The 72,089-nt window shown below is 45.9% G+C and overlaps 1 pseudogene; it reads left to right on the top strand.

Annotated features, from left to right (window-relative positions):
- The first annotated feature begins 35,895 nt into the window (after positions 1-35,895).
- On the top strand, positions 35,896-45,036 carry LOC130017690 (60S ribosomal protein L7-like; annotated as a pseudogene).
- Positions 45,037-72,089: the final 27,053 nt, after the last annotated feature.

Below are 72,089 nucleotides of genomic sequence, written 5' to 3'. Positions count from 1 at the left end.
GAATTGCTCCATCCTAAGGTCCAGTTGCAAAGCACCCCACACATGTAATCTCTCCCTGACCAGACGTCCCCCAGCTGTTGTGAGTACTGGGGGTAAAGTTTTGTTTTTCTTTTTTAAGAGAAATAGTTGATTTCCAGGGAGCGTGGTGGTGTTGGGGAAGCTTTTCTCAGGGTCTCTCCTGATGTGGTGGAAATAATTCATTTAGAAAGGGCCAGAGCAATAGTACAGCAAGTAGGGTACTTTCCTTGCAAGCAGCCAACCCAGGTCTTTCTATGTCTAGTAATCCATATATTCCCTGAGCCCCATTAGGACTGAACCCTGATCCCAGAGCTGCAATAACCCCTGAGCACTGCCAGTTGTGGTCTAAAAGTGAAATGTATGTGGATGCACACACACACATACACACAGAGGATATGAGAGCAATGAGAGAGAGGAGTAGTATTCAGGAGAAAACATGAATTTCTGCAGTATAGAAAAATACAGAAAAAAGGGGACGGGGATGCGCAGCTAGCTTGATCCCCTAGAATAGCTAGTTTGACCCCTGGATCTGCGCGGGACGGGCAACACAGGCACATCTCGCGGAAACAAAGCTGAATGGCTCCGGGAACTCTCTCCTCATTTGAACAGGTACTGCCCGGTGCCCAGCACGTGGGACCCTTTCTGGAGACGTGGCCGCTAATGCAGCCGCGATTTATTCTCCCACTACATATCCCATAGGAACCATAAGTTACCCTCTTAGAAGAAACCTTCTCTAGGTTAGGTCAACCACTAGAAACACATTAGCCAATAACTCGTTAAGCCTATCTCAACTCACTCTGCATATCGAGCAGAATAGTAACAGTGAACGAGAAGGACTAAACCACACTGGTCACAATGGTAAAGCAACGCAAAAGCCGACCAAACTTTCATATTGAAGAGGCTAGCTCAGAAGATACCAACAGTACTGTAGTGTTAGACAACCTCTCTGACAAGGAATTCAGAAAGGAGCTACTTAGGATGCTTAGGGAACTAAACGAAACAATAGAAAGCAATGCCAATAAAAGACAAGAGGATTTGAAGGCAGAAATGAGGAAAATGCCACCGGAAATGTCAGACCTGAAAAACCTGGTAGGCAAATTGAAAAACTCAGTGGAAGGCCTCAGCAGCAAAGTAACAGCTGCTGAGAACAGAATCAGTGAGCTCGAAGATGAAGTTCAGAGACTCTCCAGAGAAGAGCAGAAAATGGAAATGAGACTCACAATTCGGGAACAGATGGCAAGAGAAGATCATCATGAAGCCAAGAGGGATAATATAAGAATTATTGGAATTCCAGAGGGACAGGAAGAAAACCTTGATGAAGAAGAAACTGACAAAGACACCATTGCTACAACGTTTCCAGAGCTGAAGAAAACTTGTAACCACATTCAGGAGGCCCGAAGGGTACCAGCTAGAAGAAATCCGAATAAAAATACCCCAAGATACATCCTGATCAAAATGACCAAAACCTTAGATAGAGACAAAATTCTGAGAGCAGCAAGATCAAAGAAAGAAATCTCCTACAAAGGAGCATCCTTAAAATTCACAGCTGATTTTTCTGATGAAACCCTCATGGCCCGAAACAAGTGGTGGAATATAGTGAAAAAAACTCAATGAAATAAATGCCTCTCCAAAAATACTTTACCCAGCGAAACTCTCATTCATAATAGAAGGAACAACACACAGTTTCACAGACAAACAACAGCTCAGGAACTTCATAGACTCAAAGCCATAGTTACAAGAACAACTAAATGGGCTACTTTAAGGCAAGACAGGACCCTCAAATACACCAAATTTCAAAAGAACAATGGGACAAAAACCCATAACAATAATCTCTCTCAATGTCAATGGGCTAAATGCACCAATTAAAAGACACAGAGTGGCAGGATGGATTAGAAAATTGAACCCAACATTCTGCTGCCTGGAAGAAACACATCTCAATAGTCAAAGCAAACACAGACTTAGAGTCAAAGGCTGGAAAACAACCCTATAGGCCAACAGCTCCCATAAAAAAGTTGGGGTAGCCATTCTAATATCAGACGACATTGATTTCAGAGAGAAGAAGGTCACAAGAGACAGTGAAGGCCATTTCTTACTGATCAAAGGTTCTGTCCAACAGGAAGAACTTACAATACTAAATATATATGCACCTAATGAGGGACCAGCAAAGTACTTAAAACAACTACTCATAGATTTGGAGAAAGACCTCAATATCAACACAATACTACTGGGACACTTCAACACCATTTTATCACCTCTTGATACATCAACGAGACTCAAGCTTAATAAGGACATAATTCATCTGAGGGAAACAATGGAAGAAAGGGACTTAGTAGATATATACAGGACACTTCATCCTCAAAAAGCTGAATACACATTCTTCTCAAGTGTACATGGAACATTTTCGAAGATAGACCACATGCTGAGCCACAAAACATACCACTGTAAAATTAAGACGATAGAGATTTTATCACCAATCTTCTCAGACTATAATGTGCTGAAATTAGAAGTAAATCACACACAAAATCAGAAAATTAAATCAAACACCTGGAAATTAAACAATGCAATATTGAACAACGAGTGGCTTAGAAAGGTAATCAAAGAGGAAATCAAAAGATTCCTAGAAATGAATGAAAATGAGGACACGAGTTACCAAAACTTATGGGACACAGCAAAAGCTGTATTAAGAGGCAAGTTTATAGCTCTACAAGCCTTCCTCAGAAAGGAGGAGCGAGCCCACATAAATAACCTAACCTCACAGCTTAAGAGCTTGGAGAAGGATCAAAAAAATGAGCACAACCCAAACAGGAAGAAGGAAATAATAAAACTCAGAGCAGAGGTTAACGAGATGGAAACCCAAAAAACAATCCGAAAGATCAATGAAACCAAGAGCTGGTTCTTCAAGAAAATTAACAAGATTGATAAGCCTCTAGCAAAACTCACAAAGAAAGGGATAGAGAAAACCTTTTTAATAAACCGAATCAGAAATGAAAAGGGTGTCATTATAACGGAAACTACAGAAATTCAAAGGATCCTCAGGGAGTACTTTGAGAAGCTTTATGCCATGGAACATCAAAATTTCGAGGAAATGGATAAATTTCTAGACTCCTACAGACTCCCAAGGCTGACCAAGAAGACCTGGAATACTTGAACAGACCTATCCCCATCAAGGGAATTGAAATGGTAATAAGAAGTCTCCCCAAGAACAAAAGTCCTGGTCCGGATGGGTTCACTAGAGAATTCTTCCAAATACTTAAAGACACAATCCTCTTTAAGCTTCTCCATGAAACTGAAATATCAAAAACACTTCCAAAGGGTTTCTACGAAGCAAATATTACCCTGATACCAAAAGCAGACAGCGATACCACAAAGAAAGAAAATTATAATATGCAGATATCCGTGATGAAAACAGATGCAAAGATCCTCAACAAACTACTAGCAAATAGAATCCAACTACTCATCAAAAAGATCATACACCATGACCAAGTAGGATTCATCCCAGGGATGCAAGGATGGTTTAACGTTCAGAAATCAATCAACATAATCCATCATATCAACAAAAGAAAAGATAAAAACCATATGATCATATCAACAGATGCAGAGAAAGCATTTGACAAGATCCAGCACCTGTTTATGATGAAAACCTTAGCCAAAATGGGTATAGAGGGGAATTTGCTCAACATAGTTAAAGTCATCTACCACAAGCCTACAGCAAGCATCATCCTCAATGGGGAAAAAACTGAGAGCCTTCCCTCTAAGATCAGGGACGAGACAAGGATGTCCACTCTCTCTACTGCTGTTCAATATTGTACTGGAAGTACTTGCAATAGCAATTAGGCAAGAAAAAGATATTAAGGCATTCAGGTAGGAAAGGAAGAAATCAAGCTCTCACTATTCGCAGATGATATGATACTATACTTAGAGAACCCTATAAGCTCCACCACGAAACTCCTAGAAATGATAGACTTGTATACTATAGTTGCTGGCTATAAAATCCATACCTAAAAGTCCATGGCTTTCATACGCAAACAGTGAGATAGAAGAAAATGACATGAAAAAAACAATCTCGTTCATAATTGTTCCCCAGAAAATCAAGTACCTAGGAATCAGCTTAACTCAGGAAGGAAAGAACCTGTACAAAGAAAACTACAAAACGCTACTTCAGGAAATAAAAGAGGACACAAGGAAATGGAAAGATATCCCCTGCTTATGGGTCAGGAGAGTTAACATTGTCAAAATGGCAATACTTCCCAAAGCATTGTACAAATTCAATGCAATTCCTATAAGGATAGCCATGCCATTCTTCAAAGAAATGTAGCAAACACTCCTGAAATTCATATGGAACAATAAGCCACCACGAATATCTAAAGCAATTCTTGGGGAAAAAAGACAATGGGAGGAATCAACCTCCCTAACTTCAAACTCTACTATAGAGCAGTAATAATTAAAACAGCATGGTGCTGGAACAAATGCAGAGTTGCAGACCAATGGAACAGGGTTGAACACACTGACATCTCCCCTCAATCATATGATCATCTAGTCTTTGATAAAGATGCAAGAAATGTGGAGTAAGGAAAGCCTTTCTAACAAATGGTGCTGGCAACACTGGATGGCTACATGCAAAAAAAAAAGGCTCAGAACTCTGGCTGACACCATGTACAAAAGTAAGATCAAAATGGATTAAAGACCTCAACATCAGACCGAAAACCATAAGGTACAGTGAAGACAAAGCTGGCAAAACCCTCCATGACGTTGAAGCTAATGGTATCTTCAAATATGTCACACCACTAGCTGAGCGAGTGAAAACAGAGATAGATAAATAGGACTATCTTAAACTAAGAAGCTTCTGCACCTCCAAAGAAACAGTGAACAAAATACAAAGACAGTCTACAGAATGGGAAAGGATATTCGCTGAATACACATCTGATAAGGGGTTGATATCAAGGATATATAAAGTACTGGTCGAACTTCACAAGAAGAACATACCCATCCCCATAAAAATGGGGCAATGAAATGAACAGAAACTATCTCAAAGAAGAAATCCAAATGGCAAAAAAGCACATGAGAAAATGCTCTACATCATTAATCATCAGGGAGATGCAGATCAAAACCACAATGAGATACCATCTCACACCTCAGAGACTGGCCCACATCCAAAAGAACAAAAGCAACTGGTGCTGGCGCGGATGTTGCGAGAAAGGAACACTCCTTCACTGTTGGTGTGAATGCTGACTGGTTCAGCCCTTTTGGAAAATAGTATGGACCATTCTCAAGAAATTAGAATTTGAGCTCCCATTTGACCCAGCAATACCACTCCTGGGAATATATCCCGGAGGCAAAAATGTATAGTCGAAGTGACATCTGTGTTTGTTTGTTCATTGCAGCACTCTTTATAATAGCTAGCTAGAATCTGGAAAAAACCCCGAGTGCCCAAGAACAGATGACTGGTTAAAGAAGCTTTGGTACATCTACACAATGGAGTGGGCTAGAGCGATAGCACAGCGGGTAGGGCGTTTGCCTTACAAGCGGCCAACATGGCCGACCCTAGTTCGATTCCTCTGCCCCTCTCGGAGAGCCCGGCAAGCTACCGAGAGTATTCTATATGCCAGACACAGTAACAACAACATCTCCAATGGAGATGTTACTGGGCCCGCTCGAGCAAATCGACGATCAACGGGAGGGCCTTTACCTTTACCTTTACACAATGGAGTACTATGTAGCTGTTAGAAAAGATGAAGGCATGAATTTTACATACAAGTGGTACCATATGGAAGGTATCATGCTAAGCGAAATGAGTCAGAAAGAGAGGGATAGACATAAAAAGATTGCATTCATCTGGGGGACATAAAGTAACAAAATAGGAGATTAATACCCAAGAATAGTCAAGATCAGTACCAGGAGGATTACTCCATATCATAGAGGCCAGCCGGGCACGCTAGGGGAAAGGGCAGCTCAGATAGAAAAGGGAGCACCAAAAAAAGGGTGTTTGGAGGATCCTCCCAGGAGGGGAGATACATGTTGAAAGTAGAATATGGACTGAACATGATTGATATTCAATGCCTCTTTTCCAGACCATAACACCCAAAAGGAGAGAGAGAACAAAAGGGAGGCAGGGTGGGATGGGGGATGGGGGGTGGGAGGGATACTGGGATTTGTCGGGGTGGAGAATGGGCACTGGTGGTGGGATGGGTACTCGATCATTGTATAACTGAAACCCAAGCACAACAACTTTTAAGTCTACAACTGTACCTCATGGTGTTTCACTAATAAAACAAAAACAAAAAAATTGATGAGAAAACAAACTTGCAATAACAATAGATATAGAAAATAAATTTTTTTTGTAGGAGTACTGCTATTTATTCAGCCACTGATTAGCTGATTGAATTGTGCTTGAACTCCACCTTACTTTTTTTCCATTTTTTACAATTTTATTTATTGAATCACCGTGAGAGCAGTTACAAAGCTTTTGGGTCTAAGTCTCAGTCATACAATGAAACACTCGTACCTTCAACAGTGCCCATTTCCCATCACCAAAAATCCCAGTATACCCCCATCCGATACCCTCCCCCTGCCTGTGGGGCAGATGATTTCCACATTACTCTCTCTCTCTACTTTGATCAAATTCACTATTTCGACATCAGGCCCACCATTATTTGAGATTTTACCCCAACACTCAGATCTGCTGAAAAGGCAACAATAGACAATTTGTATTCTATTGCTAGTTATGAATACCATATGATGTCGTGTGGCTGCAGTAGGGCCATGTGGTTTTGAAATTCCAAAATTTTAACACTTAAATATGGAGGGATTTCTGCCAAAAACCACTGGGTTTCGAGATCTGCTCCTGAGTCTCTGGGATCATGGCCGTTGAGCAGCTTGATGAGGAGCCAGAGAGGCTATTCGTGGGTAATGACTTGGGGTCTCGTTGGGGTGGGGAGGACAAGCCTGGCTCCACCGGCATCCCATGAGGCCCTGTGTGTCTTGTCACTGGGGGCCCAAATGTGACTATCCAGTGGCCTCAGATGGATGGTGGCCACTGGGCCGCCAGGGGGAACAGGCCAAGGCACGAAACCCATTCCCACCAGGGTTTGCCCAGCACTGGTAGCCTACTGCAGAGACCAGACACATTTCTACCTAAAGCCACTGGGTTCTGAAATTCGTTTCTGAGACTCTGGGATGTGCATTAAGCAGTTCAATCAGGAACCAAAGAGGCCTTGCCTCCAATTATATAGCAGAGCCGGAGGTGGTTTGTGGGTGTGTTTCCCACATACCTAACTTTTGGCTGCTTACTTTCTTGGTGAACTTTGCCCCAAGTTTTTGGGGTCTGGCCAAAGGCACAGCAGCAACTTTGGGGTATCTGGAAGTCTGAAGGCGCCATGAGGATGCTGATGCACTCGCCTCACAGGTACAAGATTGACTTGCTGGCGGCACCATACCCCCTAGAAAATAAATTTATGTGAACATTGTTATATTTGATTGCAGAATTTTTAAGACTCTAAGAATCTTTGAAGTTTTTTGTTGCTTCAAGAGGTGTTTACGTATTTTTAATTTTTATTTAGTCACGTTCTTCTTAACTTTCATCACCCAAACCCATTATTTACAAGTTAACATACACGTGAGTCTAAATGCTGCGACACTGTTAAAGCTAGAGCTCAGGTGATAATCAGCAAGTACCTTTACTTATAGTAATGATATCACCGGAAGCTTGTCACATGCTACCTGGATTATTTCCTTCTTGGCTGCACTCCTGCAGCCCCCTAACACTCACAGTCCAAACAAAACTTATCTTCCCTAGGGGCATTTGTCTGAATGTGCGGATAGTTATTAGGGATTGACTCATCCAGTGTGCATTTTATGATGTCTAAAAGGCTTGAGAGGTTTGCAAAGGCCTTCCCACATTAACAAACTTAAGATTTCTCTCCAGTATATGTTTTCGTATGGCTATGTTTTCGGGCTGGAGTGATAGCACAGCGGTAGGGCGTTCACCTTACAAGCGGCCAACATGGCCGACCCGAGTTCGATTCCTCCGCCCCTCTCGGAGAGCCCGGCAAGCTACCGAAAGTATTCGATATGCCACACACAGTAACAACAAAGTCTCCAATGGAGACATTACTGGGCCCGCTCGAGCAAATCGACGATCAACGGGACGGCCGTTACCTTTACCTTATGGCTAGTAAGGGTTATGGGTTCAGTGAAGATCTTGCATTTTTCTTACATATTTAAGACTTCTCTCCACTATGTTTTTAAAATGCATAGTAAGGCTACAGTGTAGAGGGAAGACCTTCCCACATGTCAGACATTTATGTGGTTTCATTCCAATGTAATTTTTCTTCTGTGCTTAGTAAAACAACAAGTTTGAGTGAAAGCCTTCTCACGGTCCTTCTATATATAGAGAGAGTCTGTCTCCAAGACCAATTTTCTATGATTCTAAGGCTTGAGAGGTTAATGTAGGCCTTTCCGCATTGCTGATACATGTAAGTATTCTTTCCATTGTGAATATTAATATGTGTAATGAGGAGGAGTAAGTGAACGCATTCCCACAGTCCTTACATATATAAGTGATGCCCCGAATTCATCTCAAAGATGGTAAAAGTGATTCAATCCTAAGGTTCTCTGCTCCAAATCCCTGGGACAGGCACATGCCCAGAACTGCACACAGAGCATTGTCTGAACTGTGTGACTGAGCAGGCGAGGCTCTAAGAGCAGGAAGGACAAAATAGGAAAAACACATGTCCTGTGGCCTGAGACATTTGTAGCCATCAGGGTACATACATAAGTAGCAAATCCGGGTTCCCCTGATGCCTATCAGGGGTGAATCTGGAGCACAGAGCCAAGAGGAATCCCTGAGTACCTCCACTGTAGCACGAAAATAAACATGAAAGAAAACAAAGCAGCAGGATGGAGTAACAGGACTGTGGGTCTGTGGACAGCAGTTAGGGCTGGCGATACCGCCATCCCTTATAGTTCCTCAAGAACTGTCAGATGGAAATCCTTTGTATAGAATCAGAAATAACCTGAGAATAACTGGGTTTAACCCCTCCCCTACAACATCTTTCAAAAACAAACAAACAAACAAGTCTAATCAGCATTGGACCCCTGGCACCCTATATGGCTGGTTCCCCAGTCCTGAGAGGAATGATCCTTGAGCACCACTAATATGGCCCATTCAAATCAACAACAACAAAAATAACAACAGTGGCCTCAAACAGAGAGCTGATAAATCAGGCTAGGAACCAGATCCCCGTCTCCTTCCTGAAAAAATCAGAGACTATCGGCCTTGGAAGCCTGTGCTACATGTCACTGCACTGTGTCATCTTATCACTATCCTGCCTGAAGATGGTGTGGCAGAGGCCATCTCACCATCTCCTTCCTGTTTTCCCTGTGGACCAACAGGAGGCTCCGTACAAGGACCTGAGCTGTGGGCACCAGAGAGGAGCACAACCAGCCCTGGCCCCCACCTGACCAGAAGTCCCTGCATTGGAGCCAGAAGGGTAGTGACCAGCCGGATGTTTGGACACTGGCTCACAGAATCATCCACGGGGAGACACTGACAGATGTTCCTGTTTCTCAGGGGACAGAGAAGTTTGTTGTGACCCTGCTGCTGTCAGGACAGGAGTGGTTGAGGCTTACAGGGGAGGAAAACGTTGCACTGCCCAAGCCCGGGACTCTACCCTGGGAACCACATAGGAAGGAACCTTAGACCAGAGACTAGCTCTGAGGCCAGGAGCTCCCATGCAGCTGCTACCACTGCAGACCCCAGTGACCACAGCATCTTTATTCGCTCTGCCGTGGGGCCAGCAACAGGGACAAACCTTTGGCTGCCCTCTTGCAAAGGGGAAGGGACACAGGTCTGGGCACTCTCTTCCAGGGCCAAGGTCACTTTTGGGCTTGGGTAGGCCCCAGGTAGTCCCAGCTCTGACCCTATGGACCTGGACCCATCCTGGTCATGATTTACTGAAATCCCACAATCAGCACATGAGCCTCATCCAGCACTTGCTCCTATTTTGCAGGGATACCTCTGAGAATGCCAAGAGAGAGATAGCCACAAAAAAAAACTGTCTTTGAAAACTCTAGAACTTATTCGCCAAGGTGGTTTGGCACATGCCTCAGGCAACCACAAGCAAACATTAGAGCTCACAAAGCAGTGCAGAGATACGATCAAGGAAGACCTCAAAGAGAGAGGAGCAGAAGTACTGGTAGATGCAGCAGAAGCTGGGAAAAGTTTGTAATGTCCGCCTGTCCTTCGCCAACTACAAGACCAAAATGACTGCCCTCCGATGTCCAGATGGATCCATCACATCTTCCAGAAAGGTAATGGAGAAGATTATCCGTGACTTCTACTCAAATCTTTTTGATAGACATGTCCACCTGCCAACATACTAAATTCCACAGGATGGATATGTCATTCCCAATGTTCTCCCTTATGAAATCCGACACACCTTTTCGTCAGTAAAGAAACGAACAGCACCAGGCCCAGACAAGGTCAGACCTGAACCTGCTGTCAGTACTCATCAATACACTGGCTCGGCTCTTCACACGCTACCTGTCTGAATGCAAGGTTCCATCCCAATGGAAAACCAGCAGGACTGTACTACTGTACAAAAGGGAGACATCCATGACATTGGCAACTATCACCCGATCTGCCTATTGTCTATCATCTACAAGTTGTTCACTCAAGTCATCCTGAATAGGATTGACAGAACACTAGATGAAGGACAACCATGCAAACAAGCCGTGTTCCGAAAAGGATTCAGCACCATTGACCACATCCACATGATAACCAAGCTCATTGAGGTTTCTCAGGAGTTCAAGATGTCGCACTGTCTAACGTTCATTACTTTAAAGAAGGCCTTTTATTCTGTTGAGTCAGAAGTGGTCACTGAAGCCCTAGTCAATCAGGGCAGTCAAACTCAATACATCAAGATCCCTGTAAGTTGTATTACAGATTCACTACCAGGATCTCACCATTCCAAAAAGAAATAATCATTGATGTCAAGAAAGGGGTTCGGCAGGGTGATACCATTTCACCGAAACTCTTCACTGCCACAGTCGAGAACATCATGCGACGACTAGAATGGGAAGGAATGGGAGTGAAGATAGATAATCGGCAACGCCACCACCTCTGCTTTACTGATGACATTGTTCTAATAAAAACAAACATTAGCCAAGCAGTACAAATGCTGGTCGACTGTGACCGTGAGTGTGGAAAGGTCGGACTACAGCTGAATCTTACAAAGACAATGTTTATGAGAAACAGCCTTGTTCCTGATGCCCCATTCGCTCTCAACGGAACGACTATCTTCGAATGCAACAGCTATGTGTACCTAGGTCGAGAAGTCAACACGACAAATGACCTGGCACCCGCGCTGAGCAGGAGGAAGAGAATGGCTTGGAACGCCTTCAAGAGCTTCGAAGAAATAGCTAAGAGGACGAAGAACCTCCGACTCCAGGCACATCTCTTTGATTCCACTGTTCTTCTTTGCATTAAATATACGCTTCAGAGAACTGGGCCCTATGCAACCAGGATGAGAACGCTATTCAGGTCTCCCAAAGAGGAATTGAAAGAGCTATGCTTGGAATGTCATGTTTCACTCAAATGAGAGAAAGAATCCGGAATTCCAACATCCGTCGATGATCAAGAATCAGGGATGCTGTCTCATTTGCCAAGGCATCAAAAATCAGATGGGGTGGTCAAATAATGAGATTTAGAGACGGCTGCTGGACTAGAGCTGTTACCGACTGGATTCCATGGGATGTCAAAAGACCAAGTGGCCGCCCACCTACCAGATGGTCAAACTTCTTCATCAAGATCATGAATGATAGATTTGAGGCTCTTTGTGTTCCTAGAGTGAACAGACACCATTTGGCTACACTAGCATGCGACAGGGACAAATAGAGACGTTACTGGCATGCGCTCGAGCAAACGATGATTAATGGGAAGTCAAGTGAACAAGTGAGCTCTGAGAACCATGTAAACAGTGTGTTGTATCACAAATCTATCCAAATAACCAGGGTGTTTACTACGAACCATGATGTTATGTGTATCTAAAAACTGGAATTTCTCGAGTGAGTCTACTTTGAAACCATGAATATTTTATCTTGGGGCCTGAAGTGGTAATATATTGGGTAAAACATTCACCTTACACTTGGCAGACCTAGATTCAATATATTAGAACATATATACTCTTCCAGGAGCTGGAGGAGATCCTGGTCAAGGGGACAGGATCAATTGTTCACACCTCTGACCCCTGTGCCTGGCACATCCCCTGCTGAACCGCCAAAATCCTCTTGGTCCACAGAACGCTTTCGCCTTACCTCACCTCAGCAACCGTCTGGAAATCCTGAACAGTGGAAAACAAGCGCGAAAGTTCCCCCCCACCAACCTGGCACAGCCCTATCACTCAAAGTGCCAAGATGTGGGGCGCTCACCTGAGGCCACTTGCGTTCTGCCACAAAATCAGCCTCGCAGCTACCCAGTCAAGCTGGGTGCAAGTTCTTCCTTTACCCATGAGACCAATGGCGGCCAGAGCCAGGCAACCACCACTAGAATAGAAAGGATTTATGAAGGGCCTGTCTATGACATCATTGCTGCTTCTGCCAGGAGCCTTAAAGGGCCATGGTCCAGATGCAGATACCCTCTATGCCCACCAGGTGAATCTGTGCTGCAAGGGGGATGGACTGGATAAAGGAGTGGAGAGGCAGCTGCTAGAGTGTTTGCTCACACAGTGGGAGCCTGGGGATAAGCAGAAGACCCCTGATCCTGTACTGGTCAGTCAAACATTATAGCAATGCTCTCACACACAGTCCATCAGGAAAACCACATGTAGGTTGATTCAAGGTCAAACAGGCAGGTTGGTACAAGGCACCTGACATTGAGTTGCGTGAGGAAGCCATCAAGATGGGGTGAAAGCAGTGGAAATGGCAGCCTTCTATGATCCTTAGATTCCTCCAAGGAGCACAAAAAAAAACCCTAGAGGCCCAGCCAGGGGCCTCAGGAGCTCCTGAGTACCAGCACTCCCTGCAGGCAGGCAGCAGTGCTGCCCCTGGGAATTACAGCCTGAAATGTGGCTCTGCCCATGGGGAAAGCCACTGGGACTTAGGGTGGACAAACCTTCAGCCACTCTCTTGCAGGGTGGAAAAGGACATGCACCTGTGCACTCTGTTCCGGGGAACAAGGTCACTTCTGGGTCCAGATGAGCCTGAGGCACAGCCATGGTCTGTCCCGCTGGACCTGGGCCCATCTGAGTCCTGATTTACTCTAATCTTCATCAGCACATCCGCGTGAGTCTCATCCTATGCTCACTCTTGTTGTGCAGGAATATATTTGAAAATGGTGCAATCACCCAGGTTTATAGAAAATAAATCCAAATAACCAAGGCATTTCTTTACTAAGGACCATAATATGAACTGTGCCTGACCTTTGGAACTTCTCAAGACAACTTATACTGTAAATATTTCACTTTGTGGGTGGAGTGGTCTTACACTCAGCTGACCCAAGTACAATAGTTGACCACCCTGGGCAACAGCTGCAGTGATCCCTGAGCTGAGTCAGAAGTAGGGGCAGAACACTACAGGAAGTGACCAAAACCAAAGCACTAACAGGACAACTGTAAGGAAGCAAAACAAAACAAACAAAAAATAATGTGCAAGGACAAATTAGTGAGGAACATTTAAAGAGTAAAAGAGTGGGTTCTGAAAACACTGTTTTCTGGTATTTCCATAGTTTCTCAGAATCATTATTATTCTCTTTTCTTGCAATTACATGTTTCTTCTGTGTACAAGTGTGTATGTGTGTGTGTGTTTTTCTTTGAGCCAGAACAAGCATTGTTCAGGGGGTATTCCTAACTCTGCAGTCAGGGTTTCACTCCTGGAAGCTTTGGGGTCACGAGGATGCAGGGGACCGGACCTAAGTTGACTGTGTGCAAGGCAAGTATTTGCTGTACTTTCGCTCTGCCCCTTCCTACATAAATTTCTTTCAAAAATACCAGGAGTCCTGTACAAAGTCACATACATACACACAAGTATCTCCCTTCAAAAAAGAGGGAAAAAATTTAAAAAAATAACAAAAATCTTTTCCCTCAGCATTTATCCCAATAGCTACAGGTCACCCGCTCAGGAAGAGATGAAGAGTGGAGGGTGCTTTGCAACTTGACCTGAGGGAGATGAAACTCGTGATCTGAAAAAAAAAAAACACCAATATTGTGGCTGGACAGACAATGAAGTCTGTAGGGCACTTTCCTTGACCTGGTAAATTCTCCGCGTACCTATGTCCCACAGCAACACCAGCAGGAATTATACCTGAGCCCAGAGTCAGAGGAAGCCCTGAGCATCTCCGGGGATCCCTCCCCCCCCAACCCCCCAAAGAACCCCCAAACCAAAAATAGCCCCAAGGGAACATATTCACTGGCAAACCCCAGCCACCTGCAGGTCCACTGCCCCCGAATGTAACGGACCAACATGGCAGCAATGAAAATGAAGAACAGCAAAGGGACCCATTCCATCAGGGGGTAAGGGGGGCTGCAGCTCTGCCCTTCAAATCTGGAGGTTCTACAGCTACAAGATTAGGGCCGAAGGTTTCAACATGGGACTGTCAGGAGTGTCGGGACAGTCAAACCCCCTGCCCTGTGCAGGTCCTGCACCCCCGTGCTCAGTCCCAAGCTCAGTCCCTCCCCCCACCCGCCGCTGCCCCATCACGGAGCTAGAGGCCATCATGGCCTCAGCGACCCCCCGGGACCATGCACTCACACTCGCCATACCGTGCCCAAGTGCAGCCCCCACCACACCCCCAAAACTCCACGTTCCCCTAAAGCCTTTGCCACGCCTCAGGAACACCTGGATGTCAGAGAACAAGTGAGAAACCAGCGCGAAAGTGTCCCCCAGGCTAGCGCGTCGCTCACAGTGCAGAGACAGATAGTGGCCCCATCCTGCTCCAAAATCCATCTTCAAGAACCACTTCCAGCCAGTTCCAGGCTGTCTTTCACACATGTAACAACAGTGGGACCGACTGAACTGTCTCTGTCAACAAGAAAACAGGTACCCATAAGACCCTCTCTGTGACGTCACTTCCATTTACAACTGCAGCCTTAAAGGGCCATGCTCCAGGTGCAGAGAGGTCCTTTCGGAACACCCAAGGGATACTGTGCTGCAAGGGGCAGGGCTCACATAAATGAGGGGGAGGCAACTGCTGGGGAGGCTAGTCACACCATGGGACTCTAGGGAGTAAGAAGTGCCCTGAGCCTGCACTGGTCAGTCAAACATCTAACCAATGCACTCACGCATGTGTCCATTCAGAAAAATGAAGCAGGTTGTTTCACTAACTGGCACGTAGGTAGCAGGTGGGGACAATGAGTTTCTCAGGGAAGTAATAATCCAGATGGGAGTGAAAACGGTGACTCTGAAGCAAGCCCTGGAGAGGAACAGAACAACCCCGAGAGCAGCCACCAGAGAGTTAGAGAGAAACTGGAACAGGAGAAAAAGGTTGCTAAGAGTATCTAGAACACTATAGGTTCAAGGCTCTACCCTCTGACAACACGCAAGCAGTGGACACCTACCTACAAGGAATGTTCCATGGGGAGGCTTCAGAAACACACATTTTCAAATGCAAAGTATGGATCAGGTGGGAACAGTGCATTGCACTGGACTTGGTCATCTTGATCTCCATCCCTGGCATCCCAAATGTTGACTAAGAGTAACCCCTAAGAAGTGCCAGGTGTGGCCCCCCAAAAAAGATATTATCTAAAAAAATAAAACATAAGAACTAATCCCAGAATGGAGGTATACACAGAGTTCAGAGTTAGCAAATCATACTGATCATTTTATAGCCTTGCTGTCTAAGTGGCTTTTAGCATTCGAGTGTCCACTAGATTGTCAGGATTTTACTGCTTCCAAAAGTAAATGTTTCTGAGGCTGGAGTGGTAGCACAGCGGGTAATGCGTCTGCCTTGCACACGGCCAACCCGGATTCGATTCCCAACATCCCATATGTTCGCCTGAGCACCACCAAGGGGGAATTCCTGAGTGAAAAACCAGGAGTAAACCCTGTGCATCGCCATGTGTGACCCCCCCCCCCAAAAAAAAGCAAAAGAAAATGTTTCTGGTTTCCTTATCTCTAATAGTAATGAAATGAGAAAGGAGTGTGATCCAGGAATGTGACCATCTGTACTTTCAGGAAACACAGCTGAATAGAATTGCCTGCTGATATCGGGGAAAGCTTGAGGTCTCTCCCATGGCCCCACCATTTGTAAATTATTTCACTCCAGGGTACCCTTTCACCCTTTCAAAAAACTGGCACAAGTTCTTCTATGCACAATAAAATGTATTTAAACTGTCTCCCATCCACCCTATGAAGGAAGATTTCCACGAACATTTTCTTAAGATGATAGTTTTTGGAGATCCACATTCTCAATATAGAGTTGAGTCTTCAAAAAAGCAAAAATCCCAGAATACAAGATATGCAAAGATTCAACAGTGGAAAAGGTGCTCGTCAGATACACCGACCTATATTCCAACCTTAGTGCTCCACAACATATGAGAATTCCCCAGGTATGTAGCTCTGAGCTTAATGCCAGGTGTAGGGCCTGAGCACAGCGCCCTACAATGTAACACAGAAAGCCCTAAAGAATGAAGGTTTGGCTGATTTGTGATTGAAGATGATGCCCTGCAGCATTGTGGTTGGTCACTGCAAAAGACCCCTAGAAAACAGGGTTTTTGGGCCATGCCAGTATCAGAGCAAAGAATGGTCCAACGGTGAACCTTGACGGTCCAGAGTGAGGGGTTGTTAAAAAGGTAAAGGTAAAGGCCCTCCGGTTGTTCATCGATTTGTTCGAGCGGGCCCAATAACGTCTCCATTGGAGACTTTGTTGTTACTGTGTTTGGCATATCGAATACTTCACGGGGAGCTTGCCAGGCTTTGCCATGCGGGCGAGATACTCTCGGTAGCTTGCCGGTGTCTCCGAGAGGGGCAGAGGAATAGAACTCTGGTCGGCCATGTGGGCTGCGTGCAAGGCAAACGCCCTACTGCTGTGGTATCGGTCCAGCCCTAATTTACTAAGGAAAATGAAAACACCAATTGTTGATACAATTCTATATTAAAATTATTGAGACAGGGCTGGAACGAGAGGTCAGTGGGTAGGGCAATTGCCTTGCATGCGGCCTATGAAGGTTCGATTCCCAGCATCCTATATGGTCCCCCAAGCACCGCTAGGAATAATTCCTGAGTGCATAGCCAGGAGTAACCTCTGTGCATCACCGGATGGGACCCAAAAGGCCAAAAAAATGAATAAAATAAAATTTGAGATAACAAATTTGCAATATTAATATAAATAGGTGGATAAAACAAATTCATGTGAACATTGTTATATCTGGTTGTAGGGTTGGTAAGATTGTCTCATTAATTTTTAAAAGCTTTTGTTGCTCCAAGAGGTTTTTTCTATTCATATTTGGTACTTATTTAGTCACTTTCCTCCTGGCTTCCATCACCAAGACTGTTATTTACAAGTTAACATACATGTGAAGTACAAATGCCAGAGCACTCACTGGCTTAAATATAGCCCTGGTGATAATTACCGAGTACCTTTCCCTTATAGGATGATGTCACAGGAAGCATGTCATGTTAGATTCTTAGCTTCTTGGCTGCACTTTTGTAGCCCCCTACTAACCTTCCTGGTCTAAATAAAACTTGTCTTCCCTAGGGGGATTGTTCTGAACTTGGGTATAGTTCTTCGGGGTCAACTCATCCCATGTGCATTTTACAATGACTACAAAGGCTAGAGAGGCACACAAAGGCCTTCCTACAATTACAAAAATGAGTTTTCCCTCCAGTTTGTATTTTCCTATGGATCGTAAGAGTTGAGTGTTGAGTGAAGGCCTTCGCACATTCCTGACATATGTAAGACTTTTCTCCACTATGAATTTTCCCATGCATACTAAGGCTTGAATGTAGAGCAAAGGCCTTTTTTAACATGTATGGGGTTTCTCTCTGGTATAAAATTTTCTGTTTAGTAAGACATAAACTTTGAATGAAGGCCTTCCAACAGTCATTCCATATGTAAGCTGTCCACCATATGAATTTTTCTGTGATCACTAAGGCTTGAGGACATAATGCAGGCCTTCCTGTTTGCCTTACATACATAAGGTTTCTTTCCAGTATGAATATTCTTATATGTAATAAGGATTGAGAGGTAAGTGAGTGCCTTCCAACAGTCCTTAAATATATAAGGATTCTCTTCATTGTGTGTTTTCCTGTGCTTAGTAAGTTTTGAGTACAAAGTAAAGGTCTTCCCACAGTCCTTACATGAGTAAGGTTTCTCTCCTGCATGAATTTTCCTATGCACAGAAACCCCTGAGAAGGAAATAAAGGTCTTCATACATTCCTTATCCTTACTTGAATAAGGTTTCTCTAAATGAATTTTTCTATGCATACTAAGTTTTGAGGCCTTCCCATATTCCTTGAATGAATAGCGTTTCTCTCCTGTATGAATTCTCCTATGCATAATCAGGTATGAGGATCGATCTAAGCCTTCCCAAATTCTTTACATGTCTACAGTTTCTCTCCTGTGTGGATATTCAGATGATCATACTTGTGTGGCGGCTGACTCAAATTGTGTCCATGCTGCTAACAGCACTGGGACTTTTCCCATACAAAGACTTCCTTCCTATCTCAGAATCCCCACGGTGATGCAGGGACCACTGCTCACTCGAGACTGTCACAGCGCACAGGATCAGAGACATTCCACTGAGGCTGGTTGCTTCCCTGGAGAACAGCAGAGGAGGATTCTGATTATTTCTTGATTTCTTGAGAGTCTTCATGTCCAAAAAATATGTCGAACCCTGCAGGTTTGATGTCTAACATTTCCACCATGCAAATACAATTATTGACACATATATGGCCTTTCCTGGAATGACCAAATATTTTTGCGAGAAGGATATGCAAAATTGACAGAAGTGTTGTCATTAACATGTGTCCATTTTTTCTCAACTCAATGAAGAACACTTAAGTGGAAATAATTTCTATACGGAAAAAAGAATCACCAGTTTCAAGCAAATAAAAATGTACCCAAGTCTGGGTTCGGTTGTAGCTCAGTATGGAGCTTGGTATGCATGTATGAAGGCAAGGCTGAGTCCCCACAAAGCTGGGAAGGCAAGGCCCGTTGAAGGCATCTAACCTAATTGGATCAATGTAAGGATCAATGAGGTTTTTTTTTTCGTTTGATTGTATTTATCTGTTGGGACAGTGTTGCACGAAACACTGCTCATAGATCACTCCTATTGGGGCTGTGCGGACCATATTGGGTGCTGAGTATAGAATCTGGTTTCCATCACTGAACAAAGCAGTGCACTTCCTACTACACTATTACTAGGACCAACAAACCAGTTCTTTTCAACAATGTCCACCTGTGCTTACATTCTATAAAAAAAAAACCCTTAGTATTATTTTGGTATTTAAAAAAACAATGTCTTTAAATCTTAAAACTACTGAGTTTAGCCCCCACTGAGGCTAAGAGCCTATGACTCTTGACATAAGTCTGTGGATTTCCTCCCTGCCGTGTCCAGAGTCTGGAGATCTGCTGACAGCAAAGGATGCCAGGTGCCCCCATTCAAGACACATGCTTGGTCGAATGAAAATCCCACCAGCATAATAATATTTATTCTGAACATGAACATCTTTCCAGCTCAATTGTAATCGATGACCCTGTTGTACTGCATCAAAATATGGTAATACTGAATCCCAAATTTGGGGTTTGAGTTCTAAAATCAAACAAAACATAATGTAAGAGTTACTCAGTGGATAGTAGAATGAGGCCCAGCAGATATCGGACATCTTGATAGTTCTCACAGTCCAAACAGGCCCACAGAAAAGGGTAGATCTTCTGGGTGATCACTGTGAGGAGCTTGACATTACCCAAGTAGCTTTTGGGTTTTGTATTTTGACCAGACCAGATAATGGTACCGTATGGAATGCAGGGGATCAAAAATCAGTCAGTGGCCTAAAATACAAGTGCGCTCCCTGCTATACATGTCCTGACCCAAACTAAGTTTGATATGGACTCATTCTTTATATAAAAACAAAGGTAAATATATGACTAAGAGGAACACGAGAGAACGGCAGAGAGACCATGTGCTTATCTTGAGGCAGACAGGCTTAGGTCTCAGATCCCTGAACACCTCGGGTACAATTGCTGAGCACACGGCTAGGAGTTAAAAGTGAGACCTACGAGGACTCCCGTATTACTATGGCTGGGCCCAAAACCTAAACAAGGATAAACTTCTTAGATACTCAAAAACATATAATGATCCGAGGGCAAATATAAGCATGCTGTTAGAGAGGGCAGAGGGGTTCCGGCTGCTCTAGAAAAGGGGACCCGGAGTTGCAGGCTGCACAGCCACCATGCTGAGGCACATAGAGAAAGACCAAAGGCTGAGATTCCCATGGACTATTCTACACACGTGACAGATAAGGAAGACTAACGACAAAGCCAGGAAATTAAAGCACACATCATTCCATGATGGACAGTCCAGGGGCAGGAAGGGCAACATGAACTCGGCACAGATTTCCCAATCCAGGAGCCTGAAGCCCTTCGGCCTCAAACAGTAGAGAGCTGGGCACTCAGGCTCGGAGCCACATCCCACGTCTACTTCCTGAAACAACCCAAGACGTGAGAAACCTGTGCGCTCCTCCTGTCACTGCACTGTGTCATCTTGTCGCTCTCATGCCTGAGGATGGAGTGGCAGAGACACGTCACCACCTCCTGACTTTGATTTTCCTGTGGATCAGCAGGAGGCTCCATGGAAAGACCTGAGCCGTGAGCACCAGAGGAGCACAGCCAGGCCCACCCCCCACCTGACCAGAAGTCCCTGGATTGGAGCCAGAAATGTAGTGACTTGCCTGACGCTTGGACACTGGCTCACAAACCCATTCGCAGGGACACACTGCCAGATTCAATTGCCTCTCCAGGGTACAGAGAAGTGGGCTGTGACCAGGCTGCCTGTTGGGACAGGAAGGCTAGTCTCAGCCTACAGGGGAGGAAACTATAGCCCTGCCCGAGCCCCGGGAATCCACTTGGGGCCCTACAGGAATGTCCCTGTGGCCAGGGACTAACTCTGTGGTCAGGAGTTCCTTTGCAGAGACGGCCCATGCAGGTGACAGTGACAATAGGCCCATTAGAGGCTCTGCTGTGGGGGCAGACACAGGGATTCAGGGTGGACAAACCTTCGGCTACCCTCTTGCAGAATGGTTGGTGATATGGGCCTGCGAGCTCTCTTCCAGAGAACAAGGTCACTTCTGTGCTCAGGTGAGCCCCAGGCAGTCCCATGTCTAATCTGCTGGACCTAGGCCATCCTGGTCATGATTTACTGTAATCCCGAATCAGCACATGAGCCTCCTCGAGAACTTGCTCCTGTTTTTTTTTTTTAGGAATAGTTCTGAAAACCATGTAAACAGTGTCTTGTGTCACAAAATTATCCAAATATCCAGCGTGGTCACTATGAACCATGTTTTTACGTATGTCTGACAACTGGAATTTCTGGAGTGAGTCTGCTTTAAAATCACGAATATTATATCTTGGAATTGGGGTGGTAATACAGCAGGTAAAACATTCACCTTGCACTTGACTGACACAGGTTCAATACACTAGCACATATATGTGCCCCTGACCCCTGCCAGAAGTGATGCCTGAGCTCAGAGGCAGGAATAAGACACAGTCAAAGCAGAGTGTTTTCCGAAAATACTTCAACCAACTTCAAAAGGTAACTCTAATGAAATGAAACAAAAAATACTCAAGTGTGAATTCTGAAGCTCCCTTCCCAGGTAGCCTGATGTTAACAGTAGTGAATCGGTAGGTCCTATGGTATGAGACATTTGGTGTTCCATCTCTCCAGAGTAACAAAGACACAGGAACCACAACAATTGATGGTCAGTTCACAGTGGACCTTTAATTCAGAACCGAATAGCATACTTATAGAACATCTGAGGGTGATCAAGGTACAGGACTGCATGTATTGTGATTTACCATATACAAAGGTCAAGTTTTTCAACAAAGGCAATTCTTTGGGGGGGATTAACTCAAGAAGACGTTCTGTCTGAGAAATTCACTCAGTGGTTATAAGATCTGTGTTGATTTGCTTTTCCCTCAGCCCTGCACCCACCCATTTCTGACCCTTCCTGGAGCTGGAGGCGATCCTGGCTAAGGGGACCCTCCCACAATCACTTGCTCACACGTGCAAACCATACACCCTGGCACAGCCCCCAGTCCACTGCCCAAAGACTCTGGGTTCCCCTAAAGTCTTGGCCATACCTCAGGAACCGCCTGGATATTAGGAATGAGTGAAAAACAAGCAGAAAAGTGCCCCCCAAGTTGGCCCAGCTCTGCCACTCACAGTGCAGACTTGGAGGCTGCAAGTGTCCTGTCACAAAATTGGCGTCCACAGTCCCCCTGTCAAATGAGCCGCCAATTCCTCCTCTACCCATGAGACCAATGGTGGCTTGAGCTAGGCAACCTCGACTAGAATAGAAAGGATGCTGAAAGTACCAGTTCTGTGACATCACTTTCACACCCCCCAGGATCCTTAAAGGGCCATGGTCCAGATGAAGGGACCCTCTGTGCCCATCCGATGTGAATCGGTGCTTTAAGGGGACTGGACTGGATAAAGTAGTGGAGAGACAGCTGCTGGAGTGGTGGGTCATACAGTGGGGGCTGGGGGTAAGGACAAGAGCCCTGATCCTGTACTAGTTAGTCAACCATTGAAACAATGCTCTCACACACAGTCCATCAGGAAAAACACATGTAGGTTGATTCAAGGTCAAATAGGCAAGTTGGTACAAGGCACCTGACATTGAGTTTCATGAGGAAGTAATCAATAATGGTTGGATCAGTGAGTCTGAATCCAGCCCTGGAGATGCAGCAAGCCATATTGGTCATCTTGGAGCTTTTTTTGTCCTTTAAGCAGATATGAATCCTTTTTATCATTCTGGTGATTACTACATTGAGGGAACTTTGCTAAATCTGTAATATTATTGAACTTGGGAGAAGGGGATCCAGGAACGTGACAAACCTTGTGAGTAATCATAGGTAAACAGAACAGCCTGCTTGGATGTGGGGAGCTGACCCATATTCAGGCATTTGTCAGACATTTGATTCAAGGGGCCCCTTCCATCCTTTCCGGTCTTTCTAAAAACAGTAATGTTCATTTAAACTGCTTCTCTTAGGTACCAGAGAGTAGGTACAACAGACAGGACTTTTGCTTTGCACCAGGTTTAACAGAGTTCCGGAGCACCACCAGGAGTAATGCCTGAGTATTTCAGGGTATGATCCAAAAAGACGGGAAAAACAAACTTTAAAATTTAAGAAACAAATTGTCTTCATGGCACTCCATTAAAGAACCTTGCCAGGGCCATATAACTAAGATTACACTTTCTGAAAAATTTATCCTTTATACTTACCCAATGCTAACCAGTACCTGAACACATGGCAGGCAGAGATGGCATGGGAGAAGGAGCTGGTCACACACAGACCACCTGGATTTCAACCACAGTACCCCATAATGATCCTGAGTCCCCCAGGTATGGATGACTGAGCTGAGAGTGAGGAGTGGGACTTAGCTGGGTGTGGCTCCAAAGAACATGAATCAAGAGGCCCTGAAGAACAAAGGTGTGGCTGGTTTTTTGCCATAACCCCCCAAGCCCAGGCCCTCAAAGCTAAGTCACAGGGGCTGGAGCAATAGTCCAGAGAGGAGGGCTTTTTCCTTGCACGGGGCAGCCCAGTTCCAATCCCTGCCATCCCATATGGTCACCAGGCACCGACAGGAGTAATTACTGATTGTGGAGGCAGAAGTAACTCCTGAGCATCACTGGGTGTGAACGAAAAGCAAAAAAAAAAGTCAAGGCAGAGTCACAACAAAGAATAAGACAGTGGTGATCCTTTACAGCCCTGAGCAAAGAGGATTTTTCTTTTGCCTTTTAATTCCCATTCCTCCTGGCTTCACCAGAAAATCCAAAAAGTATATGTTAACATACACATCAAGTTTAAATGCCAGGACCCTGGCATAGATATCCCCTTATAGACTGATATCACAGAGAGTTTGTTACAGACTAAGGGATTATTTCCTTCCTGGCTACACTTTTGCAGCACAGCATCCCATGGTACAAACACAATAGACTTTGTGAAAGAGGCCTGTTTTGACATTGAAAATTGTTATTTTGGGATTGAGTTATCCAATATGAATTTTATGATGTTTCCTAAGATGCAAAAGACACACGAAGGCCTTCCCACATTCATGACATAAAAAAGATTTCACTCCTGTGTGAACTGCCCTATGTTCAGTAAGGCCTGAGGACAGACGAAAGGCCTTCCCACATTCCTTACAAACAAAAGGTCTTTCTCCAGTGTGAATTCTCATATGTTCAGAAAGGCATGAGGAAATAGTGAAAGCCTTCCCACAATCCTTACATACATAAGACTTCTCTCCAGTGTGATTTCTCACATGGCAAGTCAAGTGTGAGGAATAAACAAAGGTCTTCCCACATTCCTTACATACATAAGGCCTTTGTCCAGTGTGATTTCTCATATGAACAGTAAGCTGTGAGGAATAAACAAAGGCCTTTCCGCATTCCTTACATACATAAGGCCTCTCTCCAGTGTGATTTCTCATATGAACAGTAAGCTGTGAGGAATAAACAAAGGCCTTTCCGCATTCCTTACATCCATAAGGCTTCTCTCCAATGTGAATTTTCATATGATCAGTAAAGTCTGAGGACATAGTGAAGGCCTTCCCACATTCCTTACAAACATAAGGTCTCTCTCCAGTGTGATTTCTCATATGACGAGTAAAGCTTGAGGATTCAACAAAAGCTTTTCCACATACCTTACATCCATAAGCTTCTCTCCATTGTGAATTCTCAAATGCCGAGTAAGGCCAGAGGATTCAACAAAGGCCTTCCCACACTCCTTACAAACATAGGGTCTCTTTCCAGTGTGAATTCTCATATGGCATGTAAGTCTACAACCATAAGGCTTTTCTCCACTGTGAATTCTCATATGCCCAGCAAGGATTGAGGAATATGTAAAGGTCTTCCCACATTCCTTACATATATAAAGCCTCTCGTCAGTATGATTTTTCATATGTCCAGTAAGGGTTGAAGATCGAGTGAAGCCCTTTGCACGTGCCTTATATTTATGAGGTTTCTTTCCAGTATGAATTTTCCTGTCTCTAGAAAGGGATGAGAAGTAAGCAAAGACCTTCCCACAGTGCTCACACAAATATGCTTTCTGTCCAGTATGAATTCTCCGGTTTTAAGAGGTCTGAGGGTCGAGTGAAGGCCTTCACACAGTCCTTACATGTATGTGGTTTCCCTCCAGTGTGGATCTTCATGTCATCACAAAGGGGTGATGCTGAATTCGAACCATGCCCTTGCTGCTGACACTTTTGGGGATTCTGTCCACTGTGGAGTTCTAAGGGAACATCACAGTCCTGGGAACACGGGGATGCTCCCCAACATTCCTCACACTTGGACAGGGTCAATCCATGGTGACTTTGCCTGTGGACCTTTCGGTGTGAAGGACTCACTATAAACAGTGCTCCTCTCCCACATTCAAGGGTCTGACCCAATGTTGGGGTGTGTTTCTGTGGACCATGAACAACAGACTGTGTGAACCTTTTCCCAGTAGAGGGCTTCTTCAGAGTGAGGTTGCTCTCTCCATTCTCATCACCCTCAGAGGCCATCCTGCCTGCCTTGGCATCCCCAATGGGCTGAGGGCACAAACGCTCACTCGAGACTTTTTCACAGTGCAAAGGGTCAGAGACATTCCACTCGGGCTTGATGCTTCCCTGCAGAACAGCAGAGGATTCCAATTATCATTCTATGCCTTAAGAGTCTCCATGTCAAAAGAAACTGATACCTGCAGATTGATTTCTAACATTTGCACCATACCAATGCAAGCCCCGACAGGTGTATGGCATTACCATAAGGTAAAGGTAAAGGTAATGTTTCTGTAAGACACACATGCAAAATTGATGAATGATGGGCCATTATTTGTGTAAATATTTTTTTCAACTCAATGAACAGGTACAAATAATTCCCTCCGCAGAAAACTGATGCACCAGTTTCAAGATAATATTAAACACACTAAACTCTGGGTTCAGTTCTAGCTCAATGTGCAGTGAAGGCTGGGACGCATCTGTGAAGAAAAAGTGCATACCACACTGCTAAGACTGACCACAGAGGCCATTGAAAACATCTCACCACAGGCAGATTCTTTTCAGGATCAATGACTTTTTCTGTTCTGTAGTTTGTTTTCATTTGGGTGTGGGGGTACACCATGCAGTGCTCAAGGATTATTCCTGGTAGGTCTTGGGAAACATATGGAGTAATTTGGATGGACAAGTTTAAAAGAACAGGTCTTTTCACGATTACCATCTGTAGATACTTTCAATCAAATGAAAAAACATGGCATTTTCATGAAACATATTATAATTTTCTTTAGGTTTTGAGCAGAGATGTCAGCATCCAGTGAAGATAAGGGTCCTCTACCTCAAGCATCATACTCTGAATTTCCTCCCGGCCATACAGAGCCCTGCACTTTAAAAATAACATGCTAGTATTTTAAATAAACTGACATTTTCCATTAGTTTTATAATACTGATACCAAACTTGCAAATCTTACCAGCTCACTCATACTCCGTGACTGAGTTCCCAAATCAAATTGCTGAAAGGCCAAATCCTGAAGCCATGCTTTGAGTTCTGAAACCAAACACAATATACAATGTAAGAATTCCTCGAATGGAACATCCTTAAACAGGCAGTACAGCCTGAGGACATCTCTATGGTTCTCACAGTCCAACGTATCCCACAGAAAAGGGAAGATTCCTGGGGAGGATCGCTGTGCGAAGACTGGCAATTCTACTTGACATATTTTTGGGTTTTTGTCTGTTGAACATATGCAGTGATGCTCAGGGATCTATATGGGATGCTGGTTATTGAACCAGGTGGACAGTGCGCAGGACAAGAGCATTTCCTGCATTACTATCACTTAGAGCCAAAGTAGCATTGTTATGGCCTCAATTATTAACTGGAAAAGGCAAAAACATTTTGAAACTACAGCGGCATTATAGGCTGTACAGAAAGGCGGGTAAGGCAAAGACGGGGGGGGGGGGGGGACAAGGAGCGAGAATTTCATGGACTGGCAGATGAGGAAGAATAATGTCAAAGTCAAGAAGGTAAAGCATAAGATTATTCCATGGCAGACAATCCATGGGAGCAAAGGGCAGCGTGAATGCAGCACAGATGCCTGGATCCAGGAACCCAAGGATATCTGGGTGAGCAGGGCATTCCACATGCGCTTAGGGCACCTGCACACTGTCCAGGGCCTGAGCCATGGAGGGTTCTCAGATACTCACCTGTATGCATGCCTCTCCTCCCCATCCTCAGGGTTCCTCCTTCCAGCCAGGAGATCACCGCAGGCTTCACCCCAGAATTCCCTGAACCTCACAGAGATGGAGCATGGATTAGAGACAAGGAAAACGTGACAAGTAAACCCCATGTGTCCCTATAAAAATGGAGTCAATTACTGGAAAGTCATGAACAGAATCTGCACTTCTAAAATGCTCCAGATTTGGAGTTAGCCAAGAGCTAAAATTCAGGTCGTAATTTAAGAGTAAAATATGGGGCCCCAGAAAACACCACAAATAGAATAGCCCTGGCCTCGCAAAGGGCCAACAGGGGTTTGATCAGATGGCAGTATGTATTATTTTTTTCTATATTTTGGGATCCTCACCTGGGGATTCTCAAGGCTTCTTCCTGACTGTGTACTTAGAAATCATCTTTGGTGTTGCTTGAGGACCACATGGGATGGTGAACTTGCAAGAAAAGTATCATGTCCTCTGTACTGTCACTCTAGGCTCGGCATCACATGCAATGTACTGAGCTGCGTGAACTGATGCCTGAGTGCAGTATACCCCAAAGCTTAACAAATCCAAAGATGGACAAACAAGAGCAAAGTCCCAAATTGGTTTTTAAAATAAACATAAAAGGATGCAAACAGACAGCACAGAAGGTCAGGCACTGGCCTTTCTAAAGGTCAATTAAAGTTCCTTCCTGATATTCAGTAGCGTCTCTCAATCCATCAGCTGTGATCCCTGACTGCATAATCCAGAGGGAAATACTGACTCATGATGAACCAGGAACCACTGGAAGTGACCACGAGCACTGAAATAGAGCAACATCTGATGGGGTGAGGCCCTAAGAAATAAATGAGCTATGTTGGGAGCAATATTACTCCAGGCAGGGCACAGACACTGCAAACACATACAGAATTGATGCCCACCAGCACACAATATCCCGGACCACAACCAGGATGAAGAACTGTATATTCAGTCAGAAATAATCCCTAAGTATTTGTAAGTGTAACCCCAAAACCAAATCAAAACAAAACAAAAGGGAATGCTCTGCCACAGAGGCAGGTTGGGCAGGGGGTAGGGGGTGGGAGGGATACTGGCATTAGTGGTGGTACAGAATGAGCACTGGTAGAGGGATGGGTACTTGATCACTGTATTACTGAAACCCAAGCACAAAAATGTTTAAGTCTGCACTGTCCCTCATGGTGTTTCACTAATAAAACTTTTTAAAAAATCAAATAAACAAAATAAAAATAAATTAACTGAAGTTGTGGGCCTGTTGCAATAGCACCAGGATTAAGACAGAAACCTTTTAAGCTGCCAAACATGTTCAATCCTCAGAACCCCATGACCCCTGAGCACCCCCGGAGTGATGCCTCAGCACAGAGACAAGAGAATTCAGGTTGTGCCCCAAATAAAAGCAAAACCAAAACAAAGACATAGAAATTATGTGTAGTACTAGAATTAATCAGAGAACTCAGTATTGGCAGGAACCAGGAACTTTTTAGAGAGACCTGAGCGATGGTACAACACGCAGGGAGCTTGCCATGCACGGGGCTAACCTGGGTCGATCCCCAACACTCCAGATTCATGGAAACCCACAGAGAGTGATTCCTATGGACAGAGCTTAGAGTAATTCCCAAGCATCGCCAGGTGAGCACCAATAAGAAAACCAGGGAAGGAGCTAGAGAAACAGCTACTGAATGGCTGTCCTCGCCAGGACAGTCACAGCTTCTGCTGGACACACCGTCACGACCAGGCACAGGGAGCCATCATGGGTCTGTCCAGACAAGGTTGGCCCAACATTGCTCTCACCAATGGCCGACAGTTGCTCGTAGGTCTCCAGCATCACATCCTTGTAGAGCTTTTTTTGAGAGGCATCCAAGTACGTCCACTCCTCTGGGGTGAAGATCACGGCCACGTCGGGGAAGGTCACCGTGTCCTGAACCAGCATACAAAGGGGTCAGGAGTCAGGATCTGTCCCCAACCTGTTACCTGGGCTGTGAGGTCAGGACCCTAGGGACCTAGAGGGGCTCAGGGTCTTTCCCCTCGGGAGGAACCAGCTTCCACCTGAACTCCTGGCAGACGGGTCCCAACTTCTTTCTAAGACAGCTGCACCTATGAAAATGTGAGAATGCTCTACTAGAAGGTTCCTGAAGGTGGTGGTCTAGCTCCTGACCCCAGGGATTTCCACCACTGCTCCTATGAGCACTGCAGAGAATAACAACTGAGCACACAATCAGTGGTTCCCAAATGAGTGACCCTGCTTTCAGCTCAAAACACTAAACATAGAGCCCCTGCACCCCACATCCCATGCTCTAGGGAGAAGGGGACACTTAATATCCAGCCACCTACTGAAAGCTGTACATGCACATATGTGCCTGTTGGACTCTGATCATGGTTCAGGGCAACCCAAATTCCTCTCAAAGTGTCTTAAGCCCAAAAGCTCTGCTGGCCCCAGAGATCCTTTGCTCTGTCTCCCTGGGAACAGCGCATGCTGAGAACTGCAAAAGGAGCAGCGAGTGAATACTAGACTATATGAGATAACAGGCCAAGCTCTCCAGAGTGAGAAGGACAAAATAGGGGAAAAACATGTTCTGGGGCCGGAGTCACTGTAGCTGCAAGGGCACAAACAAGGCCAGCACACCAGGGGACCCATGATGCACATCAGCTGGAAATTCGGAGCAAAGAGGCAAGAGGAAGCCCTGAGCATCTCCCCTGTTGGACAAAAATAAATACGAAAAGAAAAAAGCAGCATGATTTTGTAACAGGACTGTATGTTGTGGATATTGGGTAGGGCTGGTGATCCCCGCCATCCCATAGGGTCCTCTAAGCACTGCCAGGTGCAATGCCAGAGTGCAGAGCCAAGAGTATAATCCCCGAAATCACTGCGTGTGGCTCCAAAAACAAAACAGAATACTCAGACACCAGCCTCTGACGCCCAGCACCCCATATGGTCCCTGAGTCATGCTTGAGCAACAGTAATCTTTTTTTTCAAAATTTTTATTAGTGAAACACCATGAGGTACAGTTGTAGATTTACAATTTTTTTTGCACTTGGATTTCAATTATACAATGATCAAATATGTATCCCTCCACCAGTGCCCATTTTCCAACACCACGGGTCCCAGTATCCCTCACATCCCCCATCCCCCCATCCCCACCTGCCTCTGTGGCAGGGCATTCCCCTTTGATCTCTCTCCCCTTTTGGGTGTTGTGGTTTGTCAAAGAGGCATTGAGTGGCAATCATGTTTGGTTTATAGTCTACTTTCAGCATGCATCTCCCATCCTGGGAGGATCCTCCCAACACTCTTTATTTGGTGCTCCCTTTTCTATCTGAGCTCCCTTTTACCCTAGGATGTGTGGCTGGCCTCCGAGCCATGGAGCAAACCTCCTGATACTAATCCCGACCACTCTTGGGTGTTAGTCTCCTATTTTGTTACTTTATGTTCCCCAGATGAATGCAATCTTTCTATGTCTATCCCTCTCCTTCTGACTCATTTCACTTAGCGTGATACTTTCCATGTAGTACCACTTGTATGTAAATTTCATGACTTCATCTTTTCTAACAGCTACATAGTACTCCATTGTGTAGTTGTACCAAAGTTTCTTTAACCACTCATCTGTTCCCGGGCACTCAGGTTTTATCCAGATTCTGGCTATTGTAAAGAGGAGCACGGGTAATCTATGAGGTGGGAGTGGTCCAAAAGCCAAATACATTGGAATTGACACGTGGCCTCATGCAGCAGAGAGCCGGGTGCTCCCACAAGGCATCAGGATCCTTCCTGAAGCAACTGAGAGACAGACAGCCCAGGAAGCCTGATGCACCTGTCACTGCATCACCTCATTTTGTCACTCTCCTCCTACCTGGGGTCGGGGTGTCCGATGGCACCTCACCACCATCTTCTCCTGCCTGTTTTTCCAGAGGATCAGCAACCTGGAGAAGAAGTCAGAATTTTGAGCACTGGACAGGAGCAAAACCCCAAGTTCTGAACAGCCATGCCCTCGGGCACTGGCTCACAGACCCGCCTGGGAGACACTGCCTAAAGCTTCTGTCTCCCCAGGAGAAGCAAAATGGGTTGGCATCTGTGCTGTCTTTCACAACACAAGTTCTAGGCTTGGCATCAAGAGAGAAAAGTCAGCCCTTCCTTGATCTGGGGACTCCTCCCAGATCCTACAGAAGGTTCACAGGCCCAACCAGTTAGGATATCCCATGCATTAGCTCCCCCTTCTGTCCTCCTGAGAGAGCGACATTCTGGGATATGATTGCCTGGGGATGCCCCTTTCTTCTTAAAAAAAAAAAAAAACAGTGACTGGAGTGCTAGAACAGTGGGTAGGGTGTTTGATTTGCAAGTGGTCAACCTGGGTTCAATTTCCTGGATCCCATATGGTCCCCTGAGCACCTCAAGAATAATTGTTGAGAGCAGAACCAGGAGGAACTCCTTGCATCCTGGGTGTGACCCAAAAACCAAATAAATAAATAATTAAAAAAATTCTACAAACCCTTTTACCCTACTATACACACACACACACACACACACACACACACACACACACCTTTACCCCCAGTACTCACCTTGATAACCAGGGGTCTGGGCAGGACTTTGCAACTTGATGTAAGGAAGCAGATATTCCTATTCCAACATACAGTAAACCTGTTAGGATGCTTGCGTTGCTGACACTAATCAATCCTCTGCATCCCCACGGCCCTCAGAGCACTGCCAGGAATGACAACTGAGGCCAGGGCCAGAGTAAGCCCTCAGGATATCTCCGGGAATTCAGAGCCCCCCATTCCCCACACCAGAAATAGCTCCAAAAGGAAAGTATCACTGGCAAACCCCTGTCACCTGCAGATCCACTGCCCCGGCCCGAACCACGAGGGCAGCCAGTGAAAAAGCTGGACGGCAACAGGGTCTCTTGCCATTGCAGGGGGGCTGTGGCTCTGCCCCTCAAAGTGACTCTGAAGGTTCTACAGCAGCGAAACTTGGGCAGTGTCCCATGAGTCAGCTGGAGGGTCCGAACTGCTAAGCCCCTGACCTCGGCCGGTCCTGTATCTCAAGGCCCGCAAGCCCCGTGCTCAGCCCCGCACCCACCCGCGGCTGCCCCAATTTGCAGCTGAAGGTGACCGTGGCCACAGCGGCCCCCCAGGATCACGCATTCACAACTGCGACCCCCACATCCCACTACAGCCCCCGATGAACTTCCAAAAGCTCTGCGCCACCCAAAAGACTCCATCATACCTCAGCAACCACCTGGATATCTGGGAACACAAGAAAAAGGAGCTCGAGAGGCCCTTTGAGCTAGCGCGGTCCCGCGGCTCAGTGTGGGGATGGGAGGCACAGGGAGCTCACGCGAGGCCACCCCCGTGCTGCAGCAAGACAAAATCACCCTTCAGAGTCCCGCTTCCTCGCTGGGACCCTACTTTGTCCTTCACCCACCTGAACAAGGACTCTCTGATCCTGTTTCCAGGAAGAGAAGCACCAGGAAGTCCCCGCTGTGATGTCATTTCCGGTCCTGCAAGCAGCCTTAAAGGGCCAGACTCCAGATGTGCAGAGAACCATTATCCCCACCCAGGTGAATCAGTGGCTTGAGGGGGATGGATTCGCATAAGAGAGTGGAGAGGCAGCTGCTGGATTGGGAGCTCAGGTAAAAAGAAGTCCCCTGATGCTTTACTGGTCAGTCAAGTGTAAAGTCAAAGCTCTCACACACAAGGCCATCAGGAAAACTAAAACAGTGTTGATCCAGGTAAAACAGGCAGGTAGGGAGTGGGTGGGGCACAGGACAGTGAGTTTCTCAGGGAAGTAACAAATCAAGATTGGGGTGAAAGCCAGCCCTGGAGAGGAACTGGCACAACCCAGACAGAGAGCAGCCACCTGAGGGGTGGACAGAAACTGGAAGAGGAAGAAATGCTGCAAAGGATATCAGAGAGCACTTTACGCCTTAATGCTCTACCTCTGACAACACAGGAGCAATGGAAAATCACCGGCAAGGAAAGTTCGATGGGGGGCATTCAGAAATACATTTCAAACCCAGATTATGGACCAGGAGTGACTGATACAGTGGGTTAGCACTTGCACTGAACTTGGTCTACTTGTGTTCCATCCCTGGCATCCCAAATGGTTGTCGTAGCACCACCAGAAGTGTCAGGTGTGCTTCCAAAATCAAAAGTATTACTGAAAGAGCATAAGGACCCATCCTAGAATGGAGGTATATACTGATTCACAGTTAGCAAACTTCCCTGGTAAAAAGGCCTTATTTAGCCTTTTCAACAACCTAAATGATTTATAGTATCATATGACTACGAGATTATTGGGATTTTTACTACTTCCCAAAACAAAAAGTGTCAGGCTTTTTTTCCTCTCTAATATTAGTGTGAAGTGCTCTTCTTTAACTCTTTTTTTTTTGGTTTTTTGGGTCACACATGGCAATGCACAGTGGTTACTCCTGATTCATGCAGTCAGGAGTTACTCTTGGAGGTGCTCAAGGGGCCATATGGGATGCTAGGAATCGAACCCCAGTCGGCCACATGCAAGGCAAACGCCCTACCCGCTGTTCTATCTCTCCAGCCCCTTTTTCATTTTTAGTTTTTTTTTAAAGGAAGAATAAAGACAGCGTTAAGAAAGCAAATCACAGGGTCATTCCATGACAAATTCCCAAGAGGCCATGGAGGAGAGCCGTGTGTGCAGGTGACTGTCAGGGACCCTCACTGGCTCGGGTCCTGGACAGTGTGTGGGTGCCCTGAGCTCATGTGAAATGTGCCACTGACCCCTGGGGCCTCAGGCGCCTGGATACAGTCATCTGTGCCGTGCTCTCTCTGCCTTTCACTACATTGGACAGTCCATCATGGAATGACCCTTTGATTTGCTCTCTTGACTCTGTTGTTATTCTTCCTCAACTGTCAGTCCTCAGGGCTCCTCCTTCTAGCCAGGAGATTACCGCAGGCTTCAACCTGGAATGCCCTGCTCCCAGAGACAGAGACCTGGATTGGTGACAAGGAAAAGGTGACAAGAGAACTCCGTGTGTCCCTGACATAATGGGTCAAATTACTGAAAGAGCATGAACAGAATATACACGCACAGCCTGTGTCACTGAATTGGCAAGGCACCCCAGATCAAGGACAAAAAAACCCGGAAACAAATGACTTGTGTCTGAATCATGGTAGCTGCCAGGGTGCGTATAGGGCTACTACACCCTGGTGGTCCTGATGCCTGTCAGGGGTGTATCCGCAGCACAGAGCCAAGAGAACATCTTAAACACTCCACTACGGCACAAAAAATACGAAAGAAAACAAAACAGCAGGCTGGAATAACAGGACAGTGGATGCAGGGACAGTGGGTAGGGCTGGTAATGCCCAACGTCCCATATGGCCTCCCAGGCATTGCCAGGTGCAATGCAGGAGTGTAGACTCACGAGTAACCCAAGAATCACAGGGTGTGGCCCCTCCCCATCAGCACCCTCCAAAACAAAACAAGGCAAGATCAGCCTGGGATTGCTGGCAGCCCACTGGGTTCCCCAGGCCTGGCAGGAGTGATCCTTTAGTATGGAGCTGGGAGTAACCTTTGAGCACCACTACTGTGGCCCAAACACAAATTAACAAAGTTTGGCATCCAACAGCCCAGGTGACCTCCAGCACCTCATCCCCAAGACTTTGCAATGAACTGCCACCCAATTGGCCAGGAATTGCCAGTGGGGACCCCCCGTCGATTTCTTGAGCACTGCTGTTGCCCTCCCAACAGAAAGCATCATGGTTTCCCCCTCTTCTCCACTCGGGTGCTTGCAAGGGAGGCAAAGGATAAAACATCATAAAAAAAAACAGCTTTGCCAAGGAGTTCGGTGGTTTCCAGCCCCTTAGCGCTCTGCCACTTTATTATTTTTTAATTAATTTTTTTGTTTTTTTGGATCACATCCAGCAATGCACAGGAGTTACTCCTGGCTCAAAACTCAGGAATTACTCCTGACAGTGCTCGAAGGACCATCTGGGATGCTTGGAATTGAATCTGGGTTGGCCGCATGCAAGGCAAACACCCTACCTGCTGTGATATGGCTCCATCCCCAAAAGTCCTGCCTTGAGGATCAGAGAGATAGGTTAGAGGATAGGGTACCATCCCTAGCACCCCAGAGTATCCTTGAGACTCGCCAGTAGTGATCCCTGAGCACAGAAACAGAGGGAATCACTGAGTACCAATGCATGTGGCTTGAAACCAAATAATAATAAGATAAAAGTATGGGTTTGAGTAGCCTAGGACCATGGATCAAACACTGAAAACGGAACTGGTAGGGCACTTGCCTTGCATGTGCGATCCAGTTTCTATCCCTGCACATCATACGTTCCCAATGAGCACCGTCAGCAGTGATTCTTCAATGCAGGGGAAGGGATGACCCCAAAATATCACAGAATGTGGTTCCCAAAACACAAACAAAAGCCTTTCACGGAGGATTCCTTCATGCCAAAGTTGGGGATGCCGAGTTGAGTCTTGCTTCCACCACCTTCCTCCATGGAAGACCGCGAAGGTGTGGGGATGCCCGGGACAGGAACCGTTTGGGAAAGGGGGCTTAGAGGGAGAGATTGTACTGTGGGCAAAGCACTTGCCACACTGCTGGGTTCAATCCCGACACCCGGGTTGCCCCATGCGAGGCAAGCGCCCTGGATGCTCGGCTACCACTCCATGCCCTGAGGCGGCCTGCTGGATCCTAGTGACCTGCAGGGTAACATGAAAGCGAGCCCAAGGGCTGGATATCTTTAGGCAGGAGAGGTCGGGCCACAACTCTTCCACCAATCCACCGCGAGAGGATGCTTTGGGGCGTCTCTGTCCTTACTCTGGGACTTTTCTCTAAGAAATGTATATTCCTGTTCCTGACCTGCCTTCAGGAACTGCTATAGCGACCCAGGATCATCAGAATTTCTGCAGGAAAAAAATCACTTCTGTACAGAGGAGTCGTATCCATAGCCCTCAGAGCTGACTTCATAAGCTAGTGACTCTGGCTTAATTATTTTGGGGTGTGGGCTGTGGATGTCCGCAAAATTTTTCAGGGCAGCTCAGGTGACCCTATATGGTGCCTGAGTCGGAACCCAGAGTGAGCACAGAAGACGACTGTGCCTTCCCACAGCACAATCTCTTCAAACCGACCAGTTCTTACAGGTCTCCAGCCCCATCATCCCCTCCCTCAGCACCCCACAATTCTGACAGTATATCTTCCTCCCTCCCTAAGAGATCTTTGGGGTTCATATACAAATGGAAAGTCCCAAGTCCTCTGTTTTCCATAAGGAGGGTGGCAGGGGCCAGGTCCAACTCCAACATCTCCAGAAGTTGGGGGTGGAGGTACCTGCCGTTAGAGGAACTTGGGTGGGGTGGGAAGAACTTTATTTAAAATGGTAATAATGAGCCTCAGCAGCCAATTTCCTTCCCTGGAAATTCTAAACACACCAAATCTTCTGAGTTTTTTTTTGTTTTGTTTTTTGGGTCACACGCAGCGATGTACAGGGGTTACTCCTGACTCTGCACTCAGGAATTATTTCTGGCGGTGCTCAGGAAACCATATGGGATGCTGAAAATTGAACCCAGGTGGCCAGGTGCAAGGCAAACGCCCTAACCGCTGTGCATTCGCTCCAGCCCCACTGCTGAGGATTTTTCATTTTTATGGGGGTTTGGTGTGGGCCTGCGAGGTTCTGGGGACCATCAGAAATGCCTAGGATTGAACCTCATCTGCCACAAGAAGGCAAGTTTTCATTTTTAAAAAAAATTAAATAAACCTCTTCCTCTTTGTCCACAACGCTGTGACGGTCCTCTTCTCCACCCAGGTCAGTTTATCCGCCAGTACTTGAACCTGGAATTTGGCTTTCTCTGTGCAAGTGCCCCAGGCGTCCTCTAGGACCCTAGAACAAAAGCAGCCCTGAGCCTCTTCCTCTTCCTCTTCATCCCCAACTTTGTGCCCGTCTTCTCCTGCACCCAACCTTTACCTCTCCCAACACATACCACATTCCCATGGGGGAGTGGCCTCTTCAGAAGTGGGTGTCACTTTGGTAGGAGTGGTCCTGGTCTAATTTTAGGCAGGCCAATGCTCACACAGATGCAGGTAGTTAATCATACCAAGAAATCTAGCGTAACATCACAATTCCCATACCCACTCACCAAAATGATGAAACAGGGCGATGAAAAGAGACCAGAAGCCTCAGTAGGTGGTACCTAAGGAAACTGTCTGACAAAGAATTCAGATATGAAGTCATGAAGATGTTCAATGAACTCAATGAAACAATCAGACAGATATCCAATAAATTGAAGGAGGACATGAAATATACAATGGATGGGACAATCGAGAAAATCCAGGATGAAATGAGAGCAGAAATTGGAAAGTTATGCACAGAAATGTCATGAATTAAAGATTTCGTTAGATGAAATAAAAAACTCAGTTGTGCCCTCAACAGTAGAATGACCACAGCTGAAGACAGAATCAGTGAGCTGGAAGAACATCTGCACCAAGCTAACTGGCAACAACAATGGCAAGAGACCTCAAAATAGCTCGAGAGCGAATCACAGTCTTAGGAGATGATTCCAAGAGGAACAACATTAGAATCATCGGAGTACCAGAAGCTGAGGGAAACAATCCCAATGAAAAAGTCACGGTGAAACAAATCATTCCTGAAAAATTCCCAGAGCTCGACAATGCAGCTATGCAGATTCAAGGAGCCCAAATGGTGCCAGCTAAAAGAGACCCTAACAAAAACACTCCAAGACATATCATAGTTAGAATGATCGATGCTGTCTATTGAGACACAATACTGCAAGCAGCAAGGTCAAAGAAGGAAATCACACACAAAGGAGCACCCCTTAGCTTCACAGCAGACCTATCAGAGGAACCCTGCAAGCCCAAAGGCAATGGTGTGGTATAGTGAAAAAACTCACTGAAATGAATACTTCACCAAGAATACTCTATCTGGCTAAACTCTCACTCAAACTTTAAGGAATGGTACACTATTTTCTAGATAAACAGCAGCTCAGGAACTTCATAGATTCAAAACCAAACCTCAAAGAAGGCCTAAAGGGACTATTATAAGACAAGACAAACCCTACAAGCACTACAGACCCCTACAAAAAGATGATACAAAACCCCATAATAATAATCTCTCTCAATGTCAACTGTCTAAATTCACCAATTAAGAGACATGGAGTGGCAAAATGGATTCAGAGACAGAACCCAACATTCTGGTGCTTACAAGAAACTCATCTCAACAGTCAGAGCAAATACAGGCTCAAAGTGAAAGGATAGAAAACAATCCTGCAAGCAAACAGCTCCCTCAAAAAGCTGGGGTGGCCATACGAGTATCCAACAACATTACATTCAGGTTAAAAAAATTAGAAGGGACAGCGAAGGCTATTTTTTCTTCTTCAAGGGATACATACAACAGGAAGAAATCACACTCTTAAATGTATACACACATAATGAGGAAACAACTAAATATTTAAAACACCTGCTCACAGATTTTAAGGAGGGCATTTATAGCAACACAATAGTAAAGAAAGTTCGGTCTCCGCGCTCAGGAATCCGTCCTGGTGGAGCTTGGAGATCGGACTTGGGTGGGCCACATGCAAAGCAAACGCCCTAACCACGGTGCTATTGCTCCAGTCCTCTAAGTGAATCTGGAGGTTCTACAGCAACAATGTCGGGCCAAAGGATCCAGGACAGGGCCCAGCGAAGCCCAGTGCTGGGAGGGTCAAGACCGCCCCCGCTTCCCCTCCCCTCTCTGTAACCACCTCACTCATACCCACGCCCACCCGCCACTGCCCATTTGCGGAGCTGGAGGAAATTGAGGCCACATTTTATCCCCAGGATCACGCTCTCACTCCCTCGACCCCTGTGCCCCGGTACAGCCCCTGCTATACTCATCAAAGCTCTGCGTCCCCAAAAAGGTCACTGCTGCGCCACAGGAATGACTGGAAAAGAAGCGTGAACGTGCCCCCAAGCTGGCGTTGCCCCTGTACTCACAGTGACGAGATGTGGAGGCGCCAGGTGCTAATGGGAGGCCGCTTGTTCCCTGCCACAAAAGCAGCCCTCAGAGATCCCCTTCAACGCAGGACAGCCACTGCTCCCTTCACCAGTGTGACAAATGGAGACCTGATCCAGAAAAGCAAGCACCTTAAAAGCCCTGCTGTGATATCACTTCCACTTCTGCAAACAGCCTTAAAGGGCCAGACATCAGGTGCACAGAAAACCACTAGAACAAAGCAGGTAAATGTGTATCGCTGGCTGGGCCAGAGTGATAGCACAGTGGACAGGACATTTGTTTTGCATGCAGCTGACCCAGGTTCAATCCCCGGCATCCTTTATGGTCCCCCAAGCACTGCCAAGAGTAATTCCAGAGTGCAGAGCCAGGAGTGACACCTGAACATCGCTGGGTGTGACCCAAAAAGAAAAGAAAAAAAATGCACTGCAAGTGGAATGGGCTCACATAAAGGAGTGGAAAGGTGGTGGCTAGAGTGATAGGTCACAAAGTGGGGATCTGGAAGAAGGAGAAGTCCCCCAATCCTGTATTAGCAGTAACTCTGTAGCCAGCCCTGGAGATGCAGAGAGGAACTGATCTAGGAACAACCCTGAGCGCCGGAGAGACACTGGAACAGAAGCAAAGGCTTCTACCCCTTAACAACACAAGAGCAGTGGACACTTGTCTACAAGGAAAATCCTAGGAGGCAGTTTCACAAACAAGATTTCAAGCCAAGAGTATGTGGCCAGGGCTGGAGTGATAACATAGTAGGTAGGGTGTTTGCCTTGCACGCAGCTGACTTGGGTTTGATTCCCAGCATCCCATATGGTCCCCTGAGCACCACCAGCGTTAATTCCTGATTGCAGATCCAGAAGTCATCCTTATGCATCACTGGGTATGACCCAAAAAGAAAAAAAATAGTACGTGGCCAGAAGGGTAGAGCAGTGGGTTAGGTACCTGCATTGAACTTGGTCAACCTGAATTCAGTCCCAGACATTCCCCAATGGTGGCAATGGGAACCATCAGGAGTAACTCTTAAGAACTGTCAGGTTTCCCCCAAAACAAAAGTATACAAAACACAGCATATAGACAAACCCCCAGAAAGGAGCGGCTAATAGGCAGCAAACCACACTGGTCACTCTGCAGCCTGGCTTGGCCTTTTGCACATATCTACATGGTGTTTACCACTCTGGTGAATATTAGATTGTTAGGATTTTACTGCTTCCAAAGTAAAAATTTCAAAACATTTATCCTCAACGTTTGTGTAAATCTAATGGAAACCTGAATACAAGGAATACAGATATGCTACAGCAAGTAAAGTGCTTCCTTGCACGCGGCTGACCTGGACACCAAATATGGACAGCACAGTGGGATGTGGCTCCCCGAATATAACACAGAACGGCCTGAAGAATGAAGGTTTGGCTGTCTATCCGAGGTCAAAAAGTTCTCCGCAGGATCGTGGTTAATCTCTGCCATGATCCCCCACAAACCAGGACCTCTGAGCCAAGCCAGAGTCACAGCGACAAATGAAACCATGGTGTGCCTTGACAATACCAAGCAAAATGCAATTTTTGTACCTATTTATTTAATATTTTTATTCTTTTTGGGTCACGCCTGACATTGCACAGGGGATACTCCTGGCTCTGCACTCAGGAATTACCCTTGTTGGTGCTCAGGGCACCATATGGGATGCTGGGAATTGAACCCGGGTCAGCCACGTGCAAGGCAAACACCCTACCACTGTTCTATTACTCCAGCACCCATCTATTTTTTAAAAACTTTTATTAGTGAAACACCATGAGGTACAGTTGTAGATTTACAAATTTTTGTGCCTGGGATTCAGTTATACAATGATCGAGTACCCATCCTTCCACCAGTGCCCATTCTCGACCACCACTAATCCCAGTATCCCTCCCACTCCCCAAGCCCCCATCCCACCTTGCCTCTGTGGCAGGGCATTCCCTTTTGTTCTCTCTCCTTTTGGGTGCTGTGGTTTGCAAAAGAGGCATTGAGTGGCAATCGTGTTAGGTCTAGAGTCTACTTTCAGCATGCATCTCCCATCCTATAGCCCCCACCTACTTACGTTTTATTTAATTCCGTCCACCTTGCTCTATCACTGAGACTCATTGTTTACCAGTTAACAGAATGTGAAGTCCAAATGCCAGGGTACACTCTCATAGGCATGGTCCACGTGATAATCAGGAAGTACCTTTCCCTTATGGTACTAATGTCACAGGAAGTTTTTACACGCACCAGGATTATTTCCTTCCGGACTGTACTTTTGTAGCAATCCCCCACCCACTTGTCGAAACTAAAACTGTTTTACTGAAGGGCCATGTTCTGACCCTGGCCATTGTTATTAGGGAATTGATTGATCCAACATAACTTTTATATTTACTAAAGCTTGAGGGGAAAACGAAAACCTCCTTATATTCCTTACCCACAGAATTTTTTGCAGTATTAATTCTCTTATGCCTTAAAAGGCTACAGGTGCCTTTAAATGACAGATGATGGAATTCCCATTTTCTTACATATGTGTGTGAGCGTATATATATATATATATATATATATATATATATATATTTTTTTTTTTCTCCCCAGTGTGAATTCTCCTATGCATAGTAAGGCCTGCAGATCCAGCAAAGGCCTTTCCTTTCCGCACTCCTGGCATATATAAGGTTTCACTCTAAAATGACTTTTCATATGCGTAGGAATGGCTGAGGACAAACTGAAGACCTTCCCGCATTCCTTACACTTATGAGGTTTCTCTCCAATGTGAATTTTCCTGTTCAGAAAGTTATGCTAATTGATTGAAAATTATCCTACAGACCTTACATATGAAAGTCCTCAATCCTGGATTATTTTTAAGCAAAGCAAAGCTTGTGGATTGAGTTAAGGTCTCCCCACCCTAATATATGTTTTTTTCAAGTATGAATTTTCCTATGTTTAATAAGGAGTTAAGGGGAAGTGAAGGTGTTGCCAAAATCTTTACAAACATAAGGTTTGTCTCTAGTACGAAATTTTTTGTGCCTCAAAAAGGCTTGTAGAATAAGCAAAGGCCTTGCCATACTCCTTACATATATATATATATGGATTCACTGTAGAGTGGGTTTTCTTGTGGACTAAAAAGTTTGAGGATAAAGTGAAGACCCAGGCTGCAGCGATAGCATAACAGGTACAGCATTTGCCTTGCATATAGCTGACCCATGTTCAATTTCCAGCATCCCCTATGGTCCCCTGAAAACCACCAGGAGTAACTCCTGAATACATAGCGAGGAATGACCCAAAAAGGAAAAAAGAAAGTGAAGACCCTCCCACAGTCGTGACATGAATAATGTTTCATTCCAGTATGAACTTCCCTGTGCTCAGAAAGAACCTGAAAATAAATGAAAGGTCTTCCCACCTACCTCACATATATAAGGGTTTTCTTCGATACAAATTTCGTGAAAACTAAGACTTCAGGGGAAGGCCTTCCCACATTGTTCACACATACAAGTTTTCTCTCCAGTGTGAGTTTTCCTGTGCATTCAGGCTTATGGAACAACCAAAGACTTCCCACTCATACAAGCATATGGTTTCTGTCCAGTGTGACTTTTCCTGTGCATACTAAGGTCTATGAGTCAGATAAAGTTCTCGATACATTCCTTACATGCATATGGACTCTTCAGTACAAAATCTCCTGTGTATAAGGTATGAGATTCATCGAAGGCCTTCCCACAGTCCTTACACTTAAGCGGTTTCCCTCCTGTGTGGATATTCACATAGTCCTGCCGGGGTGACGCTGGACTCAAGAGTTTGTCCTCAGTGCTGACATTCCTTGGAATTCTGAGCACTGTGGGTTTCTAAGGGAATGTGATGGTGCTGAGAACACGTGAAGGCTCCCCCACATTCCTTACACGTGGACAGGTTCAGTTCAAAATGACTGCCTGTGGGCCTGTCAGTGTGAGAGACACATTATAAACACTATTCCTCTCCCACAGACCAGAGGCTGCCCCACTATGAAGGCGTTATGTTTGCTGACTGAGCTGAACATGCAAGGATCTTTTCCTAGGGGAAGACTTTGTCAGAACAAGCATATTCTTGCCATTTTCATCACCCTCAGAAGACAATAGACCTGTCTGAGCATCCCTATGCTCAGAAAGAACCTGAGAAGAAATGAAAGGGGATGAGGGCAAAATTGCTGACTTAACCCTTTATCACAGTGTGCAGAAAGAGACATTCCACCAGGGCTGGCTGCTTCCACGTAGAACAGCAGAGAAGGATTACAATGATAAAGAAATCAAACTCTGCAGGTAGGTAGCTGCTGAGGTATGAGACAATGGGTATCTTGGGGAAGTAATTAATCAAGATGGGGCTGAAAGCAACGACTCTGAAGCCAGCCTTGGGGATTCAGAGACGAACTGACCTAGTAGAAACCCAGAGAGCTGGAGACTCTGGAACAGGAACAAAGGCTGGTAAGAATATCAGAGAGCACAGCGCGGCCAACGCTCTACCCCTTGACAACACACAAACGGTGGACTCTCAGCTACAAGGAAAACCCAAGGAGGCAGTTTCAGAAACATGATGTCAAACTGAGAGTATCAGGCTAGTGGGTTGGGTGCTTGCCCTGCACGCAGTCATTCTGGGCTCAATGTCCAGAATCCCAAATGGTCCCCTGAGCACCATCTCATAGATGGATGGAAATTGGCTCCATCCAAACATAAATGTTTCCTTTTTTCCTTGTAAGATTAGTGAAGTGGCATGGGTGGGATTCAGGAATGTGACCAACCTTTTGAGTATTCACAGGTAAATGGAATGCCCTGCCGGTATGTGGGGAGCTTGGGAGCTGACCCATATTCCCACTTGTAAAAGATTTCATCATCCTTTTTTCTGACTGGAACCAGGTGCAGAAGAGAAGTAAAAGAAGGTCCCTGCTAAGCCGGCAGCAGCGTCCACCAGAGAGAAGACAAAGAAGCTTCCTGATGTGCCAGAAACCCTGAAGGAAAAGGGAAAGAATTTTGCAGAGCTGAAGATGAAGCGCCTGCGAAAGAAGTTTGCTCAAAAGATGCCTCGAAAGGTGAGGAGGATGCTGATCTACGAAAAAGCTAAGCATTATCACAAGGAGTATAGGCAGATGTACAGGACAGAGGATCGCATGGCTAGGACGGCGAGAAAAGCTGGCGACTTTTACATCCCTGCGGGACCCAAATTGGCTTTTGTCCTCAGAATTAGAGGTATCAATGGGGTGAGCCCTAAGGTCCCAAAGGCGCTACAGCTTCTCCGCCTTCACCAGATCTTCAATGGTACCTCTGTTAAACTCAAAAAGGCTACGATGAACATGTGAGGATCGTGGAACCCTATATTGCATGGAGGTACCCAAACCTGAAGTCAGTAAATGAATTGATCTACAAGCATGGTTATGGCAAACTCCACAAGAAGCGAATTGCCCTAACGGATAATGCACTGATCGCGCGAACTCTGGGTAAATATGACATCATCTGCATTGAGGATCTGATTCATGAGATCTAGACTGTTGGAAAGCGCTTCAAAGAGGCAAACAACTTCCTCTGGCCCTTCAAATTATCTTCTCTCCGGGGTGGGATGAAGAAAAAGACCACCCATTTTGTAGATGCTGGCAACAGAGAAGACCAGCAACCAGCTGATTAGATGGATGAACTAAGGTATCTACCATATTTTTATAATCTGGTCAGTTAATAAACGATTGCTTTCAAATTGAAAAAAAAAGATTTCATCATAGATCCCCTTCTATCCTTTCAAATGACATTCTATGCACAGTATAGTTCATCTAAACTGTCTCCAATTGAGACCAGAGCAATTGTACATAGGGGAAGGGTGTTGCTTGCACACAGCTGACCTGGGTTCAATACACAGGATCTTAAGAGTTTCCTGGAGCACCAACAGAAATAATACCTGGGTGCAGAGCCAAGAGCAACCCCTGAGCATTATCAGGTATGATCCAAATAGACAAAGGCACTTTAATTAAAAAAATAAATTATCCCCCATCCCACCCCATATAGGAACCTTGCCAGGGCCATTTTCCTAAGATGACACTTTGGAAAATATTTATCCTTTATACGTACACAAATATAACAATATCAGAGATGATACAGGGGGTAAGGAGCTAGTCACACATGGCCGACCTGGATACTAAACACAGTACCCCAAAATGATCCAGAGTCCCCAGGTATGGATGCCTGAACTCAGAGCCAGGAGTAGGGCCAGAGAACACCAGTTTCTCTCCAGTATGCTTTCTCTTATGACTAGTAAGGTCTGAGAAATGAAGGCCTCCCACGAGTAAACCTATCCCGGGATCGTGCAGCCATGAATACATCATCTCATATCTCACACCACTCATACTCCAAGAGTAGCGTACCACATTTGATGTGGTTTTAAAGTAGAAGGCAACCAATTTGAGAGAGAAATATATTTTTAAAGATTAATATATATAGAGAGAGATAGATATAAGCACACAAGAATCAGCCCTTAACAACATATTAGTAATCGCTTATGTAAGGGCTTAATGACCCCTGGGTGAAATACAAAAATCTTTACACACTTTCCTCTAACGAAAGTTTTTTGGAGCATTTTCAGTGGTTTATTCATCAGAAACAATACAAAATAAATTATTTCAGTTCTGCTTTGGGGCAGGGGTTGGGGTACAGGATGAAAACATCCAAATTATGGTGGTGGGAAGGTGTAATGGTGGTGGGATTGGGGCTCAAATATTAAATGTAATCAAATACTATGAACTACTTTATAAAAATAATATACTGTCACTGTCCTCCCGTTGTTCATCGATTTTCTTGAGTGGGCCCAGTAACGTCTCCATCGGAGACTTTGTTGTTACTGTGTTTGGCGTATCGAATACATCATGGGTAGCTTTCCAGGCTCTGCCGTGTGGGCGAGATACTCTCGGTAGCTTGCTGGGATCTCCAAAAGGGGCGGAGGAATCGAACTCGGGTCGGCCATGTTGGCTGTGTGCAAGGAAAATGCCCTACTGCTGTGCTATTGCTCCATCGCTTCGGCAGCACATATACTAAAAAATAATATAAAATTTTAAAAATTTACCAACAAAATGGGGGCTGGAGAGATAGCACGGCAGGTAGGGCGTTTGCCTTGCATGCAGCCGACCCGGGTTCGATTCCCAGCATCCCAAATGGTTCCCTGAGCACCGCCAGGAGTAACTCCTAAGTGCAGAGCCAGGAGTAACCCCTGTGCATCACCGGGTGTGACCCAAAAAGAAAAAAATTACAAAAAAAATAGCAATGATGGGCTTGGACCAAAACACTGAACACAAAAAAAAAAAACCCCGACCCCCAGGGCCCTAAATACTAGGGATGATAAGGGGACACTCAATGTCTAGTGAGCAATTCAAAGTTGTGTGTGGACATTTGTGCCTAGAGGACTCTGAACTAAGAGTTCAGGCTGCCCCAAATTCCTCTCAAAGCAGGCAAAAGTGACCTGACCCCCAACACTTCTGCCAGACCCAAAGATCCTCTGCTCCATCTCCCTGGTACTGGTACATGCCCAGAAGTATATACAAAGCAGCGAGTGAACTTGAGACTGTGTGAATGAGCAGGTGAGGCTCTCCAGAGTGGGAAGACAAAACATAGGAAATGTATGTCCTCGGTCCCGAGTCACTGTAGTGGACAGAGTACATATGGGGCCATGTGGCCCGGGAGCTACGATGCCCGTTAGGGGTGAATCCAGAGCAGAGAGCAAGAGGAAGCCCTGAGCACCTCCACTGTGGCACAAAAATAAATCTGAAAAAAAGAGCGGATAGGGCTGGTGACCCTGGCATCCCATATGGTCCCCCAAGCACTACCAGGGGCAATGCTGGAGTACAGAGCAAGGAGAAACCCCAAGAATCACTAGGTGTGGTCCCCAACCTTCCCAAACAAAACAAAGTCAATGAGGTCAGTCTTGGATCTGCAGCACTACACAGAGTATGAGACCTGGCAGGGATGAATCTTTTGCACTGAGCTGGGAGTACTCCTCAATGGAGTATGATCCAAAACCAAATACAACAAAACAAATGAACAAGGACAAAAGCAGCCTCACAAAACAGTAGAATCAGTGCTCCCTCCTGAAACAACTCTAGAGACAGTCAGCCCTGAAAGCTTATGAACTACTGTCACTGCATCTTATCATTTTGTCACTTCCCTCCTCCCTGTGAACTGTGTGTGAAACAGCGCGACATCATCTTCTCCCACCTATAATTCCCAAAAATGTGCAAGAAGCTCCATGCAAAGATCTAGAAAAGTCAGAACTGTGACCATGAGAGAGGTGCACAAACCCTAGGGTCCTGACCAGAAGTTTCTGCTTTGGAGTCTGAAATTGCTCTCAGGGAAGGCAGGCCAAGCAGCTGACCTGCTCTCCTATCTCAAGGGTCGTAGATCCACTTGAACTGAAAATGTTATGATATCTAAATAGAAATATAGTGGAAGAGAGAAGAATAAAGTCCCGGGCCAGAGCAACAGCATATTGGGGAGGGCACTTGCCTTGAACGAAGCTGACTGTGGTTTAATTCCCCACATACCATAGGATCCCCCAAGCCCACCTGGAGTTAATTCTGAGTGCAGAGTCAGGTTAGCCTAGTACCCAGAGCACTGCTGGCTGTGGCCGCAAAACAAAAACACACAGGTAAAAAGTTAACTGTATAGTTAATAAGAAAAAAGAAAACAACTTTCTGGAATTTTCCCAGCATAAAAGCATTTTTATGATGGCTACAGAGATAGCACAGATCACAAGGTGCTTGTGTGGCACACAGCTGACAAGGGTTCAATCCCCAGCACCCCACAGCATCCCCAAACCTAGAGAAATCAATGACAACAGAGCCAGGGGTAAACTCCGCCCGGTGTGGCCAACCAAAAATAAATTTAGGTGTCAGAACTATAGTCTGGTAGGGTATGGACCTTGTACACAGCTGACCTGGGTTCAGTCCCTGGCACCACACTGGGTACCAAAAGCAGCAACGACAGGGTATGACCAGAAAAAATAAGTTTTTGTTCATGAGTCAACCTCCACCAGCCAGTTTTGGAGAATGCAGGTCAGACTTGGGTTTTGGAGCCACAGGTGGCAGATCTTTGGGCTTACCCAGATGGTTCTTGAGGAATCCTGCATTGTGCAGGAGATTGTACTGTGTGGCAGGCTGCTTGCAAGGCCAGTGCCTGCACTCGTGGCCTATCACTGATCACAGGAATTCAAAGTCTAGATAAGTACTGTGAATCTTATGATAAGGATACAGATAGGAAACAGGGAAGGGGCCCAGCTGGTAGAGATCCAGGCAGGGCTGCTGGCACCTGGGGACTCCTGGTGCAAACCTGAGCCAGAAGTACAAATTGCAATTTCAAAGGTTTGCAGGGGCCAGAAAGAGCACAGAGTGATTGGCAGGGCACTTGTCATGCATGCAGCAGACTCAACTTCACATTCTGCATAGCCAATACCTCTCCTCCCCAAATAAAAGCAATGAGGAATTTATCTGCCAACAGCAGAGGTGTGAAATCTAGTAATATATTTGCAAGGGTCAGTCCTTTGGGTTTTTAGTTTTGGGACCACACCCAGAAGTGCTCAGAGTTTACAGGCCAGATTTTCAGACTATATGATTTTATTCCTGTGGGTACATGATTTTACAAAAGAAAAGGGGGATGTAAAATTACACTTGGGCCAGAGTGACAGTACAGCTGGCAGGGCGTTTGACTTGCACACAGCTGAGCTGAGTTTGGTCCCTGGCATCCCACATGGTTCCCAAACCACTGCCAGGAGTGATTCCTGAGTACAGAGGCTGAGTGCAGAGCCAGGAATAAGCCATGAGCATCGCCATTGTGACCCAAAAAGAGAAAAAAAATTGCACTTATCCCAAATGAAAGTTTAAAGTCCATAATTTCGCTCAGAGCCTCCAACTGCTTCCTTTCCTCCTAACAGCCTCTTATTCAAAGGACTCAAGAATGTTCATATTTGGGGCTGGATAGATAGCACAGCCGGTCGTGTGTTTGCCTTGCACGCTACTGACCCAGGTTCGATTCCCAGCATCCCATATGGACCCCTGAGCACGACCAGGAGTAACTTCTGAGTGCAAAGCCAGGAGTAACCCCTGTGCATTGCCGGGCATAACCCAAAAAGCAAAAAAAAAGTTCATATTTAAGAACTTCCAATTAAGGTATGAATAGAGCAGTCGATAGAATACACCAGACTGAAGCAGATATTGGCCAACTGAAAACCCAGAGGGCCTTCCCTGGTACCCCATATCCACTAGTCCCCTGAGCAGGGCACAGACCTCAAGCACTGCCAGGTGTGGTCCCAAATCTCACCTCATCTGCTCCCCAAGTAGTGAGATAGACCCAGAGAGAGGAGCTCAGATGGCTGAGCAGCAGCTTTACCTTTGGGGACATGGCATGGCTCCCCCTGCATCCCAGACACACGGACACTGAGGGGGAGAGTCTCTGACTATCTCCAAGTTTGTAGCAAACAGGGGGGAAGGGGGAACAGGAGAAATACCCCAACACCCAAAAAGAAGTTCAAAGAATGTTCATGTGTCAGACAAATTCTGGAGTGGGGGGGTTGTGGCCATACCTAGTGATGCTCAGGAGACCCTATGACATATGGGGGATAACCCTAGTAACCACAAGAAAGACAAATGCCCTCCTGACTATACTGCTGACCGGCCCCTAAGAGTGAGACATTTAAAACCCACTGCATCTGGTCGCTGGAAAACCCCTTTCTGCAAGTACTCACTTCAACATCAGGGCACACCCCTGGTCTGGGAGAGATGGACAGTGAAGGATGCTTGGAATCTTGACAGGTGAGGCAGACATTCTTTTTTCTGAGGAAATATAACCATATAGGTTTAGCAAAGATAATAAGTTGATAGGGTGCTTTTATTTCAAGCAGCTACGCCAGGGTCAATATGCAGCAGTACCTATGCTCACCCACCCCAGCACTGCTAAAAATGATGACTGAGCTCAGAACCAAGAGTAAGCTCTGAGCAATGAGTGGTGTTGTGGCCCAAAAAATTACAATAAATAAATTATAAGTACATTTCTGTGTAAAGGGATTGGAGAGGGTAGTATAGCAGATGAGGTGCTTGTCTGGCACTCAGCCAAACCAAGTTTAAATCCTGGCATCCTATATGGTTCCCTGAGCCCAGCCATAAATAATCCCTGAGTACAAAGGGAGGAGAAGTAACTGAGTCTTGCAGTTGTATTCCTCCAGACTACATAATTAGTTCATTTAAATGAGTAAAGGGGTGTGGCCAATACTGATCCTAAATTGCATTACCTGAGGGTTTAGGGCACACTCTAGAAGTCTTTGAGCTACTTTCTGCTGAGATTGCACATTTGGTTGCAAGACCCACTGTGATGATGCACCCCTCTGGACCCACCCCCCAACACTGCGTTGTCTTATAGCTCTACACCTTGGGGCTTGAGTGATAGCATAGACAAATGAGCATTTGTTTTGAAGGCAGCCGACCTGGGTTTCATCTGGGCATCCCTGGCACCACTAGGAGTGCTTGCTGAATGTAGAGACAGGACTAAACAACATGCATCGCTGGGTGTGACCCAAAAAGAAAAATAAATAAATAAAAAGAAGTAAAGAGAAGCTCCCCACCTCCCTGTACTCCCAGAACCCACTGAATGCACAAGTAACAAGTGAAAAAGAAAGGCTCTGCCAAATGCTTTTGAGCCCCAAGTACATAAAGAATATGCCGTGCCCCTATGCCCACCCAACCCCGACACCCCCCAAGAATGACAGGACAGAGGGGAGGGTGTTTTTTCTCATGCTGCTGGTCCAGATATGGGGTATCCTGTGCAACCCCAGGAGTGACCCCTGAACACTTCCGGGTGTGGCTCAAACCTCCCCAAGAGGAAAAAATGCGCCCCCAGGTCCTTTGATGAGGGAAACCCATGCTTTACCTACTCCACAATCAGCCAAAGGAATGAAAGGGGGCCAGTAACGGGATGTCCTGGGGACACTGCTGGGATGATCCACCCACCCCTGTGACTGACCAGATGCTGATCGTCACCATGAAACTAAGATAACGCTGAGGTGCCCTCACACGCCCCATCAGATCTGGGGGGAGACTGACACTCCCTCTAGCTCTGACGCTTTCTGCTTTGTGAGGGGCCCGAGGGATGGGTCAGCAGGGAGCGCGCTGGCCTCGCATCCTGACACCCCAAAGGGTCCTCGGATCCCCAGGGAGGGAGTCCTGAGCGCCATCGGGTAAGGGTCTAAAACACATTAAAAAATTAAAACGGGCTGGAGCTATAGCACAGCGGGTAGGGCGTTTCCCTTGCACGCAGCCGACCTGGGTTCAATTCCCAGCATCCCATATGGTCCCCTGTGCGTCGCCAGGTGTGACCCAACAAGCAAAAAAAAAAAAAACAAAACTTTTTTTCCACTTTTGTTTGTTCGGTTATTGTCCTTGTTTCTCAAGCTTTCAGAACGACCTTAGTGCTTCAAATTCGTTTTTCTCCTCAACCACGTGCTTCCTCTACCCACCCACCTTTTTGGGGGGCCCTGGGGGGCTTTGCTCAGGGGTTACTCCGGGCCCTGGGCTCACTCCAGGCTGGTACCCGGACGCTGTGGGGTGCCGGGATCAAACCTGGCCGGCCGCGTTCCCCCCTTATGCATCTTTCTAAGTTCTCCTCAGTAAAAATGACCGTGTATCCCTCAAAATCAATTTATAAATAAGATAAAGCTCCCGGAAGGAACTCTCGGTGCATCTGGGGTGAGGGGCCGCCACCCCGGCCACCACCATGGAGGACCCCGCCACACACAAGGCGGAGACCGCGAAGGTTCAGACGCTCAGAGCGACCACTCCGGCGGCCAGCGGGGAAACCGATGTTCCCGGACCACCCTGCATCCCCTGAGTTCCCCCTCACCCGCTCCTCACCTTCCACAACCACGGGACCCGCCAGCACTTCCACACAGAACGCTAAGGCACCGCGGATAAAGGACCCGGATTTTGTGTCATCACCTGCACATTTGCCCAGAGACTTAAAGGGCCAGACTTCAAATATTCCTGAACAGGTAATTCCCTGGTCAGAGAGGTTCATTTTTCCTCGTTTCTGGGATAGGATCAGGTGATCCAGACAGCTGGGGGTCGCCAGGTCTGGGATAGATAGTGAGGGATGAGCTGAACAGATAACATGTCGAGCAGAAAGTCTTTGTATTTACAAAGGAAATAAAATTCACAAAAATACTTTGCAAACAGCCACCAAGACCATCTCTCTGAGTCCCAATGTTCATTTATTTATTAATTTACAAACATCAGCCACATGATAGGACCAGGCCCCCAGGAATCCTCCTGGCAGTTGCCAATGAAAAGGACGGGCTTCAACAGGGTCCCTCACCATTGGGGGCTGAGAAGCGGCCACTCAAAGTGATCTGGCAGTTTTACATACGCATGTCTACACAGAAAGCTGCAGGACAGGGCCCGGTACAACCCCTGGTTGAGAAGGTTGGGATGGTTAAGACTTCTGCCAGGCATCTTCAAGAACCACAGCCTCCATGCTCAGCTCTGCATCCTGGCAATGGTGCCCCATCGCAGAGCTGGAAGTGAAGATGCCCCCAAGGATAATGCACTCACACCCGAGACCCCTGTGCCGTGCTAAATCCCCCCAGAGCACCCAGCAAAGCTCTATATCCCCCTAAAGCCTCTGGAGAAAGACAGATCCAGGAAACTACTGGATATGGATAAGGGGGAGTGAAAAACAACCACAAAAGTGTCCCAAAAGCTGGCGCAATCCCGTTGGTCACATTACAGGCACTGGAGGTGAAAGGTCCTCATGTCCTGCCACTAATTGGCCTTCAGTGCCCCCCTTCGACTGAAGTATCACTTTGTCCTTTAAAGGTGTGCCCGGAGGAGGCCTGATCCACTGGACATCATTAGGAAGTAAAGGTGCACATGGAAGACTCCCTTCTGTGACATCATCCATTTCACCAAGGAGCCTTAAAGTGCCAGGTTCCAAGTGCAGACAGACAAGTGCCAGATCAGGTGATTCAATGCAAGAGAAATGAGCTTGGATAAAGGAGAGGAGTGGTAAGTGCTGGAGGGGCTGGTCACAGAGTTCAGGGCATTGACTTAAGGCAGTGTCCCTTGGTCCTGTACTTGTCAAACATGGAACCAATGCTCCCACACACACGTCCATCATAAAAACAAAAGCAGATTGATTCAAAGTAAAACAGTCAAGTAGGTTATGAATGGGTCATGGGACAGTGACTTTCTCTGGGAAGTCATTAATCAAAACGGGTGCAGTGACTCTGAAGCCAACCCTGAAGATGCAGAGGAATTGGCCTATCAGCAACCCAGAGAGCTAGAGAGACACTGAACAGGACCAAAGGCTGGGAAGAACATCTGAGAGCACTGTACAGTGAACACTCTACCCCCTGAAAACACGCTATATAAGAATATACAAGGAAACCCCAGGACGCAGCTCTAGAAACGCGTTTTCAACCAAGAGTATGGGGAAAGAGGTTATTACTGTTGCTTAATACTTATGTTAAACATGGTTTTCTGAGTTCCATTCCTGGAATCCAAAACAACACAGACTCGTAGGAACTGCCAGTATGGCATGAATTACATAAAACATATTTCAATAAATAAATCCATGTATGGACCTACCCTAAGAACGGAGGCACATAGGAGCTAATGGGCACCAAAGTGTACTAGATCATTTTGTAGACTTGGTCTTTTGGACAGACCAAAAACGGTTTTAATCATTCTGGTTGCTAGTAGGGTTGAGATTTTACCACTTGCAAACACAACGTTTTGTCGTCTTTTCTCCAAATATAACTGAAATGAGGAGAGCAAAATCCAGAACTGTGACCACCCTTTATAGTTAGTCATCACAGCTGATGTTATTGCCTGCTGAGACGGGAGTCTGGGCATTCTTCCAGGTTCCCACCATTTGTAAAATATTTTGATCAAGGGGCCTGTTCCATCGTTTCATAGAACCATCAAAAATCTTTCTGTGCACAGTCAAGTCCATTTCAACTATCTCTAATCCACCCTATTTCAGAATAATGACAGGGCCATTATCCTAAACTTTTCAGAAATATTTATTCTCAATGTTAAGGGAAATCTAATAAAAATCTGAACACAACAGTTCAGTGCAGAGCTGATACAGCGGGAAGGTGCTTGATTGCACAAGACTGATTCGGATTCTAAGTCCAGATCCCCATAGGGATATCTATGTCCCCCCTCACAGGTATGGATGAGTTCAGACCCAAGAGTATGGCCTGAGAAAAACAGGTGTGACTCCTCAAAACATAACAGAGGAAGGTTTGAAGTGTGGAGGTTTGCCTCTTTTTCCATTCCAAAGGATTCACTGCAACATCCTGGTTGATCTCTATCATAAACCCCACCAACCGGGGTCTCTGCCTCAAACCAGAGTCCAAGCAAAAATGAGACACTGGGCTGGAGTGATAGCACAGCAGGCAGGGCGTTTCATTCTACAAAGAAAAGGGGTCATGGATACAGCAAGATACAGCTCAAAACCCACCAAGTTAGGGTGGGGGAATCTGCCATCACGGGACTGAGGCTGTTTTGGTTTTATTTGGTTTGTTCATAGTTTGGAGGCCCAACACCAGCAATGCTCAGGGTTACTCCTGGCACTCAGGAATCACTACAACATGATGGTGGGGCTGTATGGAGAGCCAAAGAAAGAATCTTCTTGGGGATTGAGTGGATTGCTCACACTTTGTCTCTGGACCAGGAAGGGTGCAGAGGATTGAACTGACGTGGAAAGTGCAAGGCAAAGTCATTTATTTTCATGTTTTGTTCTCTTCACTGAGCTAGAAACCTTCTGAAGCCACTTTGATATGTCTGTGACCAAGCCATTGAGAAATATTTCCTGTTATGGGCAACCCACACCCCAGCACCTCACATTCTGAGGGAGCCCAAAACTCTACTACAAGGAAGAGTCAGCATGGATACAGCAAGATACAGCTCAGAAACCCCCCACGTTGGGGTGAGGGAATCCCCCAATAAGGGACTGGGGCTCTTTTGGTTGTATTTGATTTTTTTATAGTTTGGGGGACACAAATCCAGCAACAGCAGAGGTTCTCCTGACGTTGAATTCAGGAATCCGGCATGATGGTGGGGCTGTATGGAGAGCCAGAGAAAGAACCGGGGCCTGTGACTGCAAGCCATGAACACTAACCGCTCTGCTCCCGCTGCAGCGACCCAAGTGGCTTGCTTGATACTTAATGACCCTATTCCTAACATTGAAGCAAAGAACTGGGCTGGAAATCTAAAGCGTGGTAAAGGTGGGCTGCGGCAGTTCTGGCGATACACCACGAGATGGCGCTGTGGGCGTTTCTGTCCCTCTCCCGGATCGTTTCTTTGTTTTATTTATTTATTTATTTATTTATTATTAGTGAATCACCATGAGGTACAGTTGTAGACTTACAAATTTTTGTGCTTGGATTTCAGTTATACAATTATCGAGTATCCATCCCTCCACCACCACTGATCCCAGTTAGTCCTTCCCATTCCCATCCCCCCTATCCCACACTGCCTCTGTGGCAGTGCATTCCTTTTTGTTCTTTCTCTTCTTTTGGGGGCTGTGGTTTGCAAATGAGGCAATGAGTGTCAATCATGTTCGGTCTATAGTTAACTTTCAGCATGCATCTCCCATCCTGGGAGGATCCTCCCAGCACCCTTTATTTGGTGCTCCCTTCTCAATCTGAGCTGCCCTTTTCCCTAGCGTGTGCGGCTGGCCTCCGTGCCATGGAGTAAACCTCCTCGCACCTGTCTCGGCTATTCTTGGGTGTTAGTCTGAAAGAAAGGGACAGACATAGAAAGATTGCTTTCATCTGGGGAACATAAATTAACAAAACGTGCTCTTTTCTCTAAGAATTTTCCACCTTTGTGTTTGCTTCAGTGTTCAGTATGGGGTAATAAAGGATCAAGCAAGCCTCTTCCACAGGTGCAGCAGTAGGAAGGAAAGCCTGCGGTTGCTTGCCTTTCACTTGAGTAATCTGTGTTCGATTCCAGCCTTCAGATCTTTGTGGGGTGGATAGCTGAATCGCCTTGGGGGTCGAGTGGGTTGCCCTAGCTTTGACTCTAAACCTGGAGGGGTGCAGAAGATTGAACTGAACCTTTAATGAGCAAGGCAAGGTTATTTTCTCACATTAATTGTTCTTTTCTCTCTGTACAAGAAAGGTTCTGAATGCACCCTGTGATGCCTGTGACCGAGCCCTTTGAATGTTTCCTTTTATGGGCAACCTACATCCCATCACCCCACATTATGAGGATACTCTGTCTTCTACACCGTAGTGGGGAATGGAAGAATATACAGTTCTGACATCCTCAAGTCGGGGTGATGGAATTCGCCATCAAGGAACTGAAGCTCTGTGTTTTACTTTTCTTTCTTGTTTGTTCCTTTATGGTTGTGGCCACACCCGGATATGTTCAGGGCCTTCTCCTGCCTCTGCACTCCATACTCACTATGTACATGACTGAAGAACCATAGGGGAAGTCTATGACTATACCTGGGTCCTTTAGATGCAAGGCAAAAGCCCTATCTGCTCTGCTCCCGTTGCAGCAGCGCAAGTTGCATGCTGGATCCTTACAATGACCCCATACTTTATATTTAAGCAAGGAGAAGATCTGAAAATCTTAAACGTGGGAAAATTTGGACCACAGAAGTTATGCTGAAAAGCCATGGCATGGAGCTGTGAGCGATCCCGTGCCTCTCCAGGCCCATTTTTCTAAGAATTTTCACCCTTAGGTTTGCTTCTGTGTTAAGTATGGGGTAATTAAAGATCAAGCACGGAGCTTCAAACAGGCAGTGTTCGGAGAACCTTGAGGTTGCGAGTCTCTCACATGGGTGACCAGCATTCGATTCCCGCCTTCAGATCTTGTGGGATATATGGCTGAATCACCTCTGGGGTTGAGTGGGCTGCTCCATCTTTGCCTCTAGACCAAGAGGAGTGCAGAGGATTGAACCTGACGTGGACAGAGCAAGGCAAAGCTGCAAGGCTGGAGCAATAGCACAGCGGGTAGGGCGTTTGCCTTGCATGCGGCCGACATGGCCGACCTGGGTTCGATTCCTCCACCCTCTCAGCAAGGAAACAAGAGTATATTGCCCACATGGCAAAGCCTGGCAAGCTACCTGTGATGTATTCGATATGCCAAACACAGTAACAAGTCTCACAATTACTGGCCCCCCCTTGAGTAAATCAATGAACAATGGGAGGACAGTGACTGTGACACTCTGAGCTAAAAAACATCTGAAGCCACCTTTTTATGTCTGTGACCAAACCATTTAGAAATATTTCCTGCTATGGGCAACGCACACTCATCACCCTACGTTCTGAGGGTACCCGACCCGCTTCTACGAGGAAGAGGCAGCATGGATACAGCAAGATACACCTCAGAAACACCCACGTTGGGGTTAGCTAATCCTACAATAAAAGACTGAGGCTGTTTTGGTTTTATTTGGTTTGTTCATGGTTTGGGGGCCACAAATCCAGCAACCCGCAGAGGTTCTCCTGGCTCTGTACTCAGGAAGCACTCAGGCATGATCGTAGGGCTGTATGGAGAGCCAAAGAATGTGAGCGCTTTCTTTCAATTGGGTAACCTGGGTTCGATTCCAGTCTTCATATCTTGTGGGATACATAACTGGACTCACTACAATCAGTGCTCCTCTCCCACAGTCCAGGGCCTTCTCCCCTGGGGCGGTTTGTGCCCATGGACTGAGCAGAACAGTCTCTGAGTAGCTTGTGCCAGGGGAGCTCTTGTTTGCAGCATGGACGCTCACTTCCTACTGGTAACCTACAGAAGACATCCCACTTGTCTTGGCATCCTCATGGGGCTGAAGGCATAACTGCTCACTCGAGATTTTGTCACAGTGTGCATGACCAGAAGAATTCCACCTGGGCTGTTGCTACCCGAAGAAAAGCAGAGAAGGATTCCAATTCCTGTGCTGTGCCTGATAGTTTTCTCGTCAAAAAAATTCTAGATCTGCAGGTTGGTTTCTAACATTTACCCGACTCGGTTGCAATTCTGACATGTGGATGGATTTCCAGGCAACGACTTGACATTTCAGCAAGATGGACAAGCAAAATAGACCGACGGCAGGTCACAGAGCTGTGTAATTTTTTTCCAACATAAAGAACAGAAACAGTAAGTGTAAATAACTCCCTCTGCAGAAAATTGAAGCACCAGTTTAGAGTGAAAATAAAAGGGGCCCGAGACTGGGTTTGGTACTAACTTATTGTGGAGCATAGTGGGATAGCTTAGTGGGATACATGTGCGAAGGCAATGATGCATCCTCACAGAGCCGAGACAGACCTTTGAAAATATCTCACCTGAAGCAGATTCCTCTCGAGGATCAATGAGTTTTCTGTTATCTTGTTCTATTTACTTAGGTGGGGAGAGGCTCACACCAGCATGCTCACGGATTCCTGCTGCGGGGACTCCCGGGGCCGAGAGAGATAACCACGAAAACACCGCCTTTCTTCGAACACTCTTGAACTTATTCACCAACGTGGCTTGGCACATGCCTCAGGCAACCGCAAGCGAACATCCGAGCTGGCAAAATAATGCAGAGAAGCCATCAAGGATGACCTCAAAGACAGGAGAACAGCAATGCTGGTAGATGCGGCAGAAGCCAGGAAAAGCATTCGTAATGCCCGCCTGTCCTTCACCAACTACAAGACCAAGATGACTGCCCTCCGACATCCTGATGGATCTATCACATCTTCCAGAAGGGCAATGGAGAAGATTATTCATGACTTCTACTCAGATCTCTTTGATAGCCAAGTCCACTTGCCCACATACCACATTCTGCATGATTGACATATCGTTGCCAATGTTCTCCTTTCCAAAATTCAACAAGTCATCTCATAGATAAAGAAGCAAAGAGCACCTGGGCCAGACAAGATCAGACCTGAACACCTAAAGAAATTACCATCAATACTCATAAATGCACTGGCTCGGCTCTTCACACGCTACCTGTCTGAATGCAAGGTTCCATCCCAATGGAAAACCAGCAAGACAGTACAACTATACAAGAAGGGAGACATCCACAACATTGGCAACTATCTCCCAATCTGCCTATTGTCTGTCATCTGCAAACTGTTCACTCTAGCCATCCTGAATAGGATTAGCAGAACACTAGATGGAGAACAACCATGTGAACATGCCGGGTTCCGAAAAGGATTCAGTACCGTCTACCATATCCACACGATTACTAAGCTCATTGAGGCTTCTCAGGAGTTCAATATGCCGCTCTGTGTAACATTCATTGATTTAAAGAAGGCCTTTGATTCTGTTGAGACGGAAGCGGTCATAGAAGCCCAAGCTAATCAGGGTGTACAAACTCAATACATCAGGATCCTCCGTGAGCTCTATTACGGATTTACTACCAGGATCTCACCATTATACAAAGAAGTAATCATCCATGTCAAGAGAGGGGTTCGGCAGGGTGATACTATTTCACCAAAACTCTTCAGTGCCACCCTCGAGAACATCATGCGACGACTGGCATGGGAAGGAATGGAGTGAAGATAGATGGTCGGCAACTACACCCCCTCCACTTTTCTGATGACATCGTTCTAATAACACCAAACATCAGCGAAGGGGCACAAATGCTGACCTACTTTGACCGTGACTGTGGAAAGGTTGGACTAAAGGTAAATGTTACGAAGACAATGTTTATAAGAATCAGCCTCGTTCCTGATGATCCATTCGCTCTCATTGGAACCATCATCTCCGAATGCAACAGATATATATACCTAGTTTGAGAAAGCAACATGATGAATGACCTGGCACCTGAGTTACGCAGGAGGAAGAGAGCAGCTTGGAATGCCTTCAAAAGAGTTGAAGAAATAACTAAGAGGAAAAAGAACCTCCAGCTATGAGCAAATCTCTTCGACTCCACTGTTCTTCCTCCATTAACATATGCCTTAGATACCTGGGCCCTACGGAAACAGGATGAGAAAGCTATTTGTGTCTCTCAAAGAGGAATCAAAAAAGCTATGCTTGGAATATTACACATCACTCAAATGAGAGCTAGAATCCGGAGTTTTAATCTCCATCAACGGTCAAGAATCAGGAACACTGTCTCATCTCCCAAGGCATCAAAAATCAGATGGGATGGACACGTAATGAGGTTTACAGACAACCACTGGCCTAGAGCCATTACTGACTGGATTCCATGGGACGTCAAAAGATCACGTGGACGCCCACCTACAAGATGGTCAGACTTCTTTTTCAATACCCTGAATGATTGGTTTAGGACTCTGCATGATCCTAGAATGAACAGATGCCTTTGGGCTACACTAGCACACAACAGGCATGCATGGAGACGTTCCTGGCACTCACTCGAATAAATCGATGGATAAAGGGTGATCAAGTTATCAAGTGATATATTTTTTAGGTTTTATAATTACTGCTTTTATGCAGCAACATGATAGGAACGGAAGATACTGTCTTGAGTGAAGTTAGCCAGAAAAAGAAACAAAAACAGGATGATGTCACTCATCTTTGGAATACAGAACACTGGATGTGGAAATGCACTGTAAAGGGGCTGCTTCAATCATCCCTGATTCCAGTGTTTAGAGAGAAGCCGGACAAAGAAGGAAAGAAATTTGGGGTGGAAGAGAACCAGAAGTTTACAGGGATCAGGGATTCATTTATGCCAGTGACATGAGTGAGGGGTGTAGCCATTTACCCAAAACACAGATGTAACAGAACTGAAAACTAGAGAACTAAGCTGTAACCACTGAAACCTAGTCATGTGCTTGTCCAGATGACAGGCGGGGGTAGAGTGGGGACTGGGGTGGGGAGGGAATATGGGAACACGGGTGGAGGGAAGCTGATGCAGGGATTGGTGTTCAATTAGTGTATGCCTAAATAAAACTACCAATAATTTTGAAAATACTGGCACTTTAATGAAAACTTTAAAAGCAATACAATAAAATAAATTTCCATATTTCAGCACCCACTGAGGTTAAAGACCCTCTAGACCCAGCATTAAAAGGTAAAGGTAAAGGTAAAGGCCCTCCCGTTGATCGTCGATTTGCTCGAACGGGCCCAGTAACGTCTCCATTGGAGACTTTGTTGTTACTGTGTCTGGCATATCGAATACTCTCGGTAGCTTGCCGGGCTCTCCGAGAGGGGCAGAGTAATCGAACTCGGGTCGGCCATGTTGGCCGCTTGTAAGGCGAACACCCTACCCGCTGTGCTATCGCTCCGACATTTTTCCTGTGATGCTGAGACCATAGATGTGGTTGTGGAGATGGAGCCAGACCCCACTTTTCAAGTCGCATGCTCGGTCCACTGAGCACTCCAATGGCATAATAGTTAGTTTCAACAAGACAATCTTAGAGCACACTTGTATGCAATATCCCCATTCCCTAAAGAAATTGCTGTAATGCCACATCTGAACCTGTGATTTGAGTTCTAAAATCAAACAAAATGCACAATGAGAATTAGTCCAATGTTGAATGGAATGCAGTTGAATGACCAAGCAGGTAGAGGACATCTCCATAGTTCTCACAGTCCAAGCAAGCCTACAGAAAGGGAAAATCTGCGGGAAGTGTTGCTGGGAGGAGCTCGGAAATCCCCAAAAAAGCCTTTAGGGTTTTATTTTAATCAGACCCAGTGATGCTTGGGATACCAAAGGGGATGCTGGACATTGAAGGTAGGTGGCATCTGTAAGGCAAGCACCCTCCGTGATGCACTAATGTTCTGGTTCTAATTAACTTCACTATGGGCTCACAGTCACAATTTAACATACACACAATAAACCATTTTTGGTGCGTACTAGCGTACAGCAGGTAGGCCTTGCATGAGGCTGATAGGAGTTGATCCCTGAGCACTGCCGAAAGCAACTTACGAGAACCAACAGGAATAATTGCTGAGCATCCCCCGGCCCCAAAACAAAAGAAAACTCAATTTCTCATTATACTCAGAAGACCAAGGCAATGATCCAAAGGCAAAGATAAACATGGTGTCAGATTGACAGAGTGGGGTTCAGAAAGAGCACCCAGCCCTTTAGGTGTACAGTCAGGCTAGTTATACAGCCAGGAAAACAAGGGCCTTAAAACACATGGACTACTCGACATACCTGACAGATGAGGAAGAATGACCACAAAGTCAAGAATGCAAAGCACAGGATTTCTCCGTAATGAACAGCTCTGGGGAGAAGACACCCCTACCCCATGCCACACCCCCACATCACATGTTCTAGGGATGAGAAGGGGACACTCAATGTCCAATGAGCAACTCAAAGATGTTCTGGACTGGAGGACTCCTGGGTTGGCCACATGCAAGACAAGCATCCTACTTGCTCTACAATTGCTCTGGCCATTTCTAAATAAATGGGAGAAAACGGGAAAAAATGGGAGAGCAATTACAAAACTCAGGTTTAAGTCTTGGTCATACAATGAAAGACCCGTCCCTTCACCGTGCCCATTTTCCACCACTAAAAACCCAAGTATACTGCCATTTCACAGCCTTCTCCTACCTGTGGGGCAGATAATTTCCACATTCTTCTCTCTACTTTGATTACATTCAATATTTTGACACGAGACCCACCATTATTATTTGGGATTTTACTCCAGCACTCAGATCTGGCGAAAACGCAACAATAGACATTTTTTTTCTATTGCTGGTTATAAATAACATATGATTTTGGAATTCTGAAATTTTAACAACTAAATCTGGAGAGATTACTGCCAAAACCTGCTGGGTTCCGAGATTTGTCCCTGAGTCTCTGGGATTATGGCCAATAAACAGCTTTATCACAAGCCAGAGAGGTGGTTCGTGGGAATGACTTAGGCTCTTGTTGGGGTGGGGAGGAATTGACCGGCTCCACCTCATCCTGAGAGGCCCCACGTATCTTTGTGAGTGTGGGCCCAAACCTGACCTTCCAAAGGCCTTTGGAGGATGGGGGCCACCAAGCCGCCAGGCGAGAGCAGTTGGGGGGACAGCACCAATTCCCCCTGGTGTGGACCAGGGACAGTAACCTATTGCAGGGTACAGACACATTTCTGCTAAAACACGCTTGGTTTCGAGATTTGTCTCTGAATCTCTGGGATCATGGTCATTACGCACCTTGATCACAAGACACAGAGGTCAATTGTAGGTGCCAGACAATCCGGGGTTTTATTTGGGGTGGGGAAAAAAGGGCTGGCTCTACCACCATCCTGTTAGGCCCTGCATGTCTCCTCACTGCAGTCCCAAACCTAACCATCCAGAAGCCCTCAGAGATGGCGGCCACTAAACCACCAGGCACGAAACCTATTCCTACCTGAAATACCCAGCTTTGGTAACCTATTGTGGGGACCAGACACATTTCTGCTGAAAGCCGCTGGGTTCCGAAATTTGTTTGTGAGACTCTGGGATCATGGACGTTAAACAGAGTGATCAAGAGCCAGAGAGTCCATACATGGGCAGCGACTCGGGGTCTCTGTGAGGTAGGGAGGAAAGGGCAGAGTCCACCCCAATCCCATGAGGCCTCACATGTCTTGTCACTGCAGGCCCAAACCTGTCTGTCCAATGGCCTCTGGAAGATGGTGGCCACCGAGCCACCAAGTGGGATCAGGTGGAGAGACACACCCTTTCCCCCTTGTGGTGGTCTGTCGCTGATAGCTCATTGTGGGTACTGGGCGCATCTCTGCAAAAAGCCGCTGGGTTCCGAGATTTGTCTCTGAGTCTCTGGGATCATAGCCTTTAAGGAGTTTGATCAGGAACCAGAGAGACCTTGCCTCCAATTATATAGCTGAGCAGGAAATGGTTTGTTGGTGTGTCTTGCACATACCTAACTTTGGCTGTTTACTTTCTTGGAAGACTTTGACCAAAGTTTTTGGAGTGTGGCCAAAGGCACAGCAGCAATTTTGGAGTCTCTGGACGTCTGACGGTGCCATCAGGCTGCTGATGCAGTCGCCTTACAGGCACAGATTGATGGGCTGTGGTACCATACTCCCGGGAAGTAGAAATTCTATATAGGAGAAAAAAACACCAATAGTGGGGTTGGAATCACTGTGAAGCGACTAGGATGCTACTCTTGCTGACTCAGGTCAAACCTCTCCATCCTATAGGTACCCAGCAGCAGCACAGAATAATTCCTGAGATGCACAACCAGAAGTAAACCTTGAGCATCAAAGAATCCCTTCCAACTCCCCTGAATAAAAACAGCTATTAAAATTAATCCAAAGAGGGGCTGAAGTGATAGCAGAGCGGGTAGGAGGTTTGACTTGCAAGTGACCAACCCGGGTTCGAATCCCAGAAACAATATGGTCCCCTGAGCTTTACCAGGAGTAATACCTGAGTGCATAAGTCAGGAGAAACCCATGTGAAACGCTGAGTGTGACCCAAAAAGCAAAAAAAAATATATATATATATATAATCCAAAGAATAAATTTTCAAGGCAAATACCTCTCACTTGTCCAAACACACCCCAAAGACCCACACCCAGCACTGAAGCCAATGAAAATGACCGACGGCAAAAGTGTCCCGAAAGGGGCTGCCCATGAACATATCTGGAGTTTCGATAAGTGTTATGTCCAGTCCAGAGGCTCCAAACAGGGTCCTTCACAGTCTCCAGTAGGGAGGAATGAGATGACCAAGACCCCCACTTTTTGCAGGCTACTCACACCAAGGCCTGAAATGCATGTGCCCAACCTCCAGTGCCATCTTGGACCTGGATCGATCGTAGCTGCAGGGACCCTCAGGATAACGCACCCTCACCCATGACACCTGAGCCACAGAACAGCACCCAATGCACCACTCAAAAGCTCCACATCCACTAAAGCCTGGATATCCAGAACAAGTAAGAAACAAGCGTGAATGCACCATACAAGCTGGTGTGACCTGGCGCTCAAATTGCCAAACCAGGATTTGCAGGGTGCTCAAGCATTCCAAATCCTAACACAGGAAAGACTGAAGAATGAAGGTTTACCTATTTTTCCATTTTCAAAGTATTCAATGCTGCATCTTGGTTGATTTCTGCCATAATTCCCGCTAACCAGACCCTCTGGGCCAAGCCAGAAGCATAGCAAACAATAACAGAGTAGTGAGAAATGACAGCTCTGAGCAGGAGGGTGTTTCTGTACCTGTTTATTCAGTCAACTTCGTCCTTATTTTCATCACCATGACCCATTATTTACAAGTTAATACACAAGCAATTCCAAGCACAAGAACACTGGCATAGGTGCAGCCCGGGTGAAAATCAGCAGGCTTCAGCAAAGGACTTCCCACATTCCATACAAATATACGGTTTCTCTCCACTGTGAATTCTCCTATGTACAGTTAATTGTGAGGATGAAGTAAAGGTCTTTCCGCATTCCTTACATATATATGGTTTCTCTCCAGTGTGAAATCTCCTATGTACACAAAGGTGTGATGCTTCAGCAAAGGACTTCCCACATTCCTTACATATATTACGGTTTCTCTCCAGTGTGAATTCTCCTATGTACATTAAGGTTTGAGGCTGTAGCAAAGGCCTTCCCACATTCTTTACATATATACGGTTTCTCTCCAGTGTGAATTCTTCTATGTTCAGTAAGGCTTGAAGCTCTAGCAAAGGCCTTCCCACATTCCTTACATATATATGGTTTCTCTCCAGTGTGAATTCTCCTATGTACACGAAGACTTGAAGCTTCAGTAAAGGACTTCCCACATTCCTTACATATATATGGTTTCTCTCCAGTGTGAATTCTCCTATGTCCACGAAGGCTTGAGGCTTCAGCAAAGGACTTCCCACATTCCTTACATATATATGGTTTCTCTCCAGTGTGAATTCTCTTATGTACACTAAGTCTTGAGGCCAAAGTAAAGGCCTTTCCACATTCCTTACAAACATAGGGTCTTTCTCCAGTGTGAATTTTCCGATGTTCACAAAGTCTTGAGGCCAAAGCAAAGGCCTTTCCACATTCCTTACATATATACGGTTTCTCTCCACTGTGAATTCTCCTATGTACACTAAGTGTTGAAGCTACAGCAAAGGCCTTTCCACATTCCTCACATATAAACGGTTTCACTCCAGTGTGAATTTTCCTATGTACACTAAGTCTTGAGGCTACAGCAAAGGTCTTTCCACATTCCTTACATATATATGGTTTCTCTCCAGTGTGAATTCTCCTATGTACAGTAAGTCTTGAGGATTCAGCAAAGGCCTTCCCACATTCCTTACATATATACGGTTTCTCTCCAGTGTGAATTCTCCTATGTACAGTAAGTCTTGAAGCTTTAGCAAAGGCCTTCCCACATTCCTTACATATATACGGTTTCTCTCCAGTGTGAATTCTCCTATGTACAGTAAGTCTTGAGGATTCAGCAAAGGCCTTCCCACATTCCTTACATATATACGGTTTCTCTCCAGTGTGAATTCTCCTATGTACAGTAAGTTTTGAAGCTTTAGCAAAGGCCTTCCCACATTCCTTACATATATACGGTTTCTCTCCAGTGTGAATTCTCCTATGTACACTAAGTCTTGAAGCTCTAGCAAAGGCCTTTCCACATTCCTCACATATAAACGGTTTCATTCCATTGTGAATTTTCCTATATACACTAAGTCTTGAGACTACAGCAAACATCTTCCCACATTCCTTACATATATACGTTTTCTCTCCAGTGTGAATTCTCCTATGTATACTGAGGCGTGAGGATTGAGTAAAGGCCTTTCCACATTCCTGACATATATATGGTTTCTCTACAGTGTGAATACTTCTATGTATACTGATGCCTGAGGATCGAGTAAAGGCATTAGCACACTCCTGACTTATATAAGGCTTCTCTCCACTATGAGTTTTCATAGGTCTATTAAGACTAGAGGACTGAATAAAGGCCTTCCCACATGTCTGATATTCATGAGGTTTCTCTCCTGTATGAATTCTCCTATGCATAATAAGATGTGATGAGTGATCGAAGGCCTTCACACATTCTTCACATGCAAAGGTTTCGCTCCTGAATTTATATTCATATAGTCATGATGGAGTAACCCTTGACTCACACTTTGTTCTTGGGGCTGACTTTTCTGGGGATTCTGTCCACTGTGGTTTTCTAAGGGAACACCACAGTGCTGAGAACATGGGAAGACTCCCCCACATTCCATACACATAGATGGGTTCTGCTCACGTTGACTGTGGTTGAGGGTATGTTGCTGTGAGGGACTCACTATAAACAGTGCTTCTCTCCCTAGCAGGTGCCCCAGTGGGGAATTTTGTGTCTCTGAACTGAGAATAACACACTCCAAGGAACTTTTTCCAGGAGAGGGCTTCTTCAGAGTGAGGTAGCTCTCACCATTCTGATCACCCTCAGAAGACATCCCGCCTGTATCGTCGTCCTCATGGGGCTGAGGGCAGGATTGGTCACTCGAGACATTATTATACAGTGCAGGATCAGAGACACTCCACTCGGGGTGGCAGCTTTCCTGTGGAACAACAGAGGATTGTAATTATTGACTTATTCACTGAGTCTTCCTGTCAAAAAACTGAGCCCTTCAGATGTGGTTTCACACAAATGCACTGCACAAATGCAATTACTGACATATGAATTGTCTTACTATTGAATAACTTCATGTTGCTGTAAATTGGACGCACAAAATTGATGGATAGAGAGTCAGTAAATTCTGTGACTTTCCCCACTTTAAATTAATGAAGGAAAACAACTAGAAATAATTCCTTCTATAGAAAATGGACACATCCATTTCAAGAGAAAATGAAATACATCCACAGTGGGTTTGGTTAAAGCTCAGAGTGGAACCTCTGATGCAGGGGTGAAGACTACGCTGTATCATCACACAGCTGAGACAGACCACGTGGCCATTGCTAAGCTCTCACCACAAGTTATTGCTTTCACAATCAACAATTTTTTTCTTTCTGTTTTGTAGTTTCTATTTATTGGGGGTTGGGTGGGCGGAGGAGCACACCACGCAGTATCTAGGATCAGTTCTCTGGGTCTATGGTGTCTATAAGGCGTGCTGGGTAAGGACCATCCATCTCTGTGCAAAGCAAGTATATTTCTCACTGCACCATCTCTAGGGTGCACAAATTAGCTTTCTAAACAACTACCACTCTCAAGCAAATCAAAACTCACATTATTTTTATACATGGTTGGTTTCAGCACCTCTTGAATCTAAGGGTCCTCTACTCCAAGCATAAGGCTTTGGAATTCCTTCCTGCCATTCCCAGCCTTCCACCTTAACAATCACATACTTGGTCCACTCCTGCTGGCATAATAATAGTTATTCTGAATTAGTGAATCTTACCAACTCACTCTTAATTGCGGACCCCATTCCCAAATCAAAGTGCTGTAATGCCAAATCCTGAAGCCGCGGATTCAGTTCTGAAACTGAACAAAACATGCAGTTCAAGCACTTGTCCAAAAATGTAGCAAAATGATGCCTGTAGTTAAGAGTACATTTCTGTTATTCTCAATGTCCAAAGAGTCCCACACTAAAGAAAAGATTCGATAGCGGAAAAATGTGAGGATCTTGGCAACTCTACACTAGGTATTGTTTTTGTTTTTGAGCAGACCTGGTAATGTTAGGAGAACCAGGTTATTGAACACATTATTGAAGAGATCACCTTCAGGCACTGCAAGGCACTCCCTGCTGTACTATCGTTCAGATTCAAACTAGCTCTGTTATGGTCTTACTTATTCGAAAGACATGGAAGCAAATTATAGGATCGTTCTGTGACTTACAGTCAAGGTGAATGAAGAGCAGATAGTGAGTCGCCAGTCTCAGCAGCATGTTGCCTACATGCTCAGCGCACCCATACACTGCACAGGGCCTGAGCCAGGAAGGGTACTCAGACACTCACCCGCACACATGCCTCTCCTCCCCGACCTCAGGGGTCCTCCTTCCAGCCAGGAGATCACCGCAGGCTTCATCCCAGAGTGCCCTGCCCCGACAGAGACAGAGGCATGGATAAGTCACAGGGAAAAGGTGACAGGTAAATCCCCATGTTTTCCTGATATAACTGGGCAAATATTTGAAAAGCATGAACAGGATGTTCATTTCCAAAATGCTACATATTTCTACTTATTCAAGAGTTAAGACCCAAGAAAATATCACAAATACTCTAGACCTGGCCTTGTGTATGGCCGACAGGGGGACGTTCAGCATAATATGTTGTCGTTTTTTGTATTGTTTGGGGTCTCACCTGGCAATGCTCAGGGGTGACTCCTGACACTGTATTCATAAATCACTGCTGCTGGTGCTCAGGAATGACATGGGTTGCAGGGGATTTAACCCATGTGCGCTGCTTGCAAGAAAATCACTTTCCTCCCTGTACTGTCTTTCTAGGCCCAGCAGCACATGAAGTTTCCTGAGTCCCTCATGAACTCATCACGAATTTCAGTAAAACTAAATGCATAATAAATCTGGAAATGGTCAAGGGTGGCAAGAGACCCTTATTTTTTTAAGCTAAAAAATGTATCCAGAAAGAGAGCACAGCAGGAGTTTCTCACGGACAATGCAGTTGCGATACCAGATATCTCCTAGGGTCCCTCATGCCAGCCAGGAGTGATCCCTGAGTGCAGAGTCCAGGAGCAAACCCTAAGTTCTGCTGAAGTGTCACAAGAACCATTAGAATTAAATCAAAGCAGTGAAATAGGGCAGCGTCTAATGAGTTGAGAGACGAGATATCAAATCCCCTGTGGTGGGAAAGAGATAAAAGTAAAAGTAAAGTAAAGGCCCTCCTGTTGATCATCGATTTGCTCGAGCGGGCCCAGTAACGTCTCCATTGGAGACTTTGTTGTTACTGTGTCTGGCATATCAAATACTCTCGGTAGCTTGCCGGGCTCTCCGAACGGAAAGAGATAGTACAGCAGATAAGACAGAAGCGCTGCACACACATGTGGGTGTGATCCCAGGCAGCCCATATGGTCTTGGAGCAAGGCCAGGTGTGGATCCTGAATACACAGGCAGGAATAATCCCTAATCCCTAAGGAAAAAAGAAAATGCAAAGACCGTTGACTGACTGGTGCAAAAGTACTGGGGGTGAGGCACCAACATTTTAAGTTGCCAAGAGGTTTCAGTCCATGGTACCCCATGGCCCCTGAGCACTCTTAGGAGTCATCCTTTAGCACAGAGCCAGGAGAACTGTGGACTGTGCCCCCAAACAAAGCAACAGCAAAACCAATTAAACATACAAAAGTTCGTGTAGTATACAAAGTAAATTGATACAACAATGGATGGATCTATTTAAAGGACCTGAGCGATAACTGGGCAGACAGGGATCGATCTTCCAATGGACACAGTCGAAACAGGTTGATCTGAATCACCCCATAGGGTCTGGCAACCCCAGAAGAGTAATTCCTGAGAACAAAGCTGAGAGTAAGCCCTGAGTATACACAGGTGAACCCTAAAAAAAAAATAGAGAGAGAAGAGCTACTGCACGGCTGTCCAATATCCCAGCGTGTCACAGAGCTACTGTTGGACACACAGCTGCCTCCCAACCCCAGGGAGCCCACGTGGGTCTCTTCAGACACGGTTGGCTCCACATTTCTCTCACCGACAGCCTGCAGATGCTGGTAGGTCTCCAGCATCACGTCCCTGTAGAGCTTGCGCTGAGAGGCCTCCAGGCATGACCATTCCTCCAGGGTGAAGTTCACAGCCACGTCATTGAAGGTCACTGTGTCCTGAGTCAGCAAATGGAGAGGGTGGGAGTCAGAATACATCTTAGCCTCATTCTCACTATTCTGAGGCCAGGACCCAGGGTCCTATATTGTCGCTGGGCCTCTACCCTCCGAATGAACCAGCCTCCATGCACACGCATGGCTGACTGGCCCCAGAAATCACATAAGGCAGCTGGATCTGCTAAAGTGGGAGGACGTCATTCAGAAGGTTCTTGGATGTATCTGCCTTTCCTGGTAACCCCAGGGCCAATTCGAGCACCACTGGTCCAGTGAGCACTGTAGAGAGGATCACCTGATCACAGACTTGTACAATCCAAAAGACTATCCCTGGGTGTAGCAAAAAACACTGCATGCTCACCACTGCACCCCCACAGCACATGACCACTAGGATTGAGAACTTGACAGTCCATATAGACAACTACTTAGAGCAGTGCATGGCATGTGTGCCTGTAGGAACTCACTGCTCAGGACCACCCCAAATCCCGCTCAAAGAAGGTAGAAATTTCTTTACCCAAACATCTCTACTGGCCTCAGAGATCCTTGGCTCTTTCTCCTTGGGATCAGAGCATGCCCAGAAATCCACACACAAGATTATGTGAACGTAAGACTATATGACCGAGCAGGTAGTCTCTCCAAAGTAGGAAGGACAAAACAGGAGAAAAGCAAGTCTGGGGGCCCAAGTCACTGTAGTTGCTAGGGCCCAAACGGGGTCAACACACCCCAGGGTGCTCTGAGGCCTGTCACTTTTGAATCCAGAGCACAGAGTCAAGAGGAGAGCTGATGACAAAAACAATGCAAAAGAAGCCGAAGCAGCAGGTTGGTGTAACAGGACAGCATGTAGAACTAGCAATCCCCGACATCCCATATGGTCCCACAAGCACTGCCAGGGGCAATGCAAGAGTGCAGCACAAGGAATGATTGTGAGAATCCTTGCTCTGCCACCCCTAATAAAACAGAACACCCAAAATGAAACCTTTGGACCTCCAGCATCCCATTGGTCACCTAGACCTGTCAGGAATGAGCATTGAGTACTGAGCTTTGAGTACTCCTCATGCACCACTGGGTCGGCCCCAAAGCCAAATCAAACAAAACAAACATATACAAAAGCAGCT

The sequence above is a fragment of the Sorex fumeus genome, unplaced genomic scaffold (assembly GCF_029834395.1).
Source record: "Sorex fumeus unplaced genomic scaffold, SorFum_2.1 ptg000212l, whole genome shotgun sequence".
Classification (NCBI taxonomy): Eukaryota; Metazoa; Chordata; class Mammalia; order Eulipotyphla; family Soricidae; genus Sorex; species Sorex fumeus.
Note: the sequence above shows the minus strand (reverse complement) of the source record. Positions and strands in the feature narration are given on the sequence as shown.